The sequence below is a fragment of the Colletes latitarsis genome, chromosome 1, assembly GCF_051014445.1.
Source record: "Colletes latitarsis isolate SP2378_abdomen chromosome 1, iyColLati1, whole genome shotgun sequence".
Classification (NCBI taxonomy): Eukaryota; Metazoa; Arthropoda; class Insecta; order Hymenoptera; family Colletidae; genus Colletes; species Colletes latitarsis.
Window position 1 is genome coordinate 24,348,058 of NC_135134.1, and position 72,089 is coordinate 24,420,146.

Here is a 72,089-nt window from a genome sequence, read left to right on the forward strand (position 1 = left end):
TCCTGAAGGAGTGGCTGGACAGAGGCCATGGCAGCCTCACCTACCGGCTGGCACAGGTATTTTCCGGCCATGGCAGCTTCGGAAGATACCTGTGCCGGATAGGGAAGGAGCCGACGGCGCGTTGCTGCCACTGCGACGCTGAGCAGGACACGGCGGATCATACCCTGGAGGTATGCCCCGCGTGGGAGGGGGAGCGCCGTGTCCTGGTCGGCGTCGTCGGGCGGGATGTCTCGCTGCCGGGCGTGGTGCGCGCCATGCTCGGCAGCGAGGAGAAGTGGAGGGCCGTGGCCTCCTTCTGCGAGAACGTAATGTTGCAGAAGGAGGCCGCGGGGAGGGAACGCGAGCTTCAGCGGCGCGCTGAAGCTCGCGCTCGTGCGGTGGCCCGAGGTCGTCGCCCGGTCGCGAGGCGTCGCGGGCGGCCGCCTCGGCGTGGCGGATGACCTACGCTGGGAGGAGGGTCCTGAGGGGACCCTCCTCCCGCCAGGTGGCGCCGGGTCGGACCGGTTGGGGGTAGGAGTGCCTCTCCCTACCGGTCCGACGCAAGGGGAGGCACCCTCGGCGGTCTGGTGCGGCCATGAACGCCCGGCCGCCGAGGGGTGGAAACGGGGTCGCGGGCGGTTGCGAGTTGGGGCTCGCAGCCGCCACTAAACGCGGCCCCGGGACGGATAGCGGCGGGATGGAGTGGCCCCGTCCCGCCGCTATGAGGCAGTGTGTCTACTGGTGGGACCGATTGTCCCCCCGGGGGATGGGCGCGAAAGCGCGGGCACGGGGAGGATACCGGAAGAATGCTTCGAGCGATTCCCGGTATCCTCCCAAAGCGTGCCGAAGGGTCACCGTGGGGTTTTTAGTGGGTAGGTCCCGCGCCTGTCGTTGTACGGGCGCGGGGAATCCCACACACCCCTCCCACCTCTCCCCAAGGAGGTGGGAGGGAGTCTTTCGAAGATTTTCCCCACGACAAAAAAAAAAAAAAAAAAAAAAAAAAAAAAAAAGTATGAGACTCGTTAGGGCAAATCCCAGACCTAACCCAGACCTAACATGCGTTATCCTCAAAAATATTGATCGAAACCAGGTTTAATCGACCGCATCAGTGTGGTACCACATTACTACGTGATTCAAACCAGAAAAAACCCAGGATCTGTTCAACAAGTATGTGAAGATTGCGAAGATATGAGACTGATGAGAGCAAATTCCAGACCTAACCCAGACCTAACATGCGTTATCCTCTAAAATATTGATCCAGACCAGGTAAAATTGACAGTTTCGGTTTGGTACCACATTACTACGTGATCCAAACCAGAAAAAACCCAGGATCTGGCCAACAAGTATGCGAAAAAGGCGAAAGTATGAGCCAGATGATAGCAAATACCAGAACTACCCCAGACATAACCAGCGTTATCCGCTAAAATATTAATCGCAACCAGTATTAATTGACTGTTTCGGTGTGGTACCGCGTTACTATGTCATCCAAACCAGAAACAGCCCAGAATCTGGCCAACTAGTATGCGAGAAACGCGAAAGTACAAGCTAGATGAGGGCAAATACCAGACCTAACCCAGACATAACGTGCGTTATCCTCTAAAATATTAATCGCAACCTGGTTTGATTGACAGTTTCGGTGTGGTACCGCATTACTACGTGGTCCAAGCCAGAAAAAGGCCAGGATCTGGCCAACAGGTATGCGAGAAATGCGAAAGTACGAGCCAGATGATTGCTAATACCAGAACTAACCCAAACGTAACCAGCGTTATCCTCCAAACTATTAATCGGAACCAGCTTTTATTGACTGTTTCAGTGTGGTACCACATTACTACGTGATCCAAACCAGAAAAAACCCAGGATCTGCCCAACAAGTATGCGAAAAACGCGAAAGTATGAGCCAGATGATTGCAAATACCAGAACTAACCCAGACATAACCAGCGTTATCCTCTAAAATACTAATCGGAACCAGCTTTTATTGACAGTGTGGTACCACATTACTACGTGATCCAAGCCAGAAAAAGCCCAGGATCTGCCCAACAAGAATTCGACAAACGCGAAAGTATGAGCCAGATGATCGCAAATACCAGAACTATCCCAGACATAACCAGCGTTATCCTCTAAAATAGTAATCGGAACCAGCTTTTATTGACAGTGTGGTACCACATTACTACGTGATCCAAGCCAGAATAAGCCCAGGATATGGCCAACTATTATGCGAGAAATGCGAAAGAACGAGCCAGATGAGCGCAAATCCCAGACCTAACCGAGATATAACCGGCGTTATCCTCTAAAATATTAATCGCAACCGGGATTAATTGACTGTTTCGGTGTGGTACCACATTACTACGTGGTCCAAGCCAGAAGAAGGCCAGGATCTGGCCAACAAGTATGCGAAAAATGCGAAAGTACGAGCCGGATGAGGGCAAATACCAGGCCTAACCGAGACATAACATGCGTTATCCTCTAAAATGTTGATTGTGTCCAGGTTGAATCGACTGTTTCAGTGTGATACCATGTTACTACATGATCCAAACCAGAAATAACCCAGAATCTGGTCATCAAGTATGAGAAATGCGTAAGTACGAGCCTGATGAGAGCAAATCCCAGGCCTAACCTTGACCTAACATGAGTTATCCCCTAAAATATTGATCGAAACCGGGTTTAATCGACCGCATCAGTGTGGTACCACATTACTACGTGATTCAAACCAGAAAAAACGCAGGATCTGTTCAACAAGTATGTGAAGATTGCGAAGATATGAGACTGATGAGAGCAAATTCCAGACCTAACCCAGACCTAACATGCGTTATCCTCTAAACTATTGATCCAGACCAGGTAAAATTGACAGTTTCGGTTTGGTACCACATTACTACGTGATCCAAACCAGAAAAAACCCAGGATCTGGCCAACAAGTATGCGAAAAAGGCGAAAGTATGAGCCAGATGATAGCAAATACCAGAACTACCCCAGACATAACCAGCGTTATCCGCTAAAATATTAATCGCAACCAGTATTAATTGACTGTTTCGGTGTGGTACCGCGTTACTATGTCATCCAAACCAGAAACAGCCCAGAATCTGGCCAACTAGTATGCGAGAAACGCGAAAGTACAAGCTAGATGAGGGCAAATACCAGACCTAACCCAGACATAACGTGCGTTATCCTCTAAAATATTAATCGCAACCTGGTTTGATTGACAGTTTCGGTGTGGTACCGCATTACTACGTGGTCCAAGCCAGAAAAAGGCCAGGATCTGGTCAACAGGTATGCGAGAAATGCGAAAGTACGAGCCAGATGATTGCTAATACCAGAACTAACCCAAACGTAACCAGCGTTATCCTCCAAACTATTAATCGGAACCAGCTTTTATTGACTGTTTCAGTGTGGTACCACATTACTACGTGATCCAAACCAGAAAAAACCCAGGATCTGCCCAACAAGTATGCGAAAAACGCGAAAGTATGAGCCAGATGATTGCAAATACCAGAACTAACCCAGACATAACCAGCGTTATCCTCTAAAATACTAATCGGAACCAGCTTTTATTGACAGTGTGGTACCACATTACTACGTGATCCAAGCCAGAAAAAGCCCAGGATCTGCCCAACAAGAATTCGACAAACGCGAAAGTATGAGCCAGATGATCGCAAATACCAGAACTATCCCAGACATAACCAGCGTTATCCTCTAAAATAGTAATCGGAACCAGCTTTTATTGACAGTGTGGTACCACATTACTACGTGATCCAAGCCAGAATAAGCCCAGGATATGGCCAACTATTATGCGAGAAATGCGAAAGAACGAGCCAGATGAGCGCAAATCCCAGACCTAACCGAGATATAACCGGCGTTATCCTCTAAAATATTAATCGCAACCGGGATTAATTGACTGTTTCGGTGTGGTACCACATTACTACGTGGTCCAAGCCAGAAGAAGGCCAGGATCTGGCCAACAAGTATGCGAAAAATGCGAAAGTACGAGCCGGATGAGGGCAAATACCAGGCCTAACCGAGACATAACATGCGTTATCCTCTAAAATGTTGATTGTGTCCAGGTTGAATCGACTGTTTCAGTGTGATACCATGTTACTACATGATCCAAACCAGAAATAACCCAGAATCTGGTCATCAAGTATGAGAAATGCGTAAGTACGAGCCTGATGAGAGCAAATCCCAGGCCTAACCTTGACCTAACATGAGTTATCCCCTAAAATATTGATCGAAACCGGGTTTAATCGACCGCATCAGTGTGGTACCACATTACTACGTGATTCAAACCAGAAAAAACGCAGGATCTGTTCAACAAGTATGTGAAGATTGCGAAGATATGAGACTGATGAGAGCAAATTCCAGACCTAACCCAGACCTAACATGCGTTATCCTCTAAACTATTGATCGAGACCAGGTAAAATTGACTGTTTCAGTGTGGCACCACATTACTACGTGATCCAAACCAGAAAAAACCCAGGATCTGGCCAACAAGTATGCGAAAAAGGCGAAAGTATGAGCCAGATGATAGCAAATACCAGGACTACCCCAGACATAACCAGCGTTATCCGCTAAAATATTAATCGCAACCAGTATTAATTGACTGTTTCGGTGTGGTACCGCGTTACTATGTCATCCAAACCAGAAACAGCCCAGAATCTGGCCAACTAGTATGCGAGAAACGCGAAAGTACAAGCTAGATGAGGGCAAATACCAGACCTAACCCAGACATAACGTGCGTTATCCTCTAAAATATTAATCGCAACCTGGTTTGATTGACAGTTTCGGTGTGGTACCGCATTACTACGTGGTCCAAGCCAGAAAAAGGCCAGGATCTGGCCAACAAGTATGCGAGAAATGCGAAAGTACGAGCCAGATGATTGCTAATACCAGAACTAACCCAAACGTAACCAGCGTTATCCTCCAAACTATTAATCGGAACCAGCTTTTATTGACTGTTTCAGTGTGGTACCACATTACTACGTGATCCAAACCAGAAAAAACCCAGGATCTGCCCAACAAGTATGCGAAAAACGCGAAAGTATGAGCCAGATGATTGCAAATACCAGAACTAACCCAGACATAACCAGCGTTATCCTCTAAAATACTAATCGGAACCAGCTTTTATTGACAGTGTGGTACCACATTACTACGTGATCCAAGCCAGAAGAAGCCCAGGATCTGCCCAACAAGAATTCGACAAACGCGAAAGTATGAGCCAGATGATTGCAAATACCAGAACTAACCCAGACATAACCAGCGTTATCCTCTAAAATACTAATCGGAACCAGCTTTTATTGACAGTGTGGTACCACATTACTACGTGATCCAAGCCAGAATAAGCCCAGGATCTGGCCAACTATTATGCGAGAAATGCGAAAGAACGAGCCAGATGAGCGCGAATCCCAGACTTAACCGAGATATAACCGGCGTTATCCTCTAAAATATTAATCGCAACCGGGATTAATTGACTGTTTCGGTGTGGTACCACATTACTACGTGGTCCAAGCCAGAAGAAGGCCAGGATCTGGCCAACAAGTATGCGAAAAATGCGAAAGTACGAGCCGGATGAGGGCAAATACCAGACCTAACCGAGACATAACATGCGTTATCCTCTAAAATGTTGATTGTGTCCAGGTTTAATCGACTGTTTCAGTGTGATACCATGTTACTACATGATCCAAACCAGAAATAACCCAGAATCTGGTCATCAAGTATGAGAAATGCGTAAGTACGAGCCTGATGAGAGCAAATCCCAGGCCTAACCTTGACCTAACATGAGTTATCCCCTAAAATATTGATCGAAACCGGGTTTATTGGTCTGTTTCAGTGTGATACCACATTACCACGTGATCCAAACCAGAAAAAGCCCGGGATCTTTTCAACAAGTATGCGAAAAATGCAAAAGTATGAGTCTAATGCGGGCTAATCCCAGGCCTAACCTAGACCTAACATACGTTATCCTCTAAAATATTGATCGGAACCAGGTTTCATGGACTGCATCAGTGTGGTACCACGTTACTACCTGATCCAAACCGGAAAAAGCCCAGGATCAGGCCAACAAGTATGAGAAATATGCGAAAGTATGAGCCTCGTGAGGGCAAATCCGAGACCTATCCCAGACTTAACATGCGATATCCTTTAAAATATTGACCGAGACTAGGTGTCATGGACTGTTTCAATGTGGTACTACATTACCACGTGATCAAAAACAGAAAAAGCTCAGGATCAGGCCAACAAGTATGTGATGAATGCGAAAGTATGAGTCTGATGGGGGCAAATCCCAGGTCTAACCTAGACCTAGCATGAGTTATCCTCTAAAATATTGATCGAGACCAGGTTTAGTCGACTGTTTCAGTGTGGTACCACATTACTACGTGATCCAAACCAGAAAAAGCCAAGGATCAGGCCAACAAGTATGAGAAATATGCGAAAGTATGAGCCTCATGAGGGCAAATCCTAGACCTAACCCAGACCTAACATGCGTTATCCTCTAAAATATTGATCGAGACCAGGTTTAGTCGACTGTTTCAGTGTGGTACCACATTACTACGTGATCCAAACCAGAAAAAGCCAAGGATCTGGCTAACAAGTATGAGAAATATGCGAAAGTATGAGCCAGATGTGGGCAAAACCTAGACCTAACCCAGACCTAACATGCGTAATCCTCTAAAATACTGATCGAAACCAGGTTTCATGGACTGTTTCAGTGTGGTACCACATTACTACGTGATCCAAACCAGAAAAACCCCAGGATCTCTTCAACAAGTATGTGATGAATGCGAAGGTATGAGACTGATGAGAGCAAATTCCAGACCTAACCCAGACCTAACATGCGTTATCCTCAAAAATATTGATCGAGACCAGGTTTAGTCGACTGTTTCAGTGTGGTACCACATTACTACGTGATCCAAACAAGAAAAAGCCAAGGATCAGGCCAACAAGTATGAGAAATATGCGAAAGTATGAGCCTCATAAGGGCAATTCTTAGACCTAACCCAGACCTAACATGCGTTATCCTCAAAAATATTGATCGATACCAGGTTTAGTCGACTGTTTCCGTGTGGCACCACATTACTACGTGATCCAAACCAGAAAAAACCCAGGATCTGTCCAACAAGTATGTGAAGAATGCGAAAGTATGAGCCAGATGCGGGCAAATCCAAGAACTAAACCAGACCTAATATGCGTTATCATCTAAAATATTGATCGAAACCAGGTTTAATCGACTGTTTCAGTGTGGTACCACATTACTGTGTGACCCAATCCAGAAAAAGCAAAGGATCTGGCTAACAAGTATGAGAAATATGCGAAAGTATGAGCCAGATGTGGGCAAATCCTAGACCTAACCCAGACCTAACATACGTTATCCTCTAAAATATTGATCGAGACCAGGTTTAGTCGACTGTTTCAGTGTGATACCATGTTACTACATGATCCAAACCAGAAATAACCCAGGATCTGTTCAACAAGTATGCGAAAAATGCGAAAGTATGAGTCTGATGAGGGCTAATCCCAGGCCTAACCTAGACCTAACATGCGTTATCCTCTAAAATATTGATCGAAACCAGATTTCATGGACTGTTTCTGTGTGATACCACATTACTACGTGATTCAAACCAGAAAAAACGCAGGATCTGTTCAACAAGTATGTGAAGAATGCGAAGGTACGAGACTGATGAGAGCAAATTCCAGATCTAACCCAGACCTAACATGCGTTATCGTCTAGAATATTGATCGAGACCAGGTATAGTCGACTGTTTCAGTGTGGCACCACATTAGTACGTGATCCAAACCAGAAAAAGCCAAGGATCAGGCCAACAAGTATGAGAAATATGCGAAAGTATGAGCCTCATGAGGGCAGATCATAGACCTAACCCTGACCTAACATGCGTTTTCCTCAAAAATATTGATCGAAGCCAGGTTTAATCGACTCTTTCCGTGTGGCACCACATTACTACGTGATCCAAACCAGAAAAAACCCAGGATCTGCCCAACAAGTATGTGAAGAATGCGAAAGTATGAGCCAGATGCGGGCAAATCCAAGAACTAAACCAGACCTAACATGCGTTATCATCTAAAATATTGATCAAAACCAGGTTTAATCGACCGTTTCAGTGTGGTACCACATTACTCTGTGACCCAATCCAGAAATAACCCAGCATCTGTTCAACAAGTATGCGAAAAATGCGAAAGTATGACTCTGATTAGGGCTAATCCCAGGCCTAACCTAGACCTAACATGCGTTATCCTCTAAAATATTGATCGAATCCAGGTTTCATGGACTGTTTCAGTGTGATACCACATTACTACGTGATTCAAACCAGAAAAAACGCACGATCTGTTGAACAAGTATGTGAAGAATGCGAAGCTATGAGACTGATGAGAACAAATTCCAGACCTAACCTAGACCTAGCATGAGTTATCCTCTAAAATATTGATCGAGACCAGGTTTAGTCGACTGTTTCAGTGTGATACCATGTTACTACATGATCCAAACCAGAAATAACCCAGGATCTGTTCAACTAGTATGCGAAAAATGCGAATGTATGAGCCCCATGTGGGCAAATCATAGACCTGACCCAGACCTAACATGCGTTATCCTCAAAAATATTGATGGAGCCAGGTTTAATCGACTGTTTCCGTGTGGAACCACATTACTACGTGATTCAAACCAGAAAAAACGCAGGATCTGTTCAACAAGTATGTGAAGAATGCGAAGGTACGAGACTGATGAGAGCAAATTCCAGATCTAACCCAGACCTAACATGCGTTATCGTCTAGAATATTGATCGAGACCAGGTATAGTCGACTGTTTCAGTGTGGCACCACATTAGTACGTGATCCAAACCAGAAAAAGCCAAGGATCAGGCCAACAAGTATGAGAAATATGCGAAAGTATGAGCCTGATGAGGGCAAATCCCACACCTAACCGAGGCCTAACCGGCGTTATCCTCTAAAATGTTCATCGTGACTAGGGTTAATCGGCTGTTTCAGTGTGGTACCACATTACTACCTGATCCAAACTAGAGGAAACCCAGGATCCGTTCAACAAGTATGTGAAGAATGCGAAGGTATGATCCAGATGAGGGCAAATCCAAGACCTAAACCAGACCCAACATGCGTTACCCTCAAAAATATTGATCGAAACCAGGTTTAATCGACTGGTTCCGTGTGGCACCGCATTACTACGTGATCCAAACCAGAAAAAGCCCAGAATCTGGCCATCAAGTATGAGATATATGCGGAGGTACGAGCCTGATGAGAGCATATCCCAGACCTAACCTAGTCCTAACATGCGTTTTCCTCTAAAATATAGATCGAAACCAGGTTTAGTCAACAGTTTCGGTGTGGTACCACATTACCACCTGATCCAAACCAGAAAAAACCCAGGATCTGTTCAACAAGTATGTGAAGAATGCGAAAGTGTGAGCCAGATGATGGCAAATCCTAGACCTAACCCAGACCTAACATGCGTTATCATCTAAAATATTGACCGAAACCAGGTTTAATCGACTGTTTCAGTGTGGTACCACATTACTACGTGATCCAAACCAGAAAAGGCCCAGGATCTGGCCAACGGGTATGCGAAATATGCGAAAGTATGAGCCAGATGAGGGCAAATCCTAGACCTCACCCAGACCTAACATGCGTTATCCTCTAAAATATTGATCGAGACCGGGTATAATTGACTGTATCAGTGTGGTACTACATTACTATGTGATCCAATCCAGAAAAAGCAACGGATCTGGCTAACGAGTATGAGAAATATGCGAAAGTATGAACCTGATGGGGGCAAATCCCACACCTAACCGAGTCCCTACCGGCGTTATCCTCTAAACTGTTGATCGTGACCAGGGTTAATCGACTGTTTCAGTGTGGTACCACATTACTACCGGATCCAAACTAGAAAAAACCCAGGATCTGTTCAACAAGTATGTGAAGAATGCGAAGGTATGAGACTGATGAGAGCAAATTCCAGACCTAACCTAGACCTAGCATGCGTTATCCTCTAAAACATTGATCGAGACCAGGTTTAGTCGACTGTTTCAGTGTGATACCATGTTACTACATGATCCAAACCAGAAATAACCCAGGATCTGTTCAACAAGTTTGTGAAGACTGCGAAGGTATGAGACTGATGAGAGCAAATTCCAGACCTAACCTAGACCTAGCATGAGTTATCCTCTAAAACATTGATCGAGACCAGGTTTAGTCGACTGTTTCAGTGTGATACCATGTTACTACATGATCCAAACCAGAAATAACCCAGGATCTGTTCACAATTATGCGAAAAATGCGAAAGTATGAGTCTGATGACGGCTAATCCCAGGCCAAACCTAGACCTAACATGCGTTATCCTCTAAAATATTGATCGAAACCAGGTTTCATGGACTGTTTCAGTGTGATTCCACATTACTACGTGATTCAAACCAGAAAAAACGCAGGGCCTGTTCAACAAGTATGTGAAGAATGCGAAGGTATGAGACTGATGAAAGCAAATTCCAGACCTAACCTAGACCTAGCATGAGTTATCCTCTGAAATATTGATCGCGACCAGGTTTAGTCGACTGCTTCAGTGTGGTACCACATTACTACGTGATCCAAACCAGAAAAGGGCAAGGATCAGGCCAACAAGTATGAGAAATATGCGAAAGTATGAGCCAGATGAGGGCAAATCCTAGACCTAACCTAGACCTAACATGCGTTATCCTCTAAAATATTGATCGAAACCAGGTTTCATGGACTGTTTCAATGTGGTACCACATTACCACGTGATCAAAAACAGAAAAAGTCCAGGATCAGGCCAACATGTATGAGAAATATGCGAAAGTATGAGCCTCGTGAGGGTAAATCCCCGACCCAACCCAGACCTAACATGCGATATCCTTTAAAATTTTGACCGAGACTAGGTTTCATGGACTGTTTCAGTGTGGTACCACATTACCACGTGATTCAAACCAGAAAAAACCCAGGATCTGTACAACAAGTATGTGATGAATGCGAAAGTATGAGTCTGATGAGGGCAAATCCCAGGCCTAACCTAGACCTAGCATGAGTTATCCTCTAAAATATATATCGAGACCAGGTTTAGTCGACTGTTTCAGTGTGGTACCACATTACTACGTGATCCAAACCAGAAAAAGGCAAGGATCAGGCCAACAAGTATGAGAAATATGCGAAAGTATGGGGCCAGATGAGGGCAAATTCTAGACCTAACCCAGACCTAGCATGAGTTAGCCTCTAAAATATTGATCGAAACCAGGTTTCATGGACTGTTTCAGTGTGATATCACATTACTACGTGATTCAAACCAGAAAAAACGCAGGATCTGTTCAACAATTATGTGAAGAATGCGAAGGTATGAGACTGATGAGAGCAAATTCCAGACCTAACCTAAACCTAGCATGAGTTATCCTCTAAAATATTGATCGAGACCAGGTTTAGTCGACTGTTTCAGTGTGATACCATGTTACTACATGATCCAAACCAGAAATAACCCAGGATCTGTTCAACAAGTATGCGAAAAATGCGAATGTATGAGCCCCATGTGGGCAAATCATAGACCTGACCTAGACCTAACATGCGTTATCCTCAAAAATATTGATCGAAACCAGGTTTAATCGACTGTTTCCGTGTGGAACCACATTACTACGTGATCCAAACCAGAAAAAACGCAGGATCTGTTCAACAAGTATGTGAAGAACGCGAAAGTATGAGCCAGATGAGGGCAAATCCGAGGCCTAACCTAGACCTAACATGCGTTACCCTCTAAAATATTGATCGAAACCAGGTTCCATGGACTGCTTCAGTGTGATACCACATTACTATGTGATTCAAACCAGAAAATAACCAGTATCTGTTCAAGAAGTATGTGAAGAATGCGAAGGTATGAGACTGATGCGAGCAATTTCCAGACCTAACCCAGACCTAACATGCGTTATCCTCTAAAATAGTGATCGAGACCAGGTTTAATCGACTGTTTCAGTGTGGTACCACATTACTGTGTGACCCAATCCAGAAAAAGCACAGGATCTGGCTAACAAGTATGAGAAACATGCGGAAGTATGAGCCTGATGAGGGCAAATCCCACACCTAACCGAGGCCTAACCGGCGTTATCCTCTAAAATGTTCATCGTGACTAGGGTTAATCGGCTGTTTCAGTGTGGTACCACATTACTACCTGATCCAAACTAGAGGAAACCCAGGATCCGTTCAACAAGTATGTGAAGAATGCGAAGGTATGATCCAGATGAGGGCAAATCCAAGACCTAAACCAGACCCAACATGCGTTACCCTCAAAAATATTGATCGAAACCAGGTTTAATCGACTGGTTCCGTGTGGCACCGCATTACTACGTGATCCAAACCAGAAAAAGCCCAGAATCTGGCCATCAAGTATGAGATATATGCGGAGGTACGAGCCTGATGAGAGCATATCCCAGACCTAACCTAGTCCTAGCATGCGTTTTCCTCTAAAATATAGATCGAAACCAGGTTTAGTCAACAGTTTCGGTGTGGTACCACATTACCACCTGATCCAAACCAGAAAAAACCCAGGATCTGTTCAACAAGTATGTGAAGAATGCGAAAGTGTGAGCCAGATGATGGCAAATCCTAGACCTAACCCAGACCTAACATGCGTTATCATCTAAAATATTGACCGAAACCAGGTTTAATCGACTGTTTCAGTGTGGTACCACATTACTACGTGATCCAAACCAGAAAAGGCCCAGGATCTGGCCAACGGGTATGCGAAATATGCGAAAGTATGAGCCAGATGAGGGCAAATCCTAGACCTCACCCAGACCTAACATGCGTTATCCTCTAAAATATTGATCGAGACCGGGTATAATTGACTGTATCAGTGTGGTACTACATTACTATGTGATCCAATCCAGAAAAAGCAACGGATCTGGCTAACGAGTATGAGAAATATGCGAAAGTATGAACCTGATGGGGGCAAATCCCACACCTAACCGAGTCCCTACCGGCGTTATCCTCTAAACTGTTGATCGTGACCAGGGTTAATCGACTGTTTCAGTGTGGTACCACATTACTACCGGATCCAAACTAGAAAAAACCCAGGATCTGTTCAACAAGTATGTGAAGAATGCGAAGGTATGAGTCTGATGAGGGCAAATCCCAGGCCTAACCTAGACCTAGCATGAGTTATCCTCTAAAATATATATCGAGACCAGGTTTAGTCGACTGTTTCAGTGTGGTACCACTTTACTACGTTATCCAAACCAGAAAAAGGCAAGGATCAGGCAACAAGTATGAGAAATATGCGACAGTATGGGCCAGATGAGGGCAAATTCTAGACCTAACCCAGACCTAACATGCGTTATGCTCTAAAATATTGATCGAGACCAGGTAAAATTGACTGTTTCAGTGTGGTACTACATTACTGTGTGATCCAATCCAGAAAAAGCAAAGGATGTGGCTAACAAGTATGAGAAATATGGGAAAGTATGAGCCTGATGAGGGCAAATCCCACACCTAACCGAGTCCTAACCGGCGTTATCCTCTAAAATGTTGATCGTGTCCAGGTTTAATCGACTGCTTCAGTGTGGTACCACGTTACTACCTGATCCAAACAGGAAAAAGCCCAGGATCAGTCCAACAAGTATGAGAAATATGGGAAAGTATGAGCCTCGTGAGGGCAAATCCCAGACCTAACCCGGACCTAACATGCGATATCGTTTAAAATATTGACCGGGACCAGGTTTGATGGACTGTTTCAGTGTGGTACCACATTACCACGTGATCCAAAACAGAAAAAGCCCAGGATTAGGCCAACATGTATGAGAAATATGCGAAAGTATGAGCCTCATGAGGGTAAATCCCATACCTAACCCAGACCTAACATGCGATATCCTTTGAAATATTGACCGACACTAGGTTTCATGGACTGTTTCAGTATGGTACCACATTACCACGTGATACAATCTAGAAAAAACCCAGGATCAGTACAACAAGCTTGTGAAAAATGCGAAAGTATGAGCCTCATGAGGGTAAATCCCAGGCCTGACCTAGACCTAGCATGAGTTAGCCTCTAAAATATTGATGGAGACCAGGTTTAGTCGACTGTTTCAGTGTGATACCATGCTACAACATGATCCAAACCAAAAATAACCCAGGTTCTGTTCAACAAGTATGCGAAAAATGCGAAAGTATGAGTCTGATGAGGGCTAATCCCAGGCCTAACCTAGACCTAACATGCGTTATCCTCTAAAATATTCATCGAAACCAGGTTTAATCGACTCTTTCCGTGTGGCACCACATTACTACGTGATCCAAACCAGAAAAAACGCAGGATCTGTCCAACAAGTATGTGAAGAATGCGAAAGTATGAGTTAGATGCGGGCAAATCCAAGAACTAAACCAGACCTAACATGCGTTATCATCTAAAATATTGATCGAAACCAGGTTTAATCGACCGTTTCAGTGTGGTACCACATTACTCTGTGACCCAATCCAGAAATAACCCAGCATCTGTTCAACAAGTATGCGAAAAATGCGAAAGTATGAGTCTGATGAGGGCTAATCCCAGGCCTAACCTAGACCTAACATGCGTTATCCTCTAAAATATTGATCGAGACCAGGTTTAGTCGACTGTTTCAGTGTGATACCATGTTACAACATGATCCAAACCAGAAATAACCCAGGTTCTGTTCAACAAGTATGCGAAGAATGCGAAAGTATGTCTGATAAGGGCTAATCCCAGGCCTAACCTAGACCTAACATGCGTTATCCTCTAAAATATTGATCGAAACCAGGTTTCATGGACTGTTTCAGTGTGATATCACATTACTACGTGATTCTAACCAGAAAAAACGCAGGATCTGTTCAACAAGTATGTGAAGAATGCGAAGGTATGAGACTGATGAGAGCAAATTCCAGATCTAACCCAGACCTAACATGCGTTATGCTCTAAAATGTTAATCGAGACCAGGTATAGTCGACTGTTTCAGTGTGGTACCACATTAGTACGTGATCCAAACCAGAAAAAGCCAAGGATCAGGCCAACAAGTATGAGAAATATGCGAAAGTATGAGCCTCATGAGGGCAAATCATAGACCTAACCCAGACCTAACACGCGTTATCCTCAAAAATATTGATCGAAACCAGGTTTAATCGACTCTTTCCTTGTGGCACCTCATTACTACGTGATCCAAACCAGAAAAAACGCAGGATCTGTCCAACAAGTATGTGAAGAATGCGAAAGTATGAGCCAGATGCGGGCAAATCCAAGAACTAAACCAGACCTAACATGCGTTATCATCTAAAATATTGTTCGAAACCAGGTTTAATCGACCGTTTCAGTGTGGTACCACATTGCTCTGTGACCCAATCCAGAAATAACCCAGCATCTCTTCAACAAGTATGCGAAAAATGCGAAAGTATGAGTCTGATGAGGGCTAATCCCAGGTCTAACCTAGACCTAACATGCGTTATCCTCTAAAATATAGATCGAAACCAGGTTTCATGGACTGTTTCAGTGTGATACCACATTACTACGTGATTCAAACCAGAAAAAACGCAGGATCTGTTCAACAAGTATGTGAAGAATGCGAAGGTATGAGACTGATGAGAGCAAATTCCAGACCTAACCTAGACCTAGCATGAGTTATCCTCTAAAATATTGATCGCAACCAGGTTTAGTCGACTGTTTCAGTGTGATACCATGTTACTACACGATCCAAACCAGAAAAAGGCAAGGATCTGTTCAACAAGTATGAGAAATATGGGAAAGCATGAGCCTCATGAGGGCAAATCATAGACCTAACCCAGACCTAACATGCGTTATCCTGAAAAATATTGATCGAAACCAGGTTTAATCGAATGTTTCCGTGTGGCACCACATTACTACGTGATCCAAACCAGAACAAGCGCAGGATCTGTCCAACAAGTATGTGAAGAATGCGAAAGTATGAGCCAGATGCGGGCGAATCCAAGAACTAAACCAGACCTAACATGCGTTATCATCTAAAATAGTGATCGAAACCAGGTTTAATCGACCGTTTCAGTGTGGTACCACATTACTGTGTGACCCAATCCAGAAAAAGCAAAGGATCTGGCTAACAAGTATGCGAAAAATGCGAAAGTATGAGTCTGATGAGGGCTAATCCCAGGCCTAACCTAGTCATAACATGCGTTATCCTCTAAAATATTGATCGAAACCAGGTTTCATGGACTGTTTCAGTGTGATACCACATTACTACGTGATCCAAACCAGAAAAAACGCAGGATCTGTTCAACAAGTATGTGCAGAATACGAAAGTATGAGCCAGATGAGGGCAAATCCGAGGCCTAACCTAGACCTAACATGCGTTATCCTCTAAAATATTGATCGAAACCAGGTTCCATGGACTGTTTCAGTGTGATACCACATTACTATGTGATTCAAACCAGAAAATACCCAGTATCTGTTCAACAAGTATGTGAAGAATGCGAAGGTATGAGACTGATGAGAGCAATTTCCAGACCTAACCCAGACCTAACATGCGTTATCCTCTAAAATATTGATCGAAACCAGGTTTCATGGTCTGTTTCAGTGTGATACCACATTACTACGTGATTCAAAACAGAAAAAACCCAGGATCTGTACAACAAGTATGTGAAAAATGCGGAGGTATGGGACTGTTGAGAGCAATTTCCAGACCTAACCCAGACCTAACATGCGTTATCATCTAGAATATTGATCGAAACCTGGTTTAATCGACTGCTTCAGTGTGATACCATGTTACTACATGATTCAAACCAGAAATAACCCAGAATCTGGCCATCAAGTATGAGAAATATGCGGAACTACGAGCCAGAAGAGAGCAAATCCCAGACCTAACCTAGACCTAACATGCGTTATTCTCTAAAATATTGATCGAAACCAGGTTTAATTGACTCTTTCAGTGTGGTACCACATTACTACGTGATCCAAACCAGAAGAGACCCAGGATCTGTTCAACAAGTATGTGAAGAATGCGAAAGTATGAGTCTGATGAGGGCAAATCCTAGAACTAACCTAGACCTAACATGTGTAATCCTCTAAAATATTGACGGAAACCACGTTTAAATGACAGTTTCAGTGTGGTACCACATTACTACATGATCCAATCCAGAAAAAGCCCAGGATCTAGCCAACAAGTATGAGAAATATGCGAAAGTATGAGCCTGATGAGGGCAAATCCCAAACCTATCCCAGACCTAACTTGCGTTATCCTCTAAAATATTGATCGAAACCACGATTAAATGACAGTTTCAGTGTGGTACAACATTACAACGTGATCCAATCCAGGAAAGGCCAGGGTCTAGCAAACAAGTATGAGAAATATGCGAATGTATGAGCCTGGTGAGTGCAAATCCCAGACCTGTCCCAGACCTAACTTGCGTTATCCTATAAAATATTGATCGAAACCAGGTTTAATTGACTCTTTCAGTGTGGTACCACACTACTACGTGATCCAAACCAGAAGAGACCCAGGATCTGTTCAACAAGTATGTGAAGAATGCGAAAGTATGATACTGATAAGGGCAAACCCTAGACCTAACCTAGACCTAAGATGTGTTATCCTCTAAAACATTGACGGATACCACGTTTAATTGACAGTTTCAGTGTGGTAACACATTACTACGTGATCCAATCCAGAAAAAGCCGAGAATCTAGCCAACAAGTATGTGAAAAACGCGAAAGTATGAGCATGATGAGGGCAAATCCCAGACCTATCCCAGACATAACTTGCGTTATCCTATAAAATATTGATCGAAACCAGGTTTAATTGACTGTTTCAGTGTGGTACCACTTTACGACGTGATCCAAAGCAGAAAAAACCATCGATCAGGTCAACATGTATGTTAAAACTGTGAAAGTATAACCCTGACGAGGGCAAATCCCAGACCTAACCTAGACTTAACATGTGTTATCCTCTAAAATATTAAGCGAATCCAGGTTTAATGGTCTGTTTCAGTGTGGTACCGCATTACTACGTGATCGAAACAAGAAAAAACCCAGGATCTGTTCAAGAATTATGTGAAGAATGCGAAAGTATGATACTGATAAGGGCAAATCCTAGACCTAACCTAGACCTAAGATGTGTTATCCTCTAAAATATTGACGGAAACCACGTTTAAATGACAGTTTCAGTGTGGTACAACATTACAACGTGATCCAATCCAGAAAAGGCCAGGGTCTAGCAAACAAGTATGAGAAATATGCGAATGTATGAGCCTGATGAGGGCAAATCCTAGACCTAGCCCAGACCTAACATTGGTTATCCTCTGAAATATTACTCGAAATCAGGTTTAATGGTCTGTTTCAGCGTGGTACCACATTACTACGTGATCGAAACCAGAAAAAACCCAGGATCTGTTCAACAATTATGTAAAGAATGCGAAAGTATGAGACTGATGAGGGCAAATCCCTGGCCTAAGCTAGACCTAACATGCGTCATCCTCTAAAATATTGACGGAAACCACGTTTAAATGACAGTTTCAGTGTGGTACCACATTACTACATGATCCAATCCAGAAAAAGCCCAGGATCTAGCCAACAAGTATGAGAAATATGCGAAAGTATGAGCCTGATGAGGGCAAATCCTAGACCTAACACGCGTTATCCACTAAAATATTTATCAAGACCAGGTTTAATTGACTCTTTCAGTGTAGTACCACATTACTACGTGATCCAAACCAGTGGAAGCCTAGGATCTGGCCAACAAGTATGAGAAATATGCGAAAGAATGAGCCTGATGAGGGCAAATCCTAGACCTAACCCAGACCTAACACGCGTTATCCTCTAAAATATTTATCAATACCAGGTTTAATTGAATGTTTCAGTGTGGTACCACATTACTACGTGATCCAAACCAGAAAAAATCCCAGGATCTGTTCAAGAATTATGTAAAGAATGCGAAAGTATGAGACTGATGAGGGCAAATCCCTGGCCTAAGCTAGACCTAACATGCGTTATCCTCTAAAATATTGACGGAAACCACGTTTAGATGACAGTTTCAGTGTGGTACCACATTACTACATGATCCAATCCAGAAAAAGCCCAGGATCTAGCCAACAAGTATGAGAAATATGCGAAAGTATGAGCCTGATTAGGGCAAATCCTAGACCTAACCCAGACCTACCACGCGTTATCCACTAAAATATTTATCAAGACCAGGTTTAATTGACTCTTTCAGTGTGGTACCACATTACTACGTGATCCAAACCAGTGGAAGCCTAGGATCTGGCCAACAAGTATGAGAAATATGCGAAAGTATGAGCCTGATGAGGGCAAATCCTAGACCTAACCCAGACCTAACACGCGTTATCCACTAAAATAATTATCAAGACCAGGTTTAATTGACTCTTTCAGTGTGGTACCACATTACTACGTGATCCAAACCAGTGGAAGCCTAGGATCTGGCCAACAAGTATGAGAAATATGCGAAAGTATGAGCCTGATGAGGGCAAATCCCAAACCTATACCAGACCTAACTTGCGTTATCCACTATAATATTGATCGAAACCACGTTTAAATGACAGTTTCAGTGTGGTACCATATTACTACATGATCCAATCCAGAAAAAGTCCAGGATCTAGCCAACAAGTATGAGAAATATGCGAAAGTATGAGCCTGATGAGGGCAAATCCTAGACCTAACCCAGAACTATCATGCGTTATCCTCAAAAATATTGATCGAAACCATGTTTAATCGACTGTTACAGTGTGGTACCACATTACTGCGTGATCCAATCCAGAAAAAGCCCAGGATCCAGCCAACAAGTATGAGAAATATGCGAAAGTATGAGCCTGATGAGGGCAAATCCTAGACCTAACCCAGACCTAACACACGTTATCCTCTAAAATATTTCTCGAAATCAGGTTTAATGGACTGTCTCAGTGTGGTACCACATTACTACGTGATCCAAACCAGAAAAACCCAGGATCTGTTCAAGAAGTATGTGAAAAACGCGAAAGTATGAGCCTGATGATGGCAAATCCCAGACCTATCCCAGACATAACTTGCGTTAGCCTCTAAAATATTTATCGAAACCAGGTTTAATTGACTGTTTTAGTGTGGTACCACTTTGCTACGTGATCCAAAGCAGAAAAAACCCAGGATATGTTCAACAAGTATGTGAAAAACGCGAAAGTATGAGCCTAATGAGAGCAAATCCTAGACCTAACCCAGACCTAACGTGCGTTATACTCTGAAATATTAATCGAAATCAGGTTTAATGGTCTGTTTCAGCGTGGTACCACATTACTACGTGATCGAAACCAGAAAAAACCCAGGATCTGTTCAAGAATTATGTAAAGAATGCGAAAGTATGAGCCAGATGAGGGCAAATCCCTGGCCTAAGCTAGACCTAACATGCGTTATCCTCTAAAATATTGACGGAAACCACGTTTAAATGACAGTTTCAGTGTGGTACCATATTACTACATGATCCAATCCAGAAAAAGCCCAGGATCTAGCCAACAAGTATGAGAAATATGCGAAAGTATGAGCCTGATGAGGGCAAATCCTAGACCTAACCCAGACCTAACACGCGTTATCCTCTAAAATATTTATCAAAGCCAGGTTTAATTGACTCTTTCAGTGTGGTACCACATTACTACGTGATCCAAACCAGAAAAAGCCCAAGATCTCTTCAACAAGTCTGTGAAAATCGCGAAAGTATGAGCCTGATGAGTGCAAATCCCAGACCTGTCCCAGACCTAACTTGCGTTATCCTATAAAATATTGATCGAAACCGAGTTTAATTGACTGGTTCAGTGTGGTACCACTTTACGACGTGATCCAAAGCAGAAAAGACCCTCGCTCAGGTCAATATGTATGGTAAAACTGCGAAAGGATGACCCTGATGGGGGCAAATCCCTGGCCTAAGCTAGACCTACCATGCGTTATCCTCTTAAATGTTGATCGAAACCAGGTTTAATGGACAGTTTCAGTGTGGTACCACATTACTACGTGATCCAAACCCGACAAAACCCAGGATCTGTTCAAGAAGTATGTGAAAAACGCGAAAGTATGAGCCTGATGAGGGCAAATCCGAGACCTATCCCAGACATAACTTGCGTTAGCCTCTAAAATATTTATCGAAACCAGGTTTAATTGACAGTTTTAGTGTGGTACAACTTTGCTACGTGATCCAAAGCAGAAAAAACCCTCGCTCAGGTCAATATGTATGTTAAAACTGCGAAAGGATGACCCTGATGGGGGCAAATCCCTGGCCTAAGGTAGACCTAACGTGTGTTATATAAAATATTAATCGAAATCAGGTTTAATGGTCTGTTTCAGTGTGGTACCGCATTACTACGTGATCGAAACAAGAAAAAACCCAGGATCTGTTCAAGAATTATGTGTAGAATGCGAAAGTATGAGCCTGATGAGGGCAAATCCTAGACCTAACCCAGACCTAACTTGCGTTATCCTCTCAAGTATTGATCGAAACCAGGTTGAATGGACTGTTTCTGTGTGGTACCACATTACTACGTGATCCAATCCAGAAAAAGCCCAGGAACTCTTCAACAAGTTTGTGAAAAACTCGAAAGTATGAGCCTGATGAGTGCAAATCCCAGAACTGTCCCAGACCTAACTTGCGTTATCCTATAAAATATTGATCGAAACCAGGTTTAATTGACTGTTTCAGTGTGGTACCACTTTACGACGTGATACAAAGCAGAAAAAACCATCGATCAGGTTTACATGTATGTTAAAACTGCGAAAGTATGACCCTGATGAGGGCAAATCCCAGACCTAACCTAGACTTAACATGTGTTATCCTCTAAAATATTAATCGAATCCAGGTTTAATGGTCTGTTTCAGTGTGGTACCGCATTACTACGTGATCGAAACAAGAAAAAACCCAGGATCTGTTCAAGAATTATGTGAAGAATGCGAAAGTATGATTCTGATAAGGGCAAATCCTAGACCTAACCTAGACCTAACATGTGTTATCCTCTAAAATATTGACGGAAACCACGTTTAAATGACAGTTTCAGTGTGCTACAACATTACAACGTGATCCAATCCAGAAAAGGTCCAGGATCTAGCAAACAAGTATGAGAAATATGCGAAAGTATGAGCCTGATGAGGGCAAATCCTAGACCTAGCCCAGACCTAACATGCGTTATCCTCTGAAATATTAATCGAAATCAGGTTTAATGGTCTGTTTCAGCGTGGTACCACATTACTACGTGATCCAAACCAGAAAAAACCCAGGATCTGTTCAAGAAGTATGTGAAATATGCGAAAGTATGAGCCTGATGAGGGCAAATCCTAGACCTAGCCCAGACCTAACATGCGTTATCCTCTGAAATATTAATCGAAATCAGGTTTAATGGTCTGTTTCAGCGTGGTACCACATTACTACGTGATCGAAACCAGAAAAAACCCAGGATCTATTCAAGAATTATGTGAAGAATGCGAAAGTATGAGACTGATGAGGGCAAATCCCTGGCCTAAGCTAGACCTAACATGCGTTATCCTCTAAAATATTGACGGAAACCACGTTTAAATGACAGTTTCAGTGTGGTACCACATTACTACATGATCCAATCCAGAAAAAGCCCAGGATCTAGGTCAACAAGTATGAGAAATATGCGAAAGTATGAGCCTGATGAGGGCAAATCCTAGACCTAACCCAGACCTAACCCGCGTTATCCACTAAAATATTTATCAAGACCAGGTTTAATTGACTCTTTCAGTGTGGTACCACATTACTACGTGATCCAAACCAGTGGAAGCCTAGGATCTGGCCAACAAGTATGAGAAATATGCGAAAGAATGAGCCTGATGAGGGCAAATCCTAGACCTAACCCAGACCTAACACGCGTTATCCTCTAAAATATTTATCAATACCAGGTTTAATTGACTGTTTCAGTGTGGTACCACATTACTACGTGATCCAAACCAGAAAAAATCCCAGGATCTGTTCAACAAGTATGTGAAAAATACGAAAACATGACCCTGATGAGGGCAAATCCCAGACCTATCCCAGACCTAACTTGCGTTATCCTCTAAAATATTGATCGAAACCAGGTTTAATTGGCTGTTTCGGTGTGGTACCACATTACTACGTGATCCAAACCAGAAGAAACCCAGGATCTGTTCAACAAGTATGTGAAGAATGCGAAAGTATGAGTCTGATGAGGGCAAATACTAGAACTAACCTAGACCTAACATGTGTAATCCTCTAAAATATTGGCGGAACCCAGGTTTAATTGACAGTCTCAGTGTGGTACCACATTACTACGTGAGCCAATCCAGAAAAAGCCGAGGATCTAGCCAACAAGTATGAGAAATATGCTAAAGTATGAGCCTGATGAGGGCAAATCCTAGACCTGGGCCAGACCTAACATGCGTTATCCTCTGAAATATTTATCAAGACCATGTTTAATTGACTGTTTCAGTGTGGTTCCACATTACTACGTGATCCAATCCAGAAAAAACCCAGGATCTGTTCAACAAGTATGTGAAAAACGCGAAAGTATGAGCCTGATGAGGGCAAATCCCAGACCTAACCCCGACCTAACACGCGTTATCCTCTAAAATATTTATCGAAATCAGGTTTAATGGACTGTTTCAGTGTGGTACCACATTACTACGAGATGCCAACCAGAAAAAACCCAGGATCTGTTCAAGAAGTATGTGAAGAATGCGAAAGTATGAGTCTGATGAGGGCAGATCCTAGACCTAACCTAGACCTAACGTGTGTTATCCTCCAAAATATTAATCGAAACCAGGTTTAATCGACTGTTTCAGTGTGGTACCACATTACTACGAGATCGAACCCAGAAAAAGCCGAGGATCTAGCCAACAAGTATGAGAAATATGCGAAAGTATGAGCCTGATGAGGGCAAATCCTAGACCTGGCCCAGACCTAACATGCGTTATCCACTATAATATTAATCGAAACCAGGTTGAATTGACTGTTTCAGTGTGGTACCACATTACTACGTGATCCAAACCAGAAAAAACCCTGGATATGTTCAACAAGTATGTGAAGAATGCGAAAGTACGAGTCTGATGAGGGAAAATTCCTGGCCTTACCTAGTCCTAACGTGCGTTATCCTCTAAAATATTGATCGTAACCAGGATTAATTGACGGTTTCTGTGTGGTACCACATTACTACGTGATCCAAACCAGAGAAAGCCCAGGATATGTTCAACAAGTATGTGAAGAATGCGAAAGTACGAGTCTGATGAGGGAAAATTCCTGGCCTAACCTAGTCCTAACGTGCGTTATCCTCTAAAATATTGATCGTAACCAGGATTAATTGACTGTTTCAGTGTGGTACCACATTACCACGTGATCCAAACCAGAAAAAGCCCAGGATCTCTTCAACAAATTTGTGAAAATCGCGAAAGTATGAGACTGATGAGGGCAAATCCCTGGCCTAAGCTAGACCTAACATGCGTTATCCTCTAAAATATTGTCGGAAGCCACGTTTAAATGACAGTTTCAGTGTGGTACCACATTACTACATGATCCAATCCAGAAAAAGCCCAGGATCTAGCCAACAAGTATGAGAAATATGCGAAAGTATGAGCCTGATGAGGGCAAATCCTAGACCTAACCCAGACCTAACACGCGTTATCCTCTAAAATATTTATCAAGACCAGGTTTAATTAACTCTTTCAGTGTGGTACCACATTACTACGTGATCCAAACCAGTGGAAGCCTAGGATCTGGCCAACAAGTATGAGAAATATGCGAAAGAATGAGCCTGATGAGGGCAAATCCTAGACCTAACCCAGACCTAACAGGCGTTATCCTCTAAAATAGTTATCGAAATCAGGTTTAATGGACTGGTTCTGTGTGGTACCACATTACTATGTGATCCAAACCAGAAGAAACCCAGGATCTGTTCAACAAGTGTGTGAAAAACGCGAAAGTATGAGCTTGATGAGGGCAAATCCCAGACCTATCCCAGACATAACTTGCGTTAGCCTCTAAAATATTTATCGAAACCAGGTTTAATTGACTGTTTTAGTGTGGTACAACTTTGCTACGTGATCCAAAGCAGAAAAAACCCTCGCTCAGGTCAATATGTATGTTAAAACTGCGAAAGGATGACCCTGATGGGGGCAAATCCCTGGCCTAAGCTAGACCAAACGTGTGTTATCTAAAATATTAATCGAAATCAGGTTTAATGGTCTGTTTCAGTGTGGTACCGCATTACTACGTGATCGAAACAAGAAAAAACCCAGGATCTGTTCAAGAATTATGTGAAGAATGCGAAAGTATGATACTGATAAGGGCAAATCCTAGACCTAACCTAGACCTAACATGTGTTATCCTCTAAAATATTGACGGAAACCAGGTTTAATCGACTGTTTCAGTGTGGTACCACATTACTACGTGATCGAACCCAGAAAAAGCCGAGGATCTAGCCAACAAGTATGAGAAATATGCGAAAGTATGAGCCTGATGAGGGCAAATCCTAGACCTGGCCCAGACCTAACATGCGTTATCCACTGAAATATTTATCAAGACCATGCTTAATTGACTGTTTCAGTGTGGTTCCACATTACTACGTGATCCAAACCAGAAAAAACCCAGGATCTGTTCAACAAGTATGTGAAAAATACGAAAATATGACCATGATGAGGGCAAATCTCAGACCTATCCCAGACCTAACTTGCGTTATCCTCTAAAATATTGATCGAAACCAGGTTTAATTGACACTTTCAGTGTGGTACCACATTACTACGTGATCCAAACCAGAAGAAACCCAGGATCTGTTCAACAAGTATGTGAAGAATGCGAAAGTATGAGTCTGATGAGGGCAAATCCCAGACCTAACCTAGACCTAACATGTGTTATCCACTAAAATATTAATCGAAACTGGGTTTAATGATCTGTTTCAGTGTGGTACCACATTACTACGTGATCGAAACCAGAAAAAACCCAGAATCTGTTCAAGAAGTATGTGAAGAATGCGAAAGTATGAGACTGATGAGGGCAAATCCTAGACCTAACATGTGTAATCCTCTAAAATATTGACGGAAACCAGGTTTAATTGACAGCTTCAGTGTGGTAACACATTACTACGTGATCCAATCCAGAAAAAGCCGAGGATCTAGCCAACAAGTATGAGAAATATGCGAAAGCATGAGCCTGATGGGGGCAAATCCTAGACCTCGCCCAGACCTAACATGCGTTATCCTGTGAAATATTTATCAAGACCATGTTTAATTGACTGTTTCAGTGTGGTTCCACATTACTACGTGATCCAAACCAGAAAAAACCCAGGATCTGTTCAACATGTATGTGAAAAACGAGAAAGTATGAGCCTGATGAGGGCAAATCCCAGACCTGTCCCAGACATAACTTGCGTTATCCTATAAAATATTGATCGGATCCAGTTTTAATGGACAGTTTTAGTGTGGTACCACTTTACTACGTGATGCAATGCAGAAAAAACCATCGATCAGATTTACATGTATGTTAAAACTGCGAAAGTGTGACCCTGATGAGGGCAAATCCCAGACCTATCCCAGACATAACTTGCGTTATCCTATAAAATATTGATCGGATCCAGTTTTAATGGACAGTTTTAGTGTGGTACTACTTTACTACGTGATGCAATGCAGAAAAAACCCTCGATCAGGTCAATATGTATGTCAAAACTGCGAAAGGATGACCCTGATGGGGGCAAATCCCTGGCCCAAGCTAGACCAAACGTGTGTTATCTAAAATATTAATCGAAATCAGGTTTAATGGTCTGTTTCAGTGTGGTAGCGCATTACTACGTGATCGAAACAAGAAAAAACCCAGGATCTGTTCAAGAATTATGTGAAGAATGCGAAAGTATGATACTGATAAGGGCAAATCCTAGACCTAACATGTGTTATCCTCTAAAATATTGACGGAAACCACGTTTAAATGACAGTTTCAGTGTGGTACAACATTACAACGTGATCCAATCCAGAAAAGGCCCAGGATCTAGCAAACAAGTATGAGAAATATGCGAAAGTATGAGCCTGATGAGGGCAAATCCTAGACCTAACCCAGACCTAACACGCGTTATCCTCTAAAATATTTATCGAAATCAGGTTTAATGGACTGTTTCAGTGTGGTACCACATTACTACGAGATCCAAACCAGAAAATACCCAGGATCTGTTCAAGAAGTATGTGAAGAATGCGAAAGTATGAGTCTGATGAGGGCAAATCCTAGACCTAACCTAGACCTAACGTGTGTTATCCTCCAAAATATTAATCGAAACCAGGTTTAATGGACTGTTTCAGTGTGGTACCACATTACTACGTGATCGAACCCAGAAAAAGCCGAGGATCTAGCCAACTAGTATGAGAAATATGCGAAATTATGAGCCTGATGAGGGCAAATCCTAGACCTGGCCCAGACCTAACACGCGTTATCCTCTAAAATATTTATCAATACCAGGTTTAATTGACTGTTTCAGTGTGGTACCACATTACCACGTGATCCAAACCAGAAAAAGCCCAGGATCTCTTCAACAAATTTGTGAAAATCGCGAAAGTATGAGACTGATGAGGGCAAATCCCTGGCCTAAGCTAGACCTAACATGCGTTATCCTCTAAAATATTGACGGAAGCCACGTTTAAATGACAGTTTCAGTGTGGTACCACATTACTACATGATCCAATCCAGAAAAAGCCCAGGATCTAGCCAACAAGTATGAGAAATATGCGAAAGTATGAGCCTGATGAGGGCAAATCCTAGACCTAACCCCGACCTAACACGCGTTATCCTCTAAAATATTTATCGAAATCAGGTTTAATGGACTGTTTCAGTGTGGTACCACATTACTACGTGATCCAAACCAGAAAAAACCCAGGATCTGTTCAAGAAGTATGTGAAATATGCGAAAGTATGAGCCTGATGAGGGCAAATCCTAGACCTAGCCCAGACCTAACATGCGTTATCCTCTGAAATATTAATCGAAATCAGGTTTAATGGTCTGTTTCAGCGTGGTACCACATTACTACGTGATCGAAACCAGAAAAAACCCAGGATCTTTTCAAGAATTATGTGAAGAATGCGAAAGTATGAGACTGATGAGGGCAAATCCCTGGCCTAAGCTAGACCTAACATGCGTTATCCTCTAAAATATTGACGGAAGCCACGTTTAAATGACAGTTTCAGTGTGGTACAACATTACAACGTGATCCAATCCAGAAAAGGCCCAGGATCTAGCAAACAAGTATGAGAAATATGCGAAAGTATGAGCCTGATGAGGGCAAATCCTAGACCTAACCCCGACCTAACACGCGTTATCCTCTAAAATATTTATCGAAATCAGGTTTAATGGACTGTTTCAGTGTGGTACCACATTACTGCGTGATCCAAACCAGAAAAAACCCAGGATCTGTTCAAGAAGTATGTGAAATATGCGAAAGTATGAGCCTGATGAGGGCAAATCCTAGACCTGGCCCAGACCTAACATGCGTTATCCTCTGAAATATTTATCAAGACCATGTTTAATTGACTGTTTCAGTGTGGTTCCACATTACTACGTGATCCAATCCAGAAAAAACCCAGGATCTGTTCAACAAGTATGTGAAAAACGCGAAAGTATGAGCCTGATGAGGGCAAATCCCAGACCTAACCCCGACCTAACACGCATTATCCTCTAAAATATTTATCGAAATCAGGTTTAATGGACTGTTTCAGTGTGGTACCACATTACTACGTGATCCAAACCAGAAAAAACCCAGGATCTGTTCAAGAAGTATGTGAAATATGCGAAAGTATGAGCCTGGTGAGGGCAAATCCTAGACCTAGCCAAGACCTAACTTGCATTATCCTATAAAATATTGACGGAAACCACGTTTAAGTGACAGTTTCAGTGTGGTACAACTTTACAACGTGATCCAATCCAGAAAAGGCCCAGAATCTAGCAAACAAGTATGAGAAATATGCGAAAGTATGAGCCTGATAACGGCAAATCCTAGACCTAACCCAGACCTAACACGCGTTATCCTCTAAAATATTTATCGAAATCAGGTTTAATGGACTGTTTCAGTGTGGTACCACATTACTACGAGATCCAAACCAGAAAAAACCCAGGATCTGTTCAAGAAGTATGTGAAGAATGCGAAAGTATGAGTCTGATGAGGGCAGATCCTAGACCTAACCTAGACCTAACGTGTGTTATCCTCCAAAATATTAATCGAAACCAGGTTTAATCGACTGTTTCAGTGTGGTACCACATTACTACGAGATCGAACCCAGAAAAAGCCGAGGATCTAGCCAACAAGTATGAGAAATATACGAAAGTATGAGCCTGATGAGGGCAAATCCTAGACCTGGCCCAGACCTAACATGCGTTATCCACTATAATATTAATCGAAACCAGGTTGAATTGACTGTTTCAGTGTGGTACCACATTACTACGTGATCCAAACCAGAAAAAACCCAGGATATGTTCAACAAGTATGTGAAGAATGCGAAAGTACGAGTCTGATGAGGGAAAATTCCTGGCCTTACCTAGTCCTAACGTGCGTTATCCTCTAAAATATTGATCGTAACCAGGATTAATTGACGGTTTCTGTGTGGTACCACATTACTACGTGATCCAAACCAGAGAAAGCCCAGGATATGTTCAACAAGTATGTGAAGAATGCGAAAGTACGAGTCTGATGAGGGAAAATTCCTGGCCTAACCTAGTCCTAACGTGCGTTATCCTCTAAAATATTGATCGTAACCAGGATTAATTGACTGTTTCAGTGTGGTACCACATTACCACGTGATCCAAACCAGAAAAAGCCCAGGATCTCTTCAACAAATTTGTGAAAATCGCGAAAGTATGAGACTGATGAGGGCAAATCCCTGGCCTAAGCTAGACCTAACATGCGTTATCCTAACATGCGTTATCCTAAAATATTGACGGAAGCCACGTTTAAATGACAGTTTCAGTGTGGTACCACATTACTACATGATCCAATCCAGAAAAAGCCCAGGATCTAGCCAACAAGTATGAGAAATATGCGAAAGTATGAGCCTGATGAGGGCAAATCCTAGACCTAACCCAGACCTAACACGCGTTATCCTCTAAAATATTTATCAAGACCAGGTTTAATTAACTCTTTCAGTGTGGTACCACATTACTACGTGATCCAAACCAGTGGAAGCCTAGGATCTGGCCAACAAGTATGAGAAATATGCGAAAGAATGAGCCTGATGAGGGCAAATCCTAGACCTAACCCAGACCTAACAGGCGTTATCCTCTAAAATAGTTATCGAAATCAGGTTTAATGGACTGGTTCTGTGTGGTACCACATTACTATGTGATCCAAACCAGAAGAAACCCAGGATCTGTTCAACAAGTATGTGAAAAACGCGAAAGTATGAGCTTGATGAGGGCAAATCCCAGACCTATCCCAGACATAACTTGCGTTAGCCTCTAAAATATTTATCGAAACCAGGTTTAATTGACTGTTTTAGTGTGGTACAACTTTGCTACGTGATCCAAAGCAGAAAAAACCCTCGCTCAGGTCAATATTGTTGCGCCGGGGCGGGGCTTTCTTCCAATAACTCATATTGACACAACACAATTAAACAGCACAACGTAACAAACTAATGTAAACTGGGAACTTTATTAACAACAGTGCTTTTCAATACGTCTGTTCGCCTTGCGATCTGTCGTAATTCTAATCTTCAAATCGTTTCCGGTCTCTCAGCAACCGGAAGGCTCGGGATCTCGCATCCGCTCGTTTTCGTGTGGCAGCTTCACTTCATCGCGAAGCCTCTTCACACCATTGCGACGATGCAATTTCGCGGTATTGCGCGGCATCTTCATACCGTCGCAACACTGCTCCCTCTTCCTTCAGAGCGGTCGTCCCGACCGCTGCAAATTCCGTTCGAACAGCCAACTTCACCCGTAGTCTCCTAACCTCCGGGTTGTCGCGAAGCTGCGTCGAACCTGTACACCTCTGCCTGTAAAGTAGATAAACTAATAGGTCGATCATTTACCTGAGTGGCCTTTATCAGACAGTCAGCACCTTGACATTCGTCCTTCGTCCCAAGGAAAACCACTCAAAAACCTTGAGCAAGGCGCCGGTGTAACCTTCGGAATACTTCGTCCGAACTTAGACATCTTCGAGGATGAGGAAATCCCGACTGCTCCTCGCCCTTCCCCTTGACTCTTGCGGCTTGCGTGCTTCTTTCTTGAGGACTTCCCGGATGCGGATTCCCCCCGGCCTCACGAAAGAACTTCCCATGGGATGTTCCCCGATCTCCAAGGAGAATTTCCTCGAAGATCGGTTGTGGAACATACCACAATTCCGCCGTCCGACCGTCTGTGCCCCACTCCGCTATTAGAGTCGAGCATGACTGGGGGGCGACCCTCCCCGGGGAGAATCGCACTTCCCCGGCCGTTCTGACCTGCGGAAATGGAGAGTCCTCCGCGGCCGGTAGGAAAACCCGATCCTCGCCTTCTGCGATGAAACGTCCTCTTCTAGGGCGAAGATGTCGGCCATCTTCCTCGATCCTCACCTCGCAATATCTTCGCAGGGGGCGTCTCGTGAATCGTACCGAGCCAGTCGATTCACATGCTCAACCCTTGGTTTAGACTTCTGGAAACGGACTATACGGAAACCCAACTTATCCAGCCGATTCTTCACATCGCCTTCTTGTTGTCACCTTCAGCACAGACCTTGGCAGGGAACCCATAACATACAGCGCTTTCCCTTCAGAAGGTGCTCCCATAAGCCCTATCCTTCCGAAAGATGCCCCGACGAGCGCCATCCCTCCAGAAGGTGCTCTGGCGAGCCCTATCCCTTCAAAGAGTGCTGCGACGAGCCTTATCCCTTCGAAAGGTGCTCCCACGAGCCTTATCCTTCCAAAAGATGCCCCGCCGAGCGCCATCCCCTGAGAAGGTGCTCCGGCGAGCCTTATCCCTCCAAAGGGTACTCCTCTTCCCTTCTTAAAAGGTCCTTTCATTGCAGTCAGTTGACCATGACGATGATTCATTTTCCAAATCATCTCGGCGATTCCTTCAACGCGGAACAATTCTCCTTCTACGCCGCCTTCTGCTGGTACTTCCTGGGGCAATTCCACCGCATAGGTCCCGTTTCCCCGCAGTTCCAACACTCCATGGGTCTTTCGCATTCAGTCCCCTTTTCCGGTGTATCCTCTTCTTCGTCCGGATATCTCCTCTTGCGAGACTCTCCCTCCTCGACGGAAGAACAATCCTTGACAGCGATCCTGCGCACGACGGGGGCGGATGAAGACGAAGTCGGCGGGAGCCCCACTACGCCAACTTCTTCCAGTTTCCCTTCTTCTAGGGGGCCTCTTCTCTCCTCCTCTTCTTCGGGCAGTTCCGCTGTAAATGTCCCTCCTGTCCGCAGTTCCAGCACTCCGAGACCGGCTTCCCAGCAGTCCTCTTCTCCAACTTTCCCTTGGGAAAACAAGTGACACCCTGAATGCAGTCCTTAACACGGCAAGGACCAGGGGCCACAGACTCGACGGCCTCAATCTCCAGGGCTCTGATCACAGCCGCCCTGAGAGTATTGAAACCGCCTAGCCTCAGCGTCCTCCTCATTTCCTCATTGGCCAGGGCGGAGACGAACTGAGAGGCGGCCAGCTTATCCCTGACTTCCATTGGACAATCACCAAAGGAAGCCTGCGCCAATCTCTCAATCTCCGAAGCCAAATCAGAAATCGACTCCCCCTTCCGTTGAGTATAATTTTGGAATTTCACGTAATATAGATTCGCGAAATTCTTGGTTCCAAAACGGAACTCCAAAGCGGAAACCAAGACACCAAAATCACAACGCGACTCCTCGGAAAGGGTAGTCAAAACACTCCGAGCGGGCCCCTCCAGACATGCGACCAAGGCCAAAGCTTTCCTTGGTGCATCCCATCCATTCGCCTTCGCAATCGCCTCGAATTGCACCCGGTACTCCTCCCAACAAACTCTTCCATCAAACGCTGGTGGTTTTAGGACGTACCCCAGAAATCCACCAGTCGCTTCCAACGGAGGAGCCGACTGCGAAGTGGAAGGCATCGCGAGTCCAGCAACAACAGGATTATCCCTAACAAAATTATTAACAAGGCTGGACTCGCGATCCTCGCTACGGAACGCCGCGGCCGACAGGTTATCAATCACATTTTTAAAATTCTCCGCAAGCACCTGATAACGATCCTCCATGGCCCTTATCCTTCCTTCCACAGCAGCCTCCTTCGCCGAAGCGGCAGCCTCCTTCGCGGCCTGCCTCTCTTCGGTTCGCTCCCGTTCCTCAGCAAATAAACGTTGCTGCTCCTGGAACTGCGTTGCGATGTTCCGCTGTAGTCCTTCCAAGAGCACCTCCAACGATGAAAAAGTCTCCGCCCTGGCAGCAGAACGAGTCGTAATCCCACTTCTGACACCACTGTTGCGCCGGGGCGGGGCTTTCTTCCAATAACTCATATTGACACAACACAATTAAACAGCACAACGTAACAAACTAATGTAAACTGGGAACTTTATTAACAACAGTGCTTTTCAATACGTCTGTTCGCCTTGCGATCTGTCGTAATTCTAATCTTCAAATCGTTTCCGGTCTCTCAGCAACCGGAAGGCTCGGGATCTCGCATCCGCTCGTTTTCGTGTGGCAGCTTCACTTCATCGCGAAGCCTCTTCACACCATTGCGACGATGCAATTTCGCGGTATTGCGCGGCATCTTCATACCGTCGCAACAATATGTATGTTAAAACTGCGAAAGGATGACCCTGATGGGGGCAAATCCCTGGCCTAAGCTAGACCAAACGTGTGTTATCTAAAATATTAATCGAAATCAGGTTTAATGGTCTGTTTCAGTGTGGTACCGCATTACTACGTGATCGAAACAAGAAAAAACCCAGGATCTGTTCAAGAATTATGTGAAGAATGCGAAAGTATGATACTGATAAGGGCAAATCCTAGACCTAACCTAGACCTAACATGTGTTATCCTCTAAAATATTGACGGAAACCAGGTTTAATCGACTGTTTCAGTGTGGTACCACATTACTACGTGATCGAACCCAGAAAAAGCCGAGGATCTAGCCAACAAGTATGAGAAATATGCGAAAGTATGAGCCTGATGAGGGCAAATCCTAGACCTGGCCCAGACCTAACATGCGTTATCCTCTGAAATATTTATCAAGACCATGCTTAATTGACTGTTTCAGTGTGGTTCCACATTACTACGTGATCCAAACCAGAAAAAACCCAGGATCTGTTCAACAAGTATGTGAAAAATACGAAAATATGACCATGATGAGGGCAAATCTCAGACCTATCCCAGACCTAACTTGCGTTATCCTCTAAAATATTGATCGAAACCAGGTTTAATTGACACTTTCAGTGTGGTACCACATTACTACGTGGTCCAAACCAGAAGAAACCCAGGATCTGTTCAACAAGTATGTGAAGAATGCGAAAGTATGAGTCTGATGAGGGCAAATCCCAGACCTAACCTAGACCTAACATTTGTTATCCACTAAAATATTAATCGAAACTGGGTTTAATGATCTGTTTCAGTGTGGTACCACATTACTACGTGATCGAAACCAGAAAAAACCCAGAATCTGTTCAAGAAGTATGTGAAGAATGCGAAAGTATGAGACTGATGAGGGCAAATCCTAGACCTAACATGTGTAATCCTCTAAACTATTGACGGAAACCAGGTTTAATTGACAGCTTCAGTGTGGTAACACATTACTACGTGATCCAATCCAGAAAAAGCCGAGGATCTAGCCAACAAGTATGAGAAATATGCGAAAGTATGAGCCTGATGGGGGCAAATCCTAGACCTCGCCCAGACCTAACATGCGTTATCCTGTGAAATATTTATCAAGACCATGTTTAATTGACTGTTTCAGTGTGGTTCCACATTACTGCGTGATCCAAACCAGAAAAAACCCAGGATCTGTTCAACATGTATGTGAAAAACGAGAAAGTATGAGCCTGATGAGGGCAAATCCCAGACCTATCCCAGACATAACTTGCGTTATCCTATAAAATATTGATCGGATCCAGTTTTAATGGACAGTTTTAGTGTGGTACCACTTTACTACGTGATGCAATGCAGAAAAAACCCTCGATCAGGTCAACATGTATGCTAAAACTGCGAAAGGTTGACCCTGATGAGGGCAAATCCCTGGCCTAAGCTAGACCTAACATGCGTTATGCTCTAAAATACTGATAGAAACCAGGTTTAATCGACTGTTTCAGTGTGGTACAACACTAGTACGTGATCCAAACCAGAAAAAGCCAGGGATCTGTTCAACAAGTATGTGAAAAACGCGAAAATATGACCCTGGTGAGTGCAAATCCCAGACCTGTCCCAGACCTAGCTTGCGTTATCTTATAAAATATTGAACGAAACCAGGTTTAATTGACTGTTTCAGTGTGGTACCACTTTGCGACGTGATCCAAAGCAGAAAAAACCATCGATCAGATTTACATGTATGTTAAAACTGCGAAAGTGTGACCCTGATGAGGGCAAATCCCAGACCTATCCCAGACATAACTTGCGTTATCCTATAAAATATTGATCGGATCCAGTTTTAATGGACAGTTTTAGTGTGGTACTACTTTACTACGTGATGCAATGCAGAAAAAACCCTCGATCAGGTCAATATGTATGTCAAAACTGCGAAAGGATGACCCTGATGGGGGCAAATCCCTGGCCTAAGCTAGACCAAACGTGTGTTATCTAAAATATTAATCGAAATCAGGTTTAATGGTCTGTTTCAGTGTGGTACCGCATTACTACGTGATCGAAACAAGAAAAAACCCAGGATCTGTTCAAGAATTATGTGAAGAATGCGAAAGTATGATACTGATAAGGGCAAATCCTAGACCTAACCTAGACCTAACATGTGTTATCCTCTAAAATATTGACGGAAACCACGTTTAAATGACAGTTTCAGTGTGGTACAACGTTACAACGTGATCCAATCCAGAAAAGGCCCAGGATCTAGCAAACAAGTATGAGAAATATGCGAAAGTATGAGCCTGATGAGGGCAAATCCTAGACCTAACCCAGACCTAACACGCGTTATCCTCTAAAATATTTATCGAAATCAGGTTTAATGGACTGTTTCAGTGTGGTACCACATTACTACGAGATCCAAACCAGAAAATACCCAGGATCTGTTCAAGAAGTATGTGAAGAATGCGAAAGTATGAGTCTGATGAGGGCAAATCCTAGACCTAACCTAGACCTAACGTGTGTTATCCTCCAAAATATTAATCGAAACCAGGTTTAATGGACTGTTTCAGTGTGGTACCACATTACTACGTGATCGAACCCAGAAAAAGCCGAGGATCTAGCCAACAAGTATGAGAAATATGCGAAATTATGAGCCTGATGAGGGCAAATCCTAGACCTGGCCCAGACCTAACACGCGTTATCCTCTAAAATATTTATCAATACCAGGTTTAATTGACTGTTTCAGTGTGGTACCACATTACCACGTGATCCAAACCAGAAAAAGCCCAGGATCTCTTCAACAAATTTGTGAAAATCGCGAAAGTATGAGACTGATGAGGGCAAATCCCTGGCCTAAGCTAGACCTAACATGCGTTATCCTCTAAAATATTGACGGAAGCCACGTTTAAATGACAGTTTCAGTGTGGTACCACATTACTACATGATCCAAACCAGAAAAAGCCCAGGATCTAGCCAACAAGTATGAGAAATATGCGAAAGTATGAGCCTGATGAGGGCAAATCCTAGACCTAACCCCGACCTAACACGCGTTATCCTCTAAAATATTTATCGAAATCAGGTTTAATGGACTGTTTCAGTGTGGTACCACATTACTACGTGATCCAAACCAGAAAAAACCCAGGATCTGTTCAAGAAGTATGTGAAATATGCGAAAGTATGAGCCTGATGAGGGCAAATCCTAGACCTAGCCCAGACCTAACATGCGTTATCCTCTGAAATATTAATCGAAATCAGGTTTAATGGTCTGTTTCAGCGTGGTACCACATTACTACGTGATCGAAACCAGAAAAAACCCAGGATCTTTTCAAGAATTATGTGAAGAATGCGAAAGTATGAGACTGATGAGGGCAAATCCCTGGCCTAAGCTAGACCTAACATGCGTTATCCTCTAAAATATTGACGGAAGCCACGTTTAAATGACAGTTTCAGTGTGGTACAACATTACAACGTGATCCAATCCAGAAAAGGCCCAGGATCTAGCAAACAAGTATGAGAAATATGCGAAAGTATGAGCCTGATGAGGGCAAATCCTAGACCTAACCCCGACCTAACACGCGTTATCCTCTAAAATATTTATCGAAATCAGGTTTAATGGACTGTTTCGGTGTGGTACCACATTACTACGTGATCCAAACCAGAAAAAACCCAGGATCTGTTCAAGAAGTATGTGAAATATGCGAAAGTATGAGCCTGATGAGGGCAAATCCTAGACCTGGCCCAGACCTAACATGCGTTATCCTCTGAAATATTTATCAAGACCATGTTTAATTGACTGTTTCAGTGTGGTTCCACATTACTACGTGATCCAATCCAGAAAAAACCCAGGATCTGTTCAACAAGTATGTGAAAAACGCGAAAGTATGAGCCTGATGAGGGCAAATCCCAGACCTAACCCCGACCTAACACGCGTTATCCTCTAAAATATTTATCGAAATCAGGTTTAATGGACTGTTTCAGTGTGGTACCACATTACTACGTGATCCAAACCAGAAAAAACCCAGGATCTGTTCAAGAAGTATGTGAAATATGCGAAAGTATGAGCCTGATGAGGGCAAATCCTAGACCTAGCCAAGACCTAACTTGCATTATCCTATAAAATATTGACGGAAACCACGTTTAAGTGACAGTTTCAGTGTGGTACAACATTACAACGTGATCCAATCCAGAAAAGGCCCAGAATCTAGCAAACAAGTATGAGAAATATGCGAAAGTATGAGCCTGATAACGGCAAATCCTAGACCTAACCCAGACCTAACACGCGTTATCCTCTAAAATATTTATCGAAATCAGGTTTAATGGACTGTTTCAGTGTGGTACCACATTACTACGAGATCCAAACCAGAAAAAACCCAGGATCTGTTCAAGAAGTATGTGAAGAATGCGAAAGTATGAGTCTGATGAGGGCAGATCCTAGACCTAACCTAGACCTAACGTGTGTTATCCTCCAAAATATTAATCGAAACCAGGTTTAATCGACTGTTTCAGTGTGGTACCACATTACTACGAGATCGAACCCAGAAAAAGCCGAGGATCTAGCCAACAAGTATGAGAAATATGCGAAAGTATGAGCCTGATGAGGGCAAATCCTAGACCTGGGCCAGACCTAACATGCGTTATCCACTATAATATTAATCGAAACCAGGTTGAATTGACTGTTTCAGTGTGGTACCACATTACTACGTGATCCAAACCAGAAAAAACCCAGGATATGTTCAACAAGTATGTGAAGAATGCGAAAGTACGAGTCTGATGAGGGAAAATTCCTGGCCTTACCTAGTCCTAACGTGCGTTATCCTCTAAAATATTGATCGTAACCAGTTTTAATTAACTCTTTCAGTGTGGTACCACATTACTACGTGATCCAAACCAGTGGAAGCCTAGGATCTGGCCAACAAGTATGAGAAATATGCGAAAGAATGAGCCTGATGAGGGCAAATCCTAGACCTAACCCAGACCTAACAGGCGTTATCCTCTAAAATAGTTATCGAAATCAGGTTTAATGGACTGGTTCTGTGTGGTACCACATTACTATGTGATCCAAACCAGAAGAAACCCAGGATCTGTTCAACAAGTATGTGAAAAACGCGAAAGTATGAGCTTGATGAGGGCAAATCCCAGACCTATCCCAGACATAACTTGCGTTAGCCTCTAAAATATTTATCGAAACCAGGTTTAATTGACTGTTTTAGTGTGGTACAACTTTGCTACGTGATCCAAAGCAGAAAAAACCCTCGCTCAGGTCAATATGTATGTTAAAACTGCGAAAGGATGACCCTGATGGGGGCAAATCCCTGGCCTAAGCTAGACCAAACGTGTGTTATCTAAAATATTAATCGAAATCAGGTTTAATGGTCTGTTTCAGTGTGGTACCGCATTACTACGTGATCGAAACAAGAAAAAACCCAGGATCTGTTCAAGAATTATGTGAAGAATGCGAAAGTATGATACTGATAAGGGCAAATCCTAGACCTAACCTAGACCTAACATGCGTTATCCTCTGAAATATTTCTCAAGACCATGCCTAATTGACTGTTTCAGTGTGGTTCCACATTACTACGTGATCCAAACCAAAAAAAACCCAGGATCTGTTCAACAAGTATGTGAAAAATACGAAAATATGACCATGATGAGGGCAAATCTCAGACCTATCCCAGACCTAACTTGCGTTATCCTCTAAAATATTGATCGAAACCAGGTTTAATTGACACTTTCAGTGTGGTACCACATTACTACGTGATCCAAACCAGAAGAAACCCAGGATCTGTTCAACAAGTATGTGAAGAATGCGAAAGTATGAGTCTGATGAGGGCAAATCCCAGACCTAACCTAGACCTAACATGTGTTATCCACTAAAATATTAATCGAAACTGGGTTTAATGATCTGTTTCAGTGTGGTACCACATTACTACGTGATCGAAACCAGAAAAAACCCAGAATCTGTTCAAGAAGTATGTGAAGAATGCGAAAGTATGAGACTGATGAGGGCAAATCCTAGACCTAACATGTGTAATCCTCTAAAATATTGACGGAAACCAGGTTTAATTGACAGCTTCAGTGTGGTAACACATTACTACGTGATCCAATCCAGAAAAAGCCGAGGATCTAGCCAACAAGTATGAGAAATATGCGAAAGTATGAGCCTGATGGGTGCAAATCCTAGACCTCGCCCAGACCTAACATGCGTTATCCTGTGAAATATTTATCAAGACCATGTTTAATTGACTGTTTCAGTGTGGTTCCACATTACTACGTGATCCAAACCAGAAAAAACCCAGGATCTGTTCAACATGTATGTGAAAAACGAGAAAGTATGAGCCTGATGAGGGCAAATCCCAGACCTATCCCAGACATAACTTGCGTTATCCTATAAAATATTGATCGGATCCAGTTTTAATGGACAGTTTTAGTGTGGTACCACTTTACTACGTGATGCAATGCAGAAAAAACCCTCGATCAGGTCAACATGTATGCTAAAACTGCGAAAGGTTGACCCTGATGAGGGCAAATCCCTGGCCTAAGCTAGACCTAACATGCGTTATGCTCTAAAATACTGATAGAAACCAGGTTTAATCGACTGTTTCAGTGTGGTACAACACTAGTACGTGATCCAAACCAGAAAAAGCCAGGGATCTGTTCAACAAGTATGTGAAAAACGCGAAAATATAAGCCTGATGAGGGCAAATCCTAGACCTAGCCAAGACCTAACTTGCATTATCCTATAAAATATTGACGGAAACCACGTTTAAGTGACAGTTTCAGTGTGGTACAACATTACAACGTGATCCAATCCAGAAAAGGCCCAGAATCTAGCAAACAAGTATGAGAAATATGCGAAAGTATGAGCCTGATAACGGCAAATCCTAGACCTAACCCAGACCTAACACGCGTTATCCTCTAAAATATTTATCGAAATCAGGTTTAATGGACTGTTTCAGTGTGGTACCACATTACTACGAGATCCAAACCAGAAAAAACCCAGGATCTGTTCAAGAAGTATGTGAAGAATGCGAAAGTATGAGTCTGATGAGGGCAGATCCTAGACCTAACCTAGACCTAACGTGTGTTATCCTCCAAAATATTAATCGAAACCAGGTTTAATCGACTGTTTCAGTGTGGTACCACATTACTACGAGATCGAACCCAGAAAAAGCCGAGGATCTAGCCAACAAGTATGAGAAATATGCGAAAGTATGAGCCTGATGAGGGCAAATCCTAGACCTGGGCCAGACCTAACATGCGTTATCCACTATAATATTAATCGAAACCAGGTTGAATTGACTGTTTCAGTGTGGTACCACATTACTACGTGATCCAAACCAGAAAAAACCCAGGATATGTTCAACAAGTATGTGAAGAATGCGAAAGTACGAGTCTGATGAGGGAAAATTCCTGGCCTTACCTAGTCCTAACGTGCGTTATCCTCTAAAATATTGATCGTAACCAGTTTTAATTAACTCTTTCAGTGTGGTACCACATTACTACGTGATCCAAACCAGTGGAAGCCTAGGATCTGGCCAACAAGTATGAGAAATATGCGAAAGAATGAGCCTGATGAGGGCAAATCCTAGACCTAACCCAGACCTAACAGGCGTTATCCTCTAAAATAGTTATCGAAATCAGGTTTAATGGACTGGTTCTGTGTGGTACCACATTACTATGTGATCCAAACCAGAAGAAACCCAGGATCTGTTCAACAAGTATGTGAAAAACGCGAAAGTATGAGCTTGATGAGGGCAAATCCCAGACCTATCCCAGACATAACTTGCGTTAGCCTCTAAAATATTTATCGAAACCAGGTTTAATTGACTGTTTTAGTGTGGTACAACTTTGCTACGTGATCCAAAGCAGAAAAAACCCTCGCTCAGGTCAATATGTATGTTAAAACTGCGAAAGGATGACCCTGATGGGGGCAAATCCCTGGCCTAAGCTAGACCAAACGTGTGTTATCTAAAATATTAATCGAAATCAGGTTTAATGGTCTGTTTCAGTGTGGTACCGCATTACTACGTGATCGAAACAAGAAAAAACCCAGGATCTGTTCAAGAATTATGTGAAGAATGCGAAAGTATGATACTGATAAGGGCAAATCCTAGACCTAACCTAGACCTAACATGTGTTATCCTCTAAAATATTGACGGAAACCAGGTTTAATCGACTGTTTCAGTGTGGTACCACATTACTACGTGATCGAACCCAGAAAAAGCCGAGGATCTAGCCAACAAGTATGAGAAATATGCGAAAGTATGAGCCTGATGAGGGCAAATCCTAGACCTGGCCCAGACCTAACATGCGTTATCCTCTGAAATATTTCTCAAGACCATGCTTAATTGACTGTTTCAGTGTGGTTCCACATTACTACGTGATCCAAACCAGAAAAAACCCAGGATCTGTTCAACAAGTATGTGAAAAATACGAAAATATGACCATGATGAGGGCAAATCTCAGACCTATCCCAGACCTAACTTGCGTTATCCTCTAAAATATTGATCGAAACCAGGTTTAATTGACACTTTCAGTGTGGTACCACATTACTACGTGATCCAAACCAGAAGAAACCCAGGATCTGTTCAACAAGTATGTGAAGAATGCGAAAGTATGAGTCTGATGAGGGCAAATCCCAGACCTAACCTAGACCTAACATGTGTTATCCACTAAAATATTAATCGAAACTGGGTTTAATGATCTGTTTCAGTGTGGTACCACATTACTACGTGATCGAAACCAGAAAAAACCCAGAATCTGTTCAAGAAGTATGTGAAGAATGCGAAAGTATGAGACTGATGAGGGCAAATCCTAGACCTAACATGTGTAATCCTCTAAAATATTGACGGAAACCAGGTTTAATTGACAGTTTCAGTGTGGTACCACATTACTACATGATCCAATCCAGAAAAAGCCCAGGATCTGTTCAAGAATTATGTGAAGAATGCGAAAGTATGATACTGATAAGGGCAAATCCTAGACCTAACCTAGACCTAACATGTGTTATCCTCTAAAATATTGACGGAAACCACGTTTAAATGACAGTTTCAGTGTGGTACAACGTTACAACGTGATCCAATCCAGAAAAGGCCCAGGATCTAGCAAACAAGTATGAGAAATATGCGAAAGTATGAGCCTGATGAGGGCAAATCCTAGACCTAACCCAGACCTAACACGCGTTATCCTCTAAAATATTTATCGAAATCAGGTTTAATGGACTGTTTCAGTGTGGTACCACATTGCTACGAGATCCAAACCAGAAAATACCCAGGATCTGTTCAAGAAGTATGTGAAGAATGCGAAAGTATGAGTCTGATGAGGGCAAATCCTAGACCTAACCTAGACCTAACGTGTGTTATCCTCCAAAATATTAATCGAAACCAGGTTTAATGGACTGTTTCTGTGTGGTACCACATTACTACGTGATGGAACCCAGAAAAAGCCGAGGATCTAGCCAACAAGTATGAGAAATATGCGAAATTATGAGCCTGATGAGGGCAAATCCTAGACCTGGCGCAGACCTAACACGCGTTATCCTCTAAAATATTTATCAATACCAGGTTTAATTGACTGTTTCAGTGTGGTACCACATTACCACGTGATCCAAACCAGAAAAAGCCCAGGATCTCTTCAACAAATTTGTGAAAATCGCGAAAGTATGAGACTGATGAGGGCAAATCCCTGGCCTAAGCTAGACCTGACATGCGTTATCCTCTAAAATATTGACGGAAGCCACGTTTAAATGACAGTTTCAGTGTGGTACCACATTACTACATGATCCAATCCAGAAAAAGCCCAGGATCTAGCCAACAAGTATGAGAAATATGCGAAAGTATGAGCCTGATGAGGGCAAATCCTAGACCTAACCCCGACCTAACACGCGTTATCCTCTAAAATATTTATCGAAATCAGGTTTAATGGACTGTTTCAGTGTGGTACCACATTACTACGTGATCCAAACCAGAAAAAACCCAGGATCTGTTCAAGAAGTATGTGAAATATGCGAAAGTATGAGCCTGATGAGGGCAAATCCTAGACCTAGCCCAGACCTAACATGCGTTATCCTCTGAAATATTAATCGAAATCAGGTTTAATGGTCTGTTTCAGCGTGGTACCACATTACTACGTGATCGAAACCAGAAAAAACCCAGGATCTTTTCAAGAATTATGTGAAGAATGCGAAAGTATGAGACTGATGAGGGCAAATCCCTGGCCTAAGCTAGACCTAACATGCGTTATCCTCTAAAATATTGACGGAAACCACGTTTAAATGACAGTTTCAGTGTGGTACCACATTACTACATGATCCAATCCAGAAAAAGCCCAGGATCTAGCCAACAAGTATGAGAAATATGCGAAAGTATGGGCCTGATGAGGGCAAATCCTAGACCTAACCCAGACCTAACCCGCGTTATCCACTAAAATATTTATCAAGACCAGGTTTAATTGACTCTTTCAGTGTGGTACCACATTACTACGTGATCCAAACCAGTGGAAGCCTAGGATCTGGCCAACAAGTATGAGAAATATGCGAAAGAATGAGCCTGATGAGGGCAAATCCTAGACCTAACCCAGACCTAACACGCGTTATCCTCTAAAATATTTATCAATACCAGGTTTAATTGACTGTTTCAGTGTGGTACCACATTACTACGTGATCCAGACCAGAAAAAATCCCAGGATCTGTTCAACAAGTATGTGAAAAATACGAAAACATGACCCTGATGAGGGCAAATCCCAGACCTATCCCAGACCTAACTTGCGTTATCCTCTAAAATATTGATCGAAACCAGGTTTAATTGGCTGTTTCGGTGTGGTACCACATTACTACGTGATCCAAACCAGAAGAAACCCAGGATCTGTTCAACAAGTATGTGAAGAATGCGAAAGTATGAGTCTGATGAGGGCAAATACTAGAACTAACCTAGACCTAACATGTGTAATCCTCTAAAATATTGGCGGAACCCAGGTTTAATTGACAGTCTCAGTGTGGTACCACATTACTACGTGAGCCAATCCAGAAAAAGCCGAGGATCTAGCCAACAAGTATGAGAAATATGCTAAAGTATGAGCCTGATGAGGGCAAATCCTAGACCTGGCCCAGACCTAACATGCGTTATCCTCTGAAATATTTATCAAGACCATGTTTAATTGACAGTTTCAGTGTGGTACAACATTACAACGTGATCCAATCCAGAAAAGGCCCAGAATCTAGCAAACAAGTATGAGAAATATGCGAAAGTATGAGCCTGATAACGGCAAATCCTAGACCTAACCCAGACCTAACACGCGTTATCCTGTGAAATATTTATCAAGACCATGTTTAATTGACTGTTTCAGTGTGGTTCCACATTACTACGTGATCCAAACCAGAAAAAACCCAGGATCTCTTCAACATGTATGTGAAAAACGAGAAAGTATGAGCCTGATGAGCTAGACCTAACATGCGTTATGCTCTAAAATACTGATAGAAACCAGGTTTAATCGACTGTTTCAGTGTGGTACAACACTAGTACGTGTTCAACAAGTATGTGAAAAACGCGAAAATATGACCCTGGTGAGTGCAAATCCCAGACCTGTCCCAGACCTAGCTTGCGTTATCTTATAAAATATTGATCGAAACCAGGTTTAATTGACTGTTTCAGTGTGGTACCACTTTGCGACGTGATCCAAAGCAGAAAAAACCATCGATCAGATTTACATGTATGTTAAAACTGCGAAAGTGTGACCCTGATGAGGGCAAATCCCAGACCTATCCCAGACATAACTTGCGTTATCCTATAAAATATTGATCGGATCCAGTTTTAATGGACAGTTTTAGTGTGGTACTACTTTACTACGTGATGCAATGCAGAAAAAACCCTCGATCAGGTCAATATGTATGTTAAAACTGCGAAAGGATGACCCTGATGGGGGCAAATCCCTGGCCTAAGCTAGACCTAACATGCGTTATCCTCTTAAATATTGATCGAAACCAGGTTTAATTGATTGTTTTAGTGTGGTACCACTTTGCGACGTGATCCAAAGCAGAAAAAACCATCGATCAGGTTTACATGTATGTTGAAACTGCGAAAGTGTGACCCTGATGAGGGCAAATCCCAGACCTATCCCAGACATAACTTGCGTTATCCTATAAAATATTGATCGGATCCAGTTTTAATGGACAGTTTTAGTGTGGTACCACTTTACTACGTGATGCAATGCAGAAAAAACCCTCGATCAGGTCAACATATATGTTAAAACTGCGAAAGTATGACCCTGATGAGGGCAAATCCCCACCTAACCTAGACCTAACGTGCGTTATCCTCTAAAATATTGATCGTAACCAGGATTAATTGACGGTTTCAGTGTGGTACCACATTACTACGTTATCCAAACCAGAAAAAGCCCTGGATCTCTTCAACAAGTATGTGAAAAACGCGAAAGTATGAGCCTGATGAGGGCAAATCCTAGACCTAACCCAGACCTAACGTGCGTTATCCTCTAAAATATTGATCGAAATCAGGTTTAATGGACTGTTTCAGTGTGGTACCACATTACTACGTGATCCAAACCAGAAAAACCCAGGATCTGTCCAAGAAGTATGTGAAGAATGCGAAAGTATGAGCCTAATGAGTGCAAATCCCAGACCTGTCCCAGACCTAACTTGCGTTATCCTATAAAATATTGATCGAAACCGGGTTTAATTGACTGTTTCAGTGTGGTACCACTTTACGACGTGATGCAAAGCAGAAAAAACCCTCGCTCAGGTCAATATGTATGTTAAAACCCCGAAAGGATGACCCTGATGGGGGCAAATCCCTGACCTGAGCTATACCTAACATGCGTTATCCTCTTAAATATTGATCGAAACCAGGTCTAATGGACAGTTTCAGTGTGGTACCACATTACTACGTGATCCAATCCAGAAAAAGCCCAGGATCTAGCCAACAAGAATGAGAAATATGCGAAAGTATGAGCCTGATGAGGGCAAATCCTAGACCTAACCCAGACCTAACACGCGTTATCCTGTGAAATATTTATCGAAATCAGGTTTAATGGACTGTTTCAGTGTGGTACCACATTACTACGAGATCCAAACCAGAAAATACCCAGGATCTGTTCAAGAAGTATGTGAAGAATGCGAAAGTACGAGTCTGATGAGGGAAAATTCCTGGCGTTACCTAGACCTAACGTGCGTTATCCTCTAAAATATTGATCGTAACCAGGATTAATTGACGGTTTCTATGTGGTACCACATTATTACGTGATCCAATCCAGAAAAGGCCCAGGATCTAGCAAACAAGTATGAGAAATATGCGAAAGTATGAGCCTGATGAGGGCAAATCCTAGACCTAACCCAGACCTAACACGCGTTATCCTCTAAAATATTTATCGAAATCAGGTTTAATGGACTGTTTCAGTGTGGTACCACATTGCTACGAGATCCAAACCAGAAAATACCCAGGATCTGTTCAAGAAGTATGTGAAGAATGCGAAAGTATGAGTCTGATGAGGGCAAATCCTAGACCTAACCTAGACCTAACGTGTGTTATCCTCCAAAATATTAATCGAAACCAGGTTTAATGGACTGTTTCTGTGTGGTACCACATTACTACGTGATGGAACCCAGAAAAAGCCGAGGATCTAGCCAACAAGTATGAGAAATATGCGAAATTATGAGCCTGATGAGGGCAAATCCTAGACCTGGCGCAGACCTAACACGCGTTATCCTCTAAAATATTTATCAATACCAGGTTTAATTGACTGTTTCAGTGTGGTACCACATTACCACGTGATCCAAACCAGAAAAAGCCCAGGATCTCTTCAACAAATTTGTGAAAATCGCGAAAGTATGAGACTGATGAGGGCAAATCCCTGGCCTAAGCTAGACCTGACATGCGTTATCCTCTAAAATATTGACGGAAGCCACGTTTAAATGACAGTTTCAGTGTGGTACCACATTACTACATGATCCAATCCAGAAAAAGCCCAGGATCTAGCCAACAAGTATGAGAAATATGCGAAAGTATGAGCCTGATGAGGGCAAATCCTAGACCTAACCCCGACCAAACACGCGTTATCCTCTAAAATATTTATCGAAATCAGGTTTAATGGACTGTTTCAGTGTGGTACCACATTACTACGTGATCCAAACCAGAAAAAACCCAGGATCTGTTCAAGAAGTATGTGAAATATGCGAAAGTATGAGCCTGATGAGGGCAAATCCTAGACCTAGCCCAGACCTAACATGCGTTATCCTCTGAAATATTAATCGAAATCAGGTTTAATGGTCTGTTTCAGCGTGGTACCACATTACTACGTGATCGAAACCAGAAAAAACCCAGGATCTTTTCAAGAATTATGTGAAGAATGCGAAAGTATGAGACTGATGAGGGCAAATCCCTGGCCTAAGCTAGACCTAACATGCGTTATCCTCTAAAATATTGACGGAAACCACGTTTAAATGACAGTTTCAGTGTGGTACCACATTACTACATGATCCAATCCAGAAAAAGCCCAGGATCTAGCCAACAAGTATGAGAAATATGCGAAAGTATGAGCCTGATGAGGGCAAATCCTAGACCTAACCCCGACCTAACACGCGTTATCCTCTAAAATATTTATCGAAATCAGGTTTAATGGACTGTTTCAGTGTGGTACCACATTACTACGTGATCCAAACCAGAAAAAACCCAGGATCTGTTCAAGAAGTATGTGAAATATGCGAAAGTATGAGCCTGATGAGGGCAAATCCTAGACCTAGCCCAGACCTAACATGCGTTATCCTCTGAAATATTAATCGAAATCAGGTTTAATGGTCTGTTTCAGCGTGGTACCACATTACTACGTGATCGAAACCAGAAAAAACCCAGGATCTTTTCAAGAATTATGTGAAGAATGCGAAAGTATGAGACTGATGAGGGCAAATCCCTGGCCTAAGCTAGACCTAACATGCGTTATCCTCTAAAATATTGACGGAAACCACGTTTAAATGACAGTTTCAGTGTGGTACCACATTACTACATGATCCAATCCAGAAAAAGCCCAGGATCTAGCCAACAAGTATGAGAAATATGCGAAAGTATGGGCCTGATGAGGGCAAATCCTAGACCTAACCCAGACCTAACCCGCGTTATCCACTAAAATATTTATCAAGACCAGGTTTAATTGACTCTTTCAGTGTGGTACCACATTACTACGTGATCCAAACCAGTGGAAGCCTAGGATCTGGCCAACAAGTATGAGAAATATGCGAAAGAATGAGCCTGATGAGGGCAAATCCTAGACCTAACCCAGACCTAACACGCGTTATCCTCTAAAATATTTATCAATACCAGGTTTAATTGACTGTTTCAGTGTGGTACCACATTACTACGTGATCCAGACCAGAAAAAATCCCAGGATCTGTTCAACAAGTATGTGAAAAATACGAAAACATGACCCTGATGAGGGCAAATCCCAGACCTATCCCAGACCTAACTTGCGTTATCCTCTAAAATATTGATCGAAACCAGGTTTAATTGGCTGTTTCGGTGTGGTACCACATTACTACGTGATCCAAACCAGAAGAAACCCAGGATCTGTTCAACAAGTATGTGAAGAATGCGAAAGTATGAGTCTGATGAGGGCAAATACTAGAACTAACCTAGACCTAACATGTGTAATCCTCTAAAATATTGGCGGAACCCAGGTTTAATTGACAGTCTCAGTGTGGTACCACATTACTACGTGAGCCAATCCAGAAAAAGCCGAGGATCTAGCCAACAAGTATGAGAAATATGCTAAAGTATGAGCCTGATGAGGGCAAATCCTAGACCTGGCCCAGACCTAACATGCGTTATCCTCTGAAATATTTATCAAGACCATGTTTAATTGACAGTTTCAGTGTGGTACAACATTACAACGTGATCCAATCCAGAAAAGGCCCAGAATCTAGCAAACAAGTATGAGAAATATGCGAAAGTATGAGCCTGATAACGGCAAATCCTAGACCTAACCCAGACCTAACACGCGTTATCCTGTGAAATATTTATCAAGACCATGTTTAATTGACTGTTTCAGTGTGGTTCCACATTACTACGTGATCCAAACCAGAAAAAACCCAGGATCTCTTCAACATGTATGTGAAAAACGAGAAAGTATGAGCCTGATGAGGGCAAATCCCAGACCTATCCCAGACATAACTTGCGTTATCCTATAAAACATTGATCGGATCCAGTTTTAATGGACAGTTTTAGTGTGGTACCACTTTACTACGTGATGCAATGCAGAAAAAACCCTCGATCAGGTCAACATGTATGCTAAAACTGCGAAAGGTTGACCCTGATGAGGGCAAATCCCTGGCCTAAGCTAGACCTAACATGCGTTATGCTCTAAAATACTGATAGAAACCAGGTTTAATCGACTGTTTCAGTGTGGTACAACACTAGTACGTGATCCAAACCAGAAAAAGCCAGGGATCTGTTCAACAAGTATGTGAAAAACGCGAAAATATGACCCTGGTGAGTGCAAATCCCAGACCTGTCCCAGACCTAGCTTGCGTTATCTTATAAAATATTGATCGAAACCAGGTTTAATTGACTGTTTCAGTGTGGTACCACTTTGCGACGTGATCCAAAGCAGAAAAAACCATCGATCAGATTTACATGTATGTTAAAACTGCGAAAGTGTGACCCTGATGAGGGCAAATCCCAGACCTATCCCAGACATAACTTGCGTTATCCTATAAAATATTGATCGGATCCAGTTTTAATGGACAGTTTTAGTGTGGTACTACTTTACTACGTGATGCAATGCAGAAAAAACCCTCGATCAGGTCAATATGTATGTTAAAACTGCGAAAGGATGACCCTGATGGGGGCAAATCCCTGGCCTAAGCTAGACCTAACATGCGTTATCCTCTTAAATATTGATCGAAACCAGGTTTAATTGATTGTTTTAGTGTGGTACCACTTTGCGACGTGATCCAAAGCAGAAAAAACCATCGATCAGGTTTACATGTATGTTGAAACTGCGAAAGTGTGACCCTGATGAGGGCAAATCCCAGACCTATCCCAGACATAACTTGCGTTATCCTATAAAATATTGATCGGATCCAGTTTTAATGGACAGTTTTAGTGTGGTACCACTTTACTACGTGATGCAATGCAGAAAAAACCCTCGATCAGGTCAACATATATGTTAAAACTGCGAAAGTATGACCCTGATGAGGGCAAATCCCCACCTAACCTAGACCTAACGTGCGTTATCCTCTAAAATATTGATCGTAACCAGGATTAATTGACGGTTTCAGTGTGGTACCACATTACTACGTTATCCAAACCAGAAAAAGCCCTGGATCTCTTCAACAAGTATGTGAAAAACGCGAAAGTATGAGCCTGATGAGGGCAAATCCTAGACCTAACCCAGACCTAACGTGCGTTATCCTCTAAAATATTGATCGAAATCAGGTTTAATGGACTGTTTCAGTGTGGTACCACATTACTACGTGATCCAAACCAGAAAAACCCAGGATCTGTCCAAGAAGTATGTGAAGAATGCGAAAGTATGAGCCTAATGAGTGCAAATCCCAGACCTGTCCCAGACCTAACTTGCGTTATCCTATAAAATATTGATCGAAACCGGGTTTAATTGACTGTTTCAGTGTGGTACCACTTTACGACGTGATGCAAAGCAGAAAAAACCCTCGCTCAGGTCAATATGTATGTTAAAACCCCGAAAGGATGACCCTGATGGGGGCAAATCCCTGACCTGAGCTATACCTAACATGCGTTATCCTCTTAAATATTGATCGAAACCAGGTCTAATGGACAGTTTCAGTGTGGTACCACATTACTACGTGATCCAATCCAGAAAAAGCCCAGGATCTAGCCAACAAGAATGAGAAATATGCGAAAGTATGAGCCTGATGAGGGCAAATCCTAGACCTAACCCAGACCTAACACGCGTTATCCTGTGAAATATTTATCGAAATCAGGTTTAATGGACTGTTTCAGTGTGGTACCACATTACTACGAGATCCAAACCAGAAAATACCCAGGATCTGTTCAAGAAGTATGTGAAGAATGCGAAAGTACGAGTCTGATGAGGGAAAATTCCTGGCGTTACCTAGACCTAACGTGCGTTATCCTCTAAAATATTGATCGTAACCAGGATTAATTGACGGTTTCTATGTGGTACCACATTATTACGTGATCCAATCCAGAAAAGGCCCAGGATCTAGCAAACAAGTATGAGAAATATGCGAAAGTATGAGCCTGATGAGGGCAAATCCTAGACCTAACCCAGACTTAACACGCGTTATCCTCTAAAATATTTATCGAAATCAGGTTTAATGGACTGTTTCAGTGTGGTACCACATTGCTACGAGATCCAAACCAGAAAATACCCAGGATCTGTTCAAGAAGTATGTGAAGAATGCGAAAGTATGAGTCTGATGAGGGCAAATCCTAGACCTAACCTAGACCTAACGTGTGTTATCCTCCAAAATATTAATCGAAACCAGGTTTAATGGACTGTTTCTGTGTGGTACCACATTACTACGTGATGGAACCCAGAAAAAGCCGAGGATCTAGCCAACAAGTATGAGAAATATGCGAAATTATGAGCCTGATGAGGGCAAATCCTAGACCTGGCGCAGACCTAACACGCGTTATCCTCTAAAATATTTATCAATACCAGGTTTAATTGACTGTTTCAGTGTGGTACCACATTACCACGTGATCCAAACCAGAAAAAGCCCAGGATCTCTTCAACAAATTTGTGAAAATCGCGAAAGTATGAGACTGATGAGGGCAAATCCCTGGCCTAAGCTAGACCTGACATGCGTTATCCTCTAAAATATTGACGGAAGCCACGTTTAAATGACAGTTTCAGTGTGGTACCACATTACTACATGATCCAATCCAGAAAAAGCCCAGGATCTAGCCAACAAGTATGAGAAATATGCGAAAGTATGAGCCTGATGAGGGCAAATCCTAGACCTAACCCCGACCAAACACGCGTTATCCTCTAAAATATTTATCGAAATCAGGTTTAATGGACTGTTTCAGTGTGGTACCACATTACTACGTGATCCAAACCAGAAAAAACCCAGGATCTGTTCAAGAAGTATGTGAAATATGCGAAAGTATGAGCCTGATGAGGGCAAATCCTAGACCTAGCCCAGACCTAACATGCGTTATCCTCTGAAATATTAATCGAAATCAGGTTTAATGGTCTGTTTCAGCGTGGTACCACATTACTACGTGATCGAAACCAGAAAAAACCCAGGATCTTTTCAAGAATTATGTGAAGAATGCGAAAGTATGAGACTGATGAGGGCAAATCCCTGGCCTAAGCTAGACCTAACATGCGTTATCCTCTAAAATATTGACGGAAACCACGTTTAAATGACAGTTTCAGTGTGGTACCACATTACTACATGATCCAATCCAGAAAAAGCCCAGGATCTAGCCAACAAGTATGAGAAATATGCGAAAGTATGGGCCTGATGAGGGCAAATCCTAGACCTAACCCAGACCTAACCCGCGTTATCCACTAAAATATTTATCAAGACCAGGTTTAATTGACTCTTTCAGTGTGGTACCACATTACTACGTGATCCAAACCAGTGGAAGCCTAGGATCTGGCCAACAAGTATGAGAAATATGCGAAAGAATGAGCCTGATGAGGGCAAATCCTAGACCTAACCCAGACCTAACACGCGTTATCCTCTAAAATATTTATCAATACCAGGTTTAATTGACTGTTTCAGTGTGGTACCACATTACTACGTGATCCAGACCAGAAAAAATCCCAGGATCTGTTCAACAAGTATGTGAAAAATACGAAAACATGACCCTGATGAGGGCAAATCCCAGACCTATCCCAGACCTAACTTGCGTTATCCTCTAAAATATTGATCGAAACCAGGTTTAATTGGCTGTTTCGGTGTGGTACCACATTACTACGTGATCCAAACCAGAAGAAACCCAGGATCTGTTCAACAAGTATGTGAAGAATGCGAAAGTATGAGTCTGATGAGGGCAAATACTAGAACTAACCTAGACCTAACATGTGTAATCCTCTAAAATATTGGCGGAACCCAGGTTTAATTGACAGTCTCAGTGTGGTACCACATTACTACGTGAGCCAATCCAGAAAAAGCCGAGGATCTAGCCAACAAGTATGAGAAATATGCTAAAGTATGAGCCTGATGAGGGCAAATCCTAGACCTGGCCCAGACCTAACATGCGTTATCCTCTGAAATATTTATCAAGACCATGTTTAATTGACAGTTTCAGTGTGGTACAACATTACAACGTGATCCAATCCAGAAAAGGCCCAGAATCTAGCAAACAAGTATGAGAAATATGCGAAAGTATGAGCCTGATAACGGCAAATCCTAGACCTAACCCAGACCTAACACGCGTTATCCTGTGAAATATTTATCAAGACCATGTTTAATTGACTGTTTCAGTGTGGTTCCACATTACTACGTGATCCAAACCAGAAAAAACCCAGGATCTCTTCAACATGTATGTGAAAAACGAGAAAGTATGAGCCTGATGAGGGCAAATCCCAGACCTATCCCAGACATAACTTGCGTTATCCTATAAAACATTGATCGGATCCAGTTTTAATGGACAGTTTTAGTGTGGTACCACTTTACTACGTGATGCAATGCAGAAAAAACCCTCGATCAGGTCAACATGTATGCTAAAACTGCGAAAGGTTGACCCTGATGAGGGCAAATCCCTGGCCTAAGCTAGACCTAACATGCGTTATGCTCTAAAATACTGATAGAAACCAGGTTTAATCGACTGTTTCAGTGTGGTACAACACTAGTACGTGATCCAAACCAGAAAAAGCCAGGGATCTGTTCAACAAGTATGTGAAAAACGCGAAAATATGACCCTGGTGAGTGCAAATCCCAGACCTGTCCCAGACCTAGCTTGCGTTATCTTATAAAATATTGATCGAAACCAGGTTTAATTGACTGTTTCAGTGTGGTACCACTTTGCGACGTGATCCAAAGCAGAAAAAACCATCGATCAGATTTACATGTATGTTAAAACTGCGAAAGTGTGACCCTGATGAGGGCAAATCCCAGACCTATCCCAGACATAACTTGCGTTATCCTATAAAATATTGATCGGATCCAGTTTTAATGGACAGTTTTAGTGTGGTACTACTTTACTACGTGATGCAATGCAGAAAAAACCCTCGATCAGGTCAATATGTATGTTAAAACTGCGAAAGGATGACCCTGATGGGGGCAAATCCCTGGCCTAAGCTAGACCTAACATGCGTTATCCTCTTAAATATTGATCGAAACCAGGTTTAATTGATTGTTTTAGTGTGGTACCACTTTGCGACGTGATCCAAAGCAGAAAAAACCATCGATCAGGTTTACATGTATGTTGAAACTGCGAAAGTGTGACCCTGATGAGGGCAAATCCCAGACCTATCCCAGACATAACTTGCGTTATCCTATAAAATATTGATCGGATCCAGTTTTAATGGACAGTTTTAGTGTGGTACCACTTTACTACGTGATGCAATGCAGAAAAAACCCTCGATCAGGTCAACATATATGTTAAAACTGCGAAAGTATGACCCTGATGAGGGCAAATCCCCACCTAACCTAGACCTAACGTGCGTTATCCTCTAAAATATTGATCGTAACCAGGATTAATTGACGGTTTCAGTGTGGTACCACATTACTACGTTATCCAAACCAGAAAAAGCCCTGGATCTCTTCAACAAGTATGTGAAAAACGCGAAAGTATGAGCCTGATGAGGGCAAATCCTAGACCTAACCCAGACCTAACGTGCGTTATCCTCTAAAATATTGATCGAAATCAGGTTTAATGGACAGTTTCAGTGTGGTACCACATTACTACGTGATCCAATCCAGAAAAAGCCCAGGATCTAGCCAACAAGAATGAGAAATATGCGAAAGTATGAGCCTGATGAGGGCAAATCCTAGACCTAACCCAGACCTAACACGCGTTATCCTGTAAAATATTTATCGAAATCAGGTTTAATGGACTGTTTCAGTGTGGTACCACATTACTACGAGATCCAAACCAGAAAATACCCAGGATCTGTTCAAGAAGTATGTGAAGAATGCGAAAGTACGAGTCTGATGAGGGAAAATTCCTGGCGTTACCTAGACCTAACGTGCGTTATCCTCTAAAATATTGATCGTAACCAGGATTAATTGACGGTTTCTATGTGGTACCACATTATTACGTGATCCAATCCAGAAAAGGCCCAGGATCTAGCAAACAAGTATGAGAAATATGCGAAATTATGAGCCTGATGAGGGCAAATCCTAGACCTGGCGCAGACCTAACACGCGTTATCCTCTAAAATATTTATCGAAATCAGGTTTAATGGACTGTTTCAGTGTGGCACCACATTACTACGAGATCCAAACCAGAAAATACCCAGGATCTGTTCAAGAAGTATGTGAAGAATGCGAAAGTATGACCCTGATGAGGGCAAATCCCAGACCTATCCCAGACATAACTTGCGTTATCCTCTAAAACATTGTTCGAAACCAGGTTTAATTGACAGTTTCAGTGTGGTACCACATTACTACGTGATCCAATCCAGAAAAGCCCAGGATCAGTTCAACAAGTATGTGAAGAATGCAAATGTATGTGACTGATGAGGGAAAATCCCAGGCCTAACCTAGACATAATATGCGTTATCCACTAAAATATTGATCGAAACCAGGATTAATCGACTGTTTCAGTGGGGTACGACATTACTACGTGATCGAAAACAGAAAAAACCCAGGATCTGTTCAACAAGTATGTGAAGAATGCGAAAGTATGAGTCTGCTGAGGGAAATTCCCAGGCCTAACCTAGACCTAACATGCGTTATCCTCAAAGATATAGATCGAAACCAGGATTAATCGACTGTTTCAGTGTGGTACCACATTACTACGTGGTCGAAAACAGAACAAACTCAGGATCTGTTCAAGTATGAGGAATATGCGAAAGTATGAGCCTGATGAGGGCAAATCCTAGACCTAACCCAGACCTATCGTGCGTTATCCTCTAAAATATTGTTCGAAACCAGGTTTCATAGACTGTATCAGTGTGGTACCACTTTACGACGTGATCCAAAGCAGAAAAAACCATCGATCTGTTCAACAAGTATAAGAAATATGCGAAGGTATGAGCCTGATGAGGGCAAATCCTAGACCAAACCGAGACCTAACATGCGTTATCCTCAAAAATATTGATCGATACCAGGTTTAATCGACTCTTTCTGTGTGGTACCACATTACTACGTGATCCAAACTAGAAAAATCCCAGGATCTGTTCAGCAAGTATGTGAAGAATGCAAAAGTATGAGTCTGATGGGGGCAAATCCCAGGCCTAGCCTAGACCTAACATGCGTTATCCTCTAAAATATTGATCGAAACCAGGTTTCATGCACTGTATCAGTGTGATACCACATTACTACCTGATCCAAATCAGAAAAAGCCAGGGATCTGTTCAACAAGTATGTGATAAACGCGGAAATATGACCCTGATGAGGGCAAATCCCAGACCTATCCCAGACATAACTTGCGTTATCCTCTAAAACATTGTTCGAAACCAGGTTTAATTGACTGTTTTAGTGTGGTACCACTTTGCCACGCGATCCAAAGCAGAAAAAACCCTCGATCAGGACAACATGTATGTTAAAACTGCGAAAGTATAACCGTGATGAGGGAAAATCCCAGGCCTAACCTAGACCTAACATGCGTTATCCTCAAAATTATTGATCGATACCAGGTTTAATTGACTGTTTCAGTGTGGTACCACATTACTACGTGATCCAAATCAGAAGAAACCCAGCATCTGTTCAACAAGTATGTGAAGAATGCGAAAGTATGAGTCTGATGAGGGCAAATCCTAGACCTAACCTAGACCTAACGTGTGTTATCCTCCAAAATATTAATCGAAACCAGGTTTAATCGACTGTTTCAGTGTGGTACCACATTACTACGTGATCGAACCCAGAAAAAGCCGAGGATCTAGCCAACAAGTAAGAGAAATATGCGAAAGTATGAGACTGATGACGGCAAATCCTAGACCTAACATGTGTAATCCTCTAAAATATTGACGGAAACCAGGTTTAATTGACAGTTTCAGTGTGGTACCACATTAGTACGTGATCCAATCCAGAAAAGCCCAGGATCAGTTCAACAAGTATGTGAAGAATGCAAATGTATGTGTCTGATGAGGGAAAATCCCAGGCCTAACCTAGACATAACATGCGTTATCCTCTAAAATATTGATCGAAACCAGGATTAATCGACTGTTTCAGTGGGGTACGACATTACTACGTGATCCAAAGCAGAAAAAACCCTCGCTCTGGTCAACATGTATGTTAATACTGCGAAAGTATGACCCTGGTAAGGGCAAATCCCTGGCCTAACCTAGACCTAACATGCGTTATCCTTTAAAATATTGATCGATACCAGGTTTAATGGACTGTTTCAGTGTGGTACCACATTAGTACGTGATCCAAACCAGAAATAGTCAGGGATCTGTTCAACAACTATGTGAAAAACGCGAAAATATGACCCTGATGAGTGCAAATCCCAGACCTGTCCTAGACCTACCTTGCGTTATCCTATAAAATATTGATCGAAACCAGGTTTAATTGACTGTATCAGTGTGGTACCACTTTACGACGTGATCCAAAGCAGAAAAAGCCATCGATCTGTTCAACAAGTATAAGAAATATGCGAAGGTATGAGCCTGATGAGGGCAAATCCTAGACCTAACCTAGACCTAACGTGTGTTATCCTCCAAAATATTAATCGAAACCAGGTTTAATGGACTGCTTCAGTGTGGTACCACATTACTACGTGATCCAAACCAGAAAAAACCCAGGATCTGTTCAACAAGTATGTGAAAAACGCGAAAGTATGAGCCTGATGAGGGCAAATCCCAGACCTATCCCAGACATAACTTGCGTTATCCTATAAAATATTGATCGAATCCAGTTTTAATGGACAGTTTTAGTGTGGTACCACTTTACTACGTGATGCAATGCGGAAAAAACCCTCGATCTGTTCAACAAGTATGTGAAGAATGCGAAAGTATGAGTCTGATGAGGGAATATCCCGGGCCTAACCTAGACCTAACATGCGTTATCCACTATAATAATAATCGAAACCAGGTTGAATTGACTGTTTCAGTGTGGTACCACATTACTTCGTGATCCAAACCAGAAAAAACCCAGGATATGTTCAACAAGTATGTGAGGAATGCGAAAGTACGAGTCTGATGAGGGAAAATTCCTGGCCTTACCTAGACCTAACGTGCGTTATCCTCTAAAATATTGATCGTAACCAGGATTAATTGACGGTTTCTATGTGGTACCACATTACTACGTGATCCAAACCAAAAAAAACCCAGAATCTGTTCAAGAAGTATGTGAAGAATGCGAAAGTATGAGACTGATGAGGGCAAATCCTAGACCTAACATGTGTAATCCTCTAAAATATTGACGGAAACCAGGTTTAATAGACAGTTTCAGTGTGGCACCACATTACTACGTGATCCAAACCAGAAAAAACCCAGGATCTGTTCAACACGTATGTGAAAAACGCGAAAGTATGAGCCTGATGAGGGCAAATCCTAGTCCTAGCCCAGACCTAACATGCGTTATCCTCTAAAATATTGATCGAAACCAGGTTTCATGCACTGTATCAGTGTGATACCACATTACTACCTGATCCAAATCAGAAAAAGCCAGGGATCTGTTCAACAAGTATGTGAAAAACGCGGAAATATGACCCTGATGAGGGCAAATCCCAGACCTATCCCAGACATAACTTGCGTTATCCTCTAAAACATTGTTCGAAACCAGGTTTAATTGACAGTTTCAGTGTGGTACCACATTACTACGTGATCCAATCCAGAAAAGCCCAGGATCAGTTCAACAAGTATGTGAAGAATGCAAATGTATGTGACTGATGAGGGAAAATCCCAGGCCTAACCTAGACATAATATGCGTTATCCACTAAAATATTGATCGAAACCAGGATTAATCGACTGTTTCAGTGGGGTACGACATTACTACGTGATCGAAAACAGAAAAAACCCAGGATCTGTTCAACAAGTATGTGAAGAATGCGAAAGTATGAGTCTGCTGAGGGAAATTCCCAGGCCTAACCTAGACCTAACATGCGTTATCCTCAAAGATATAGATCGAAACCAGGATTAATCGACTGTTTCAGTGTGGTACCACATTACTACGTGGTCGAAAACAGAACAAACTCAGGATCTGTTCAAGTATGAGGAATATGCGAAAGTATGAGCCTGATGAGGGCAAATCCTAGACCTAACCCAGACCTATCGTGCGTTATCCTCTAAAATATTGTTCGAAACCAGGTTTCATAGACTGTATCAGTGTGGTACCACTTTACGACGTGATCCAAAGCAGAAAAAACCATCGATCTGTTCAACAAGTATAAGAAATATGCGAAGGTATGAGCCTGATGAGGGCAAATCCTAGACCAAACCGAGACCTAACATGCGTTATCCTCAAAAATATTGATCGATTCCAGGTTTAATCGACTCTTTCTGTGTGGTACCACATTACTACGTGATCCAAACTAGAAAAATCCCAGGATCTGTTCAGCAAGTATGTGAAGAATGCAAAAGTATGAGTCTGATGGGGGCAAATCCCAGGCCTAGCCTAGACCTAACATGCGTTATCCTCTAAAATATTGATTGAAACCAGGTTTCATGCACTGTATCAGTGTGATACCACATTACTACCTGATCCAAATCAGAAAAAGCCAGGGATCTGTTCAACAAGTATGTGAAAAACGCGGAAATATGACCCTGATGAGGGCAAATCCCAGACCTATCCCAGACATAACTTGCGTTATCCTCTAAAACATTGTTCGAAACCAGGTTTAATTGACTGTTTTAGTGTGGTACCACTTTGCCACGCGATCCAAAGCAGAAAAAACCCTCGATCAGGACAACATGTATGTTAAAACTGCGAAAGTATAACCGTGATGAGGGAAAATCCCAGGCCTAACCTAGACCTAACATGCGTTATCCTCAAAATTATTGATCGATACCAGGTTTAATTGACTGTTTCAGTGTGGTACCACATTACTACGTGATCCAAATCAGAAGAAACCCAGCATCTGTTCAACAAGTATGTGAAGAATGCGAAAGTATGAGTCTGATGAGGGCAAATCCTAGACCTAACCTAGACCTAACGTGTGTTATCCTCCAAAATATTAATCGAAACCAGGTTTAATCGACTGTTTCAGTGTGGTACCACATTAGTACGTGATCCAATCCAGAAAAGCCCAGGATCAGTTCAACAAGTATGTGAAGAATGCAAATGTATGTGTCTGATGAGGGAAAATCCCAGGCCTAACCTAGACATAACATGCGTTATCCTCTAAAATATTGATCGAAACCAGGATTAATCGACTGTTTCAGTGGGGTACGACATTACTACGTGATCCAAAGCAGAAAAAACCCTCGCTCTGGTCAACATGTATGTTAATACTGCGAAAGTATGACCCTGGTAAGGGCAAATCCCTGGCCTAACCTAGACCTAACATGCGTTATCCTTTAAAATATTGATCGATACCAGGTTTAATGGACTGTTTCAGTGTGGTACCACATTAGTACGTGATCCAAACCAGAAATAGTCAGGGATCTGTTCAACAACTATGTGAAAAACGCGAAAATATGACCCTGATGAGTGCAAATCCCAGACCTGTCCTAGACCTACCTTGCGTTATCCTATAAAATATTGATCGAAACCAGGTTTAATTGACTGTATCAGTGTGGTACCACTTTACGACGTGATCCAAAGCAGAAAAAGCCATCGATCTGTTCAACAAGTATAAGAAATATGCGAAGGTATGAGCCTGATGAGGGCAAATCCTAGACCAAACCGAGACCTAACATGCCTTATCCTCAAAAATATTGATCGATACCAGGTTTAATCGACTCTTTCTGTGTGGTACCACATTACTACGTGATCCAAACTAGAAAAATCCCAGGATCTGTTCAGCAAGTATGTGAAGAATGCAAAAGTATGAGTCTGATGGGGGCAAATCCCAGGCCTAGCCTAGACCTAACATGTGTAATCCTCTAAAATATTGACGGAAACCAGGTTTAATTGACAGTTTCAGTGTGGTACCACATTACTACGTCATCCAGTCCAGAAAAAGCCCAGGATCTCTTCAACAAGTATGTGAAGTACGCGAAAGTATGACCCTGATGAGTGCAAATCCCAGACCTGTCCCAGACCTATCTTGCGTTATCCTATAAAATATTGATCGAAACCAGGTTTAATTGACTGTATCAGTGTGGTACCACATTACTACCTGATCCCAACCAGAAAAAACTCCGGATGTGTTCAACAAGTATGATAAGAATGCGAAAGTATGAGTCTGATGAGGGCAAATCCCAGGCCTGACCGAGACCTAACATGAGTTATCGTCTAATATATTGATCGAAACCACGTTTAATGGACTGTTTCAGTGTGGTACCACATTACTACGTGATCGAAAACAGAAAAAACCCAGGATCTGTTCAACAAGTATGTGAAGAATGCGAAAGTATGAGTCTGCTGAGGGAAATTCCCAGGCCTAACCTAGACCTAACATGCGGTATCCCCAAAAATATTGATCGAAACAAGGTTTAATGGACTGTTTTAGTGTGGTACCACATTACTACGTGATCCAAAGCAGAAAAAGCCAGGGATCTGTTCAACAAGTATGTGAAAAACGCGAAAATATGACCCTGATGAGGGCAAATCCCAGACCTATCCCAGACCTAGCTTGCGTTATCCTCTAAAATATTGTTCGAAACCAGGTTTACTGGACTGTATCAGTGTGATACCACATTACCACGTGATCCAAACCAGAAAAAGCCCGGGATCTGGCCAACAAGTATGCGAAAAATGTGAAAGTATGACCCTGATGTGGGCAAATCTCTGGCCTAACCTAGACCTAAAATGCGTTATCCTCTAAAATATTGATCGAATCCAGGTTTAATTGACTGTTTCAGTGTGGTACCACATTACTACGTGATCTAATCCAGAAGAAGCCCAGGATATAGCCAACAAGTATGAGAAATATGCGGAAGTATGAGCCTGATGGGGGCAAATCCTAGACCTAGCCCAGACCTAACATGCGTTATCCTCAGAAATATTGACGGAAACCAGGTTTAATTGACAGTTTCAGTGTGGCACCACATTACTACGTGATCCAAACCAGAAAGAGCCCAGGATCTAGCCAACAAGTATGAGAAATATGCGATAGTACGAGCCTGATGAGAGCAAATCCCAGACCTAACCTAGACGTAATATGCGTTATCCTCTAAAATATTGATCGAATCCAGTTTTAATGGACTGTTTTAGTGTGGTACCACTTTACTACGTGATCCAATGCAGAAAAAACCCTCGATCAGGTCAACAAGTATGAGAAATATGCGGAAGTATGAGAATGATGAGGGCAAATCCTAGACCTAACCTAAACCTAACATGTGTTATCCTGTAAAATATTGACGGAAAACAGGTATAATTGTCAGTTTCAGTGTGGTACCAAATTACTACGTGATACCAACCAGAAAAAACCCAGGATCTGTCCAACAAGTATATGAAGAATGCGAAAGTATGAGACTGATGAGGGCAAATCCCAGGCCTATCCTAGACCTAACATGCGTTATCCTCAATTAACCGAAACCAGGGTTAATCGACTGTTTCAGTGTGGTACCACATTACTTCGTTATCGAAACCAGAAAAAACCCAGGATCTGTTCAAGAAGTTTGTGAACAATACGAAAGTATGACCCTGATGAGGGCAAATCCTAGACCTAACCTAGACCTAACATGTGTTATCCTCTAAAATATTGACGGAAACCAGGTTTCGTGGACTGTATCAGTGTGATGCCACATTACCACGTGATCCAAACCAGCAAAAGCCCGGGATCTGGCCAACAAGTATGCGAAAAATGTGAAAGTATGACCCTGATGTGGGCAAATCTCTGTCCTAACCGAGACCTAACATGCGTTATCCTCTAAAAAATTGACCGAAACCAGGTGTAAATGACTGTTTCAGTGTGGCACCACATTACTACGTGATCCAAAGCAGAAAAAGCCCGGGATCTGGCCAACAAGTATGCGAAAAATGTGAAAGTATGACCCTGATGTGGGCAAATCTCTGGCCTAACCTAGACCTAAAATGCGTTATCCTCTAAAATATTGATCGAAACAAGGTTTAACTGACTGCTGCAGTATGGTACCACATTACAACGTGATCCAAACCTTTAAAAAACCCAGGACCTGTGCAACAAGTATGTGAAGAATACGAAAGTATGGGTCTGATGAGGGCAAATCCCAGGCCTAACCTAGTCATAACATGCGTTATCCTCTAAAATATTGATCGAATCCAGGTTTTATTGACTGTTTCAGTGTGGTACCACATTACTACGTGATCTAATCCAGAAGAAGCCCAGGATATAGCCAACAAGTATGAGAAATATGCGGAAGTATGAGCCTGATGGGGGCAAATCCTAGACCTAGCCCAGACCTAACATGCGTTATCCTCTGAAATATTGACGGAAACCAGGTTTAATTGACAGTTTCAGTGTGGCACCACATTACTACGTGATCCAAACCAGAAAAAACCCAGGATCTGTTCAAAATGTATGTGAAGAATGCGAGAGGCTGAGTCTGATGAGGGAAAATCCCAGGCCTATCCTAGACGTAACATGCGTTGTCCACTAAAATATTGATCGAAACCAGGTTTACTGGACTGTTTCAGTGTGGTACCACATTACTACGTGATCGAAACCAGAAAAAGCCCAGAATCTGTTCAACAAGTATGTGAAGAATGCGAAAGTATGAGTCTGATGAGGGAAAATCCCAGGCCTAACCTAGACCTAACATGCGTTATCCTCTAAAATATTGACGGTAACCATGTTTAATTGACAGTTTCAGTGTGGTACCACATTATTACGTGATCCAAACCAGAAAAAGCCCAGGATCTAGCCAACAAGTATGAGAAATATGCGATAGTACGAGCCTGATGAGAGCAAATCCCAGACCTAACCTAGACCTAATATGCGTTATCCTCTAAAATATTGATCGAATCCAGTTTTAATGGACTGTTTTAGTGTGGTACCACATTACTACGTGATCCAAACCAGAAAAAACCCAGGATCTGTTCAAGAAGTATGTGAAAAACGCGGAAGTATGAGTCTGATGAGGGCAAATCCCAGACCTATCCCAGACCTAACTTGCGTTATCCTCTAAAATATTGATCGAAACCAGGTTTAATTGACTGTTTCAGTGTGGTACCACTTTACTACGTGATCCATACCAGAAATGCCCAGGATCTCTTCAACAAGTATGTGAAAAATGCGAAGGTATGAGCCTGATGAGGGCAGATCCCAGACCTAACCTAGACCTAACATGTGTTATCCACTAAAATATTAATCGAAACCAGGTTTAATTGACTGTTTCAGTGTGGTACCACTTTACTACGTGATCCAAAGCAGAAAAAAACCCTCGATCAGGTCAACATGTATGTTAAAACTGCGAAAGTATGAGTCTGATGAGGGAAAATCCCAGGCCTAACCTAGACATAACATGCGTTATCCTCTAAAATATTGATCGAGACCAGGCTTAATGGACTGTTTCAGTGTGGTACCACATTACTACGTGATCCAAACCAGAAAAAACCCAGGATCTGTTCAACAAGTATGTGAAAAACGCGGAAGTATGAGCCTGATGAGGGCAAATCCCAGGCCTAACCTAGACATAACATGCGTTTTCCTCTAAAATATTGATCGAAACCAGGCTTAATGGACTGTTTCAGTGAGGTACCACATTACTACGTGATCCAAACCAGAAAAAACCCAGGATCTGTTCAACAAGTATGTGAAAAACGCGGAAGTATGAGCCTGATGAGGGCAAATCCCAGGCCTAACCTAGACATAACATGCGTTATCCTCTAAAATATTGATCGAGACCAGGCTTAATGGACTGTTTCAGTGTGGTACCACATTACTACGTGATCCAAACCAGAAAAAACCCAGGATCTGTTCAACAAGTATGTGAAAAACGCGGAAGTATGAGCCTGATGAGGGCAAATCCCAGGCCTAACCTAGACATAACATGCGTTTTCCTCTAAAATATTGATCGAAACCAGGCTTAATGGACTGTTTCAGTGAGGTACCACATTACTACGTGATCCAAACCAGAAAAAACCCAGGATCTCTTCAACAAGTATGTGAAAAATGCGAAGGTATGAGCCTGATGAGGGCAGATCCCAGACCTAACCTAGACCTAACATGTGTTATCCACTAAAATATTAATCGAAACCAGGTTTAATTGACTGTTTCAGTGTGGTACCACTTTACTACGTGATCCAAAGCAGAAAAAAACCCTCGATCAGGTCAACATGTATGTTAAAACTGCGAAAGTATGAGTCTGATGAGGGAAAATCCCAGGCCTAACCTAGACATAACATGCGTTATCCTCTAAAATATTGATCGAAACCAGGTTTAATGGACTGTTTCAGTGCGGTACCACTTTACTACGTGATCCAAAGCTGAAAAAACCCTCGATCAGGTCGACATGTATGTTACAACAGCGAAAGTATGACCCTGGTGAGAGCAAATCTCAGACCTAACCTATACCTAACATGTGTTATCCACTCAAATCTTAATCGAAACCAGGTTTAATCGACTGTTTCAGTGTGGTACCACATTACTACGTGATCGAAACCAGAAAAAACCCAGGATACGTTCAAGAAGTATGTGAAGAATGCGAAAGTATGAGACTGATGCGGGCAAATCCCAGTCCTATCCCAGACCTAACTTACGTTATACTCTAAAATATTGATCGAAACCAGGATTAATGGACTGTTTCAGTGTGGTACCACATTACTACGTGATCCAAACCAGAAAAAACTTAGGATCTGGTCAACAAGTATGTGACGAATTTGAAAGTATGAGCCAGATGGGGGCAAATCCCAGACCTATCCCAGACCCAACTTGCGTTATCCTCTAAAATATTGGTCGAGACCAGGGTTAGTCGACTGTTTCAGTGTGGTACCACTTTACTACGTGATCCAAGCCAGAAATAACCCAGGATCTGTTGAACAAGTATGTGAAGAATGCAATAGTATGAGTCTGATGAGGGCAAATCCCAGGCCTAACCTAGACCTAACAAGCGTTATCATCTAGAATATTGATCGAAACCAGGTTTAATCGACTGATTCAGTGTGGTACCGCATTACCACGTGATACAAACCAGAAAAATCCCAGGATCTGGCCAGCGAGTATGCGAAAAATGCAAAAGTATGACCCAGATGAGGGCAAATCGCAGACCTATCCCAGACCCAACTTGCGTTATCCTCTAAAATATTGGTCGAGACCAGGGTTAGTCGACTGTTTCAGTGTGGTTCCACTTTACTACGTGATCCAAACCAGAAATAACCCAGGATCTGTTGAACAAGTATGTGAAGAATGCGATAGTATGGGTCTGATGGGGGCAAATCCCAGGCCTAACCTAGACCGAACATGAGTTTTCCACTAAAATATTGATCGAAACCAGGTTTAATGGACTGCTTCACTGTGGTACCACATTACTACGTGATCCAAACCAGAAAAACCCAGGATCTGTTCAACAAGTATGTGAAGAATGCGATAGGATTAGTCTGGTGAGGGCAAATCCCTGGCCTAACCTAGACCTAACCTGCGTCATTATCTAAAATATTGATCGAAACCAGGTGTAATTAACTGTTTCAGTGTAGTACCACATTACTACGTGATCCAAACCAGAAAAAGTCCAGGATCTGGCCAACAAGTATGAAAAGTATGCGAATGTATGAGCCTCGTGAGGGCAAATCCCACGCCTAACCGAGTCCTAACCGGCGTTATCCTCTAAAATGTTGATCCTGACCAGGTTTAATCGACTGTTTCAGTGTGGTACCACATTACTACCTGATCCAAACCTGAGATAACCCAGGATCTGTTCAACAAGTATGTGAAGAATGCGAAAGTATGAGACAGATGATGGCAAATTCTAGGCCTAACCCAGGCCTAGCATGCGTTATCATCTAAAATATTGATCGAAACCAGGGTTAATAGACTGTTTCAGTGTGGTACCACATTACTACGTGATCGAAACCAGAAAAAGCCCAGAATCTGTTCAACAAGTATGTGAAGAATGCGAAAGTATGAGTCTGATGAGGGAAAATCCCAGGCCTAACCTAGACATAACATGCGTTATCCTCTAAAATATTGATCGAGACCAGGCTTAATGGACTGTTTCAGTGTGGTACCACATTACTACGTGATCCAAACCAGAAAAAACCCAGGATCTGTTCAACAAGTATGTGAAAAACGCGGAAGTATGAGCCTGATGAGGGCAAATCCCAGGCCTAACCTAGACATAACGTGCGTTTTCCTCTAAAATATTGATCGAAACCAGGCTTAATGGACTGTTTCAGTGTGGTACCACATTACTACGTGATCCAAACCAGAAAAAACCCAGGATCTGTTCAACAAGTATGTGAAGAATGCGATAGGATTAGTCTGGTGAGTGCAAATCCCAGGCCTAACCTAGACCTAACCTGCGTCATTATCTAAAATATTGATCGAAACCAGGTGTAATTAACTGTTTCAGTGTAGTACCACATTACTACGTGATCCAAACCAGAAGAAGTCCAGGATCTGGCCAACAAGTATGAAAAATATGCGAATGTATGAGCCTCGTGAGGGCAAATCCCACACCTAACCGAGTCCTAACCGGCGTTATCCTCTAAAATGTTGATCGTGACCAGGTTTAATCGACTGTTTCAGTGTGGTACCACAGTACTACCTGATCCAAACCTGAGATAACCCAGGATCTGTTCAACAAGTATGTGAAGAATGCGAAAGTATGAGACAGATGATGGCAAATTCTAGGCCTAACCCAGGCCTAGCATGCGTTATCATCTAAAATATTGATCGAAACCAGGGTTAATAGACTGTTTCAGCGTGGTACCACATTACTACGTGATCCATACCAGAAAAAGCCCAGGATCTGGCCAACAAGTATGAGAAATATGCGAAAGGATGAGTCTCATGAGGACAAATCCCAGGCCTAACCTAGACCTAACATGGTGTATCCTCTAAAATATTGATCGAAACCAGGTTTAATGGAATGTTTCAGTGTGGTACCACATTACTACGTGATCCAAACCAGAAAAAGCCCAGAATCAGGCCAACAGGTATGAGAAATATGCGAACGTATGAGCCTGATGAGGGCAAATCCAAGGCCTAACCTAGACCTAACGTGCGTTATCCTCTAAAATATTGACCGAAACCAGGTTCCATGGACTGTTTCAGTGTGGTACCACATTACCACGTGATTCAAGCCAGAAACAACCCAGGATCTGTACAACAAGTATGTGAAAAATGCGAAAGTATGAGTCTGGTGAGGGCAAATCCCAGGCCTAACCCAGACCGAACCGGCGTTATCCTCTAAAATGTTGACCGTGACCAGGTTTAATCGTCTGTTTCAGTGTGGTACCACTTTACTACGTGATTCAAGCCAGAAAAAACCCAGGATCTGTTCAAAATGTATGTGAAGAATGCGAGAGGCTGAGTCTGATGAGGGAAAATCCCAGGCCTAACCTAGACCTAACATGCGTTATCCTCTAAAATATTGACGGAAACCAGGTTTAATTGACAGTTTCAGTGTGGTACCACACTATTACGTGATCCAAACCAGAAAAAGCCCAGGATCTAGCCAACAAGTATGAGAAATATGCGATAGTACGAGCCTGATGAGAGCAAATCCCAGACCTAACCTAGACCTAATATGCGTTATCCTCTAAAATATTGATCGAATCCAGTTTTAATGGACTGTTTTAGTGTGGTACCACATTACTACGTGATCCAAACCAGAAAAAACCCTCGATCAGGTCAAGAAGTATGTGAAAAACGCGGAAGTATGAGTCTGATGAGGGCAAATCCCAGACCTATCCCAGACCTAACTTGCGTTATCCTCTAAAATATTGATCGAAACCAGGTTTAATTGACTGTTTCAGTGTGGTACCACTTTACTACGTGATCCATACCAGAAATGCCCAGGATCTCTTCAACAAGTATGTGAAAAATGCGAAGGTATGAGCCTGATGAGGGCAGATCCCAGACCTAACCTAGACCTAACATGTGTTATCCACTAAAATATTAATCGAAACCAGGTTTAATTGACTGTTTCAGTGTGGTACCACTTTACTACGTGATCCAAAGCAGAAAAAAACCCTCGATCAGGTCAACATGTATGTTAAAACTGCGAAAGTATGAGTCTGATGAGGGAAAATCCCAGGCCTAACCTAGACATAACATGCGTTATCCTCTAAAATATTGATCGAGACCAGGCTTAATGGACTGTTTCAGTGTGGTACCACATTACTACGTGATCCAAACCAGAAAAAACCCAGGATCTGTTCAACAAGTATGTGAAAAACGCGGAAGTATGAGCCTGATGAGGGCTAATCCCAGGCCTAACCTAGACATTACATGCGTTTTCCTCTAAGATATTGATCGAAACCAGGCTTAATGGACTGTTTCAGTGTGGTACCACATTACTACGTGATCCAAACCAGAAAAAACCCAGGATCTGTTCAACAAGTATGTGAAAAACGCGGAAGTATGAGCCTGATGAGGGCAAATCCCAGGCCTAACCTAGACATAACATGCGTTATCCTCTAAAATATTGATCGAAACCAGGTTTAATGGACTGTTTCAGTGTGGTACCACTTTACTACGTGATCCAAAGCAGAAAAAACCCTCGATCAGGTCGACATGTATGTTACAACTGCGAAAGTATGACCCTGGTGAGAGCAAATCTCAGACCTAACCTAGACCTAACATGTGTTATCCACTCAAATCTTAATCGAAACCAGGTTTAATCGACTGTTTCAGTGTGGTACCACATTACTACGTGATCGAAACCAGAAAAAACCCAGGATACGTTCAAGAAGTATGTGAAGAATGCGAAAGTATGAGACTGATGCGGGCAAATCCCAGTCCTATCCCAGACCTAACTTACGTTATACTCTAAAATATTGATCGAAACCAGGATTAATGGACTGTTTCAGTGTGGTACCACATTACTACGTGATCCAAACCAGAAAAAACTTAGGATCTGGTCAACAAGTATGTGACGAATTTGAAAGTATGAGCCAGATGGGGGCAAATCCCAGACCTATCCCAGACCCAACTTGCGTTATCCTCTAAAATATTGGTCGAGACCAGGGTTAGTCGACTGTTTCAGTGTGGTACCACTTTACTACGTGATCCAAACCAGAAATAACCCAGGATCTGTTGAACAAGTATGTGAAGAATGCGATAGTATGGGTCTGATGGGGGCAAATCCCAGGCCTAACCTAGACCTAACAAGCGTTATCATCTAGAATATTGATCGAAACCAGGTTTAATCGACTGATTCAGTGTGGTACCGCATTACCACGTGATCCAAACCAGAAAAATCCCAGGATCTGGCCAGCGAGTATGCGAAAAATGCAAAAGTATGACCCAGATGAGGGCAAATCGCAGACCTATCCCAGACCCAACTTGCGTTATCCTCTAAAATATTGGTCGAGACCAGGGTTAGTCGACTGTTTCAGTGTGGTTCCACTTTACTACGTGATCCAAACCAGAAATAACCCAGGATCTGTTGAACAAGTATGTGAAGAATGCGATAGTATGGGTCTGATGGGGGCAAATCCCAGGCCTAACCTAGACCGAACATGAGTTTTCCACTAAAATATTGATCGAAACCAGGTTTAATGGACTGCTTCACTGTGGTACCACATTACTACGTGATCCAAACCAGAAAAACCCAGGATCTGTTCAACAAGTATGTTAAGAATGCGAAAGTATGAGATAGCTGATGGCGAATTCTAGACCTAACCCAGACCTAACATGCGTTATCATCTAAAATATTGATCGAAACCAGGTTTCATCGACTGTTTCAGTGTGGTACCACATTACTACGTGATCCAAAGCAAAAAAAGCCCAGGATCTGGCCAACAAGTATGAGAAATATGCGAAAGTATGAGTCTCATGAGGGCAAATCCCAGGCCTAACCCAGACCTAACATGGTGTAACCTCTAAAATATTGGTCGTATCCGGGTTTAATTAACTGTTTCAGTGTGGTACCGCATTACTACGTGATCCAATCCAGAAAAATCCAAGGATCTGCCCTTCAAGTATGAGAAATATGCGAAAGTTTGAGTCTGATAAGGACAAATCCCAGGCCTAACCTAGAACTAACATGCGTTATGCTCTAAAATATTGATCGAAACCAGGTTTCATGGACTGTTTCAGTGTGATACCACATTACTACGTGATCCAAACCAGAAAAAACCCAGGATCTGTTCAACAAGTATGTGAAGAATGCGATAGTATGAGTCTG